General features: G+C 44.0%; 1 protein-coding gene across 2 annotated transcripts; it reads right to left on the bottom strand.

The window, feature by feature from the left end:
• Positions 1 to 50,180: 50,180 nt before the first annotated feature.
• On the bottom strand, positions 50,181 to 68,294 carry SRSF3 (serine and arginine rich splicing factor 3). 2 transcript variants are annotated; one of them, XM_068269644.1, is made up of 6 exons: positions 68,179 to 68,287; positions 62,928 to 63,135; positions 61,232 to 61,366; positions 56,411 to 56,449; positions 53,332 to 53,418; positions 50,181 to 50,397 (listed from the first exon to the last, which is right to left on the bottom strand). In XM_068269644.1, exons 2-6 carry the CDS (start codon positions 63,131 to 63,133, stop codon positions 50,370 to 50,372), a joined length of 495 nt encoding a protein of 164 aa, XP_068125745.1. In that variant the 5' UTR covers positions 63,134 to 63,135; positions 68,179 to 68,287; the 3' UTR covers positions 50,181 to 50,369. The 2 variants fall into 2 exon arrangements, 1 of the variants encoding a protein (XP_068125745.1); XR_011026373.1 differs by lacking the exon at positions 50,181 to 50,397 and adding an exon at positions 57,186 to 57,647 and having other exon boundaries at positions 53,368 to 53,418; positions 68,179 to 68,294.
• Between the last annotated feature and the right edge of the window lie 3,795 nt (positions 68,295 to 72,089).

The following is a 72,089-nucleotide window of genomic DNA, read 5'->3' as shown; positions in this document are numbered from 1 at the left end:
CAATGGATCGGATAGTTATACAAGCCAGGGTCATCAACAGGATACGGGAATCAGGGCAGATAACGATCAGGTCACGGAACAACACTAGCTGCAACACTACAGCAAGTTGCTAGTGCTGATTCTCGGCTTAAATAGGCCTTTAGGCGGCAAAATGGTGTACGCATGCGTGTATGTGCTTACGCGTCACGGCAGCGCACGCGCACAAAGAATCCATGACCTAATGCGGACCTTCATACGCATGCGCCAATGCACGCGACATGCACCAACACGCCCCCCGGAAGGAGAACATGTCAACACACATGCACACGCTGGACCCCTGTGAGTACCTGCCGCCGGACCAAGAAAAAAAACACATATATCCAGGCACATCGCCTCTAGTTAGGACATTAAATAAGTTATTAAGGAAAAGGGAGGTGCTGAAGGGGGTGTGGCCAGAAAACAGCAAAAATCTATTAACCCTTTGCACTCTCGCCTGCAAATGTTCAAACAAATGCATTCACAGATTCAATCATCCAGGCACCATTGTTATCCCTACAGCTAAGTTAAAAGCCGGGGTTTTAGTTCACAGAAGAATGCATTCTTATGCTTAGTCACCTATACTGCGCAGAAGTACCCAGGTAAACATAGGTGTCCTAACTCTGGCCCTGTAACATACATAGTGCAGACATGCAAACATTCATTGCATCAAAGCCATCTAGGGATAAGGAGCACACCTCCTGACGTCCTCTCCTGGGACAGATAACGCATCTTACCAATCGCACAAGGGAGCTAACGTACTGTATCCATGCGCACCATGCACATACACCAACATAAGCTGTGTGCATGCTGACAAAAAAAAAAAAACATACAGGGGAAGGAGGGGGTGCACTGAATTAAAACCCTAGCCACAGGGGTCAGTAACAAGGAAAAAAACACATATATCCAGGCACATCGCCTGTAGTTAGGACATTAAATAAGTTATTAAGGAAAAGGGAGTTGCTGAAGGGGGTGTGGCCAGAAAACAGCAAAAATCTATTAACCCTTCGCACTCTCGCATGCAAATGTTCAAACAAATGCATTCACAGATTCAATCATCCAGGCACCACTGTTATCCCTACAGCTAAGTTAAAAGCCGGGGTTTTAGTTCACAGAAGAATGCATTCTTATGCTTAGTCACCTATACTGCACAGAAGTACCCAGGTAAACATAGGTTGCGTTCTTCTGTGAACTAAAACCCCGGCTTTTAACTTAGCTGTAGGGATAACAGTGGTGCCTGGATGATTGAATCTGTGAATGCATTTGTTTGAACATTTGCATGCGAGAGTGCGAAGGGTTAATAGATTTTTGCCGCCAGACCAAGGTTAGTGACCGTGACACTGGGGGTCCCTGTCACTACCTGACCTGGGGAGGCACCTGTCACTACCTAAACTGGGGGTCCTTGTCACTACCTACACTGGGGGGCCCTGTCACTACCTAAACTGGGGGTCCCTGTCTCTACCTGACCTGGGGAGGCACCTGTCACTACCTAAACTGGTGGTTCCCATGACTGCCTGACCTGGGGAGACACCTGTCTCCACCTTATCTGGGGATCCTTGTCACAACCTAATCGGGAAGGGGGGGGTACCTGTCACTACCTACCTTGGGCAGTGGCGTAGCTAAGGAGCAGTGGGCCCCAATGCAAGTTTTACAATGGGGCCCCCCCAAGCACTCTATACGTAACAATTGATACAGCGCACCAAAGCCTGCCAAGGGCAACTACAGTGTCAGAGGTGCAAGAAAAGGATGGGAAACAGTTTGTTAAGGATTACCACTATTCAAAGTAGCTATAGAAGTGATTATTATGAGCACAGGACCAATAGAGAGCTAATACTGTAGTTGAGGGAGGGCCCTTCTGGGCCCCTCTGGCCCAAGGGCCCCGATACGGTCGCTACCTCTGCAATCCCTATTGCTACGCCCCTGACCTTGGGGCACAATTATGCAATTATAGTGTTTGCAATGGGCGCCATATGTCACAGGTGCCCTAGTGGCCAGACCGCAAATTGCCTTCCAATCGGTTTCAGCACACAGACCATGCAAACTGTGGTCGCAATCGGTGCACGGAAATCGACTGAATTTGGGCAGCAGCCCGACCAGAAGGGAGCCTGTGAGGTACGGTAATTACAACTTACACACTATTTCAGGGTATATCTGCCACCACCACTGGTATGGGCCAGTGGACCCTACCGACTGACTGACTGACTGACTGACTGAGCCTGCAAATAAAATGGTTAAAACACGCTGTATCCTGTCTAGATATCAGTAATAGTAGCGACTCCTCAGAGACCTGAGTTCAGTTTCTGTGTATGCTGAATAATAGGGTAGCTGGAACAACAACTGACGATAGCGTCGGTTTATTGAAAGCAATATAAATAATTAATATATACAGAAAATTATTAAAATCAACAATTATTGAGACATGAGATAACACAGTATGAAAATAAAGGGGAGAAAAAACGGATACTTAGAGTTCAGGGAGAGATGTCCTTTTGTGGGAAAACTTGTAAAGTTCTTGGTTTCAATCAAGAGCAAAGTTCCTTTGTTCAGTTCCGACAAGATGGCCGCCAACCATGTGTCCTCTGGCTGGCAGCAGACAGCTCTCATACAGATGAAATTTGGAGGACTGAGGGAGGAGTCCCTCGCAAACACTTTTGAACAATGCACATCTTTGGGTGGAGCCTCAAGTACAGCCCAGGGGTTGGACAGGGGCGGTGAGCTCCCTGGCTAGGTGCCCCATGCCCACCAAATATGACATTTGTCATATCCCGACTTTTGCTTTCCGCACACACATGACCATCACATATTCATATTTCTCAGACTATGCCAGTTCATACTATACCAAACTTGGGCATGTTTGCATGCCCGGCTAAAAAACAGTGGAATACCCCGAGTTCTGGTTATGCCAGTGGCCCCAATTTAATATCAAAATACTCACAAGATCCGGACCAGCAGAATGATATAACTTTCACATTTCTCACCTGAACGGTATTCCTTAAATATGCAAATACCCATATAGAACATTCATTTCTTCCTGCTTATTGCTGCAGCCAGGCTGTCTGGGTTCAAGCTGTGACTAGCTCTCTGGGCTCTCCCTGTATGAAAAGGCCTTTTGGTTTGTTAATTAACAACTGAGTGTGAGATTAGCTTGGTCAAACTGAGTTTTTCACCTCTGGCTAAATTAGCAAGTCACAGGGCCAGTTTCCATGAAAAGACTCTGCTAACTAACTCCTATGAAGACAGCAGAGACCCCCCAGGCTGGACTGCCTGGTATCCACAGACATAAGATTCTGATTTGGCAGCGCAACGACAATCGAGGCAGGAAACCGATTGCGGTTGCGTTTTCTGGTCTGACGGCTCGTCCGTCACACCATATTGCCCAGATAGGCCTCTGGTCAAATAACAATATCAAAATGCGATGTGTGATATTTATTATTTTTAATCATTTTTTTTAAAGATAAGCCTGGCATATAATGCAAACACCTGGGCCCATATGCAATTCACTTTTTTATGTGAGTTTTCTCCTAGGTGATATTTTCCCAACTTGTAAATAAAATGCCTTTTAAACCACCAGCAAGCGAACAAATATTTAAAATAATTTTGTCAGTTCTTTTCAACTAATTGTTGATACCTTTTCCATTGCAAAGTGCTAAAAACTTATTTTAAAGCATGAAAAATGATCTCCTAGTCCAGTGATCTGCAAACTTGGCTCTCCAGCTGTTAAGGAACTACAAGTCCCACAATGCATTGCGGGAGTCTGACAGCCACAGATCACTTAGGAGAGCCAAGTTTGCAGATCACTGTGTAGGAGAAAACTCAGGAGAAAAAGTGAATTGCATATGGGACCTGGTGTATAATTTTAAATGAGAAAAAAAGAACTATACATTCCCTTTAAAACAAAATTAGGCTAGAACCCACTTTTCATTGTTTCACTGGTTAGTTTTTTCTGTGCATTACAGTAGATCTGAATGTTGTTCCTATTGTACCAATAATGAAAGCATGCTTTCTATTGAACAATAAATGAAATGGGGTGTAACTTGATCCACACGACAACCGTGGCTTGTTTGATAGAATTTCCTCCCTTTAGAACTGTCAATAAGTCAGCTGTTTATGAAGGAAGGGAAATGCCTAGAAGACTGACCTTTACAGAATAAAACAGCTTTGTTTCAAAATATTGTGTCGGCTGCATTGACAAAGCAATCAATGCACAAGGCTAAGGTCTTCCGAAAGGGAGTATTCCAGTCAGGATAAGATCTTCCAGTAAACTGACATAATATCTGATGATTACACATATCAGGTTAGTATAAAGGTGGCCATACACTCCAGTGCCGTAGCTAAGGAGCTGTGGGCCCCCGATGCAAGTTTTACAACGGGCCCCCCAAGCACTCTATACATAACAATTGATACGGCGCACCAAAACTTGCCAATGTCAACCACAGTGTCAGAGGTGCAAGAAGGGGATGGGAAACAGCTTGTTAATGATTACTACTATTTAAAATATCTATAGAAGTGATTATTATGAGCACATGACCAATAGAGAGCTAATACTGCAGCTAAGGAAGGGCCCCTCGGGGCCCCTCAGGCCCAAGGGCCCGATGCAGTCGCTACCTCTGCACCCCCTATTGCTACACCCTTGATACACTCGTTAGATTAGCAGCAGATTTGTTTAGGAACATTTTTTACTAGGAACAGATTTTCAATAGATTTCAGTTTGAAATCTATTGAAAATCGATCTGATGGCATTTTTTTGCCATCAGATTTCCATTAGGTGCAATGCAAAATGATAAGCAATCTCATCGACCTAGATTTTCCAGCATGTCAGATTGATTGAAATCGGATGCAAATCAATCGATTGGTCAATCGATTTGCGATCAATCGATCGATTGGCCGCTAATCGGCTCAGTGTATGGGCACCTTTAGGAATACTCCTAATTGCATTTGTTTGCTGCTAATGTTCTTTGCACAGAGAAGCTTCTGGGAGGTAAGAGTAAAGGTGGCCATACATCTGTACATTTGGTGGCCGATCAATCACACGATTCTAAAATCCGTGCTGCCAAAAGCATGCTCGATCGACAACGTGGCTAATTTCGAGCTGAAATTGGCCGCATATATCAATAGGATATGCTGGAAAAGCTCTGTCCATCATGCCCGATCGTGTGTGCATTGGTAATGGAGAGCGATAATCACGAATGATGAACGTGACGGAAACCCCCAGTGTACATGTAACTTTCCCCCCGGTGCCCTTACATTAATATTTACCTGTCCAATGTTCCGATGTCTGCCGCTGTGTCTGCACTCCTCTTCTGGATTCACACCCCATGTGGCTACCGGTACATTGCATGTGGGGCACATGTGTGACATCACACACGCGCCATTCAAGCAGTATGCTGGCGACCATGTGGGGCGCAAACGCATCAAAGGAATCCAGACACCGTGTCGGACACCCAACAGGTAAAGTATTAATGTAGGGGCACCGGGGGGTACATGTACATTGGGGACAGCGACCAGCGAGGCAACGGTAGGGTGTGACTAGGCCGATTGCCAAAACATCTCATGCTCGTAAATCGTCCTGCGGTTTATTGTGGCCAACAGATCTCTCTCTGATTAGATCCCATCAGAGAGAGATCTGTCTATTGGTCGATTGGCCGACAAAATTGCTAGATGTATGCATGCCTTAAAGGTGCTTTCACGCTATGCGCATTGCAGGGCATTATATACATATATCACACAGCAACGTGCTGCAATGGGCTCATTCACATCAGTGCTTTGGCTCCACGGTGCATTGGGTTCTGTTGTAAGAAAGCAAGCTGAGTTGTGCACTACTGGACAACATGCATATTACACCCACGTCAAAAATGAATGGCAACAAGGTATTGCAACGTGCATATTACTGGAAGACACTTATTTTGAAAAACCTTCACAATTTGTGCAACAGATTCAGTATGCTTAACTTAACCCTAGAGGTTCACAGGCAATTTTGAATTGTTTAACTGGTTTCGGACCTTGGAGAATGAAATCTACGCCCCGTTTGGCAGCTGTTATCCCTACCAGAGCAGATGTGCGATCTCATCGGTCTCGCCATTCAGACGTTCTGCCATCACTGCAGCCAATCGTTCTGCTGTCATATTGACAGCAGAGCTCTGTGCGCTGGCCTGGGGCCAATTTCATTGGCTCCAGTCCCCATGATCACTGTGAGACAATCACAGTGATCACAGCTTTATTTTTAGAAAAAACCATTGCTGGTCCTTAAGGGGCCACAGACTGCAGGTACTACCGTGGTTAAGATTAAGATGTTTAACTCCTGATCTTCAGCTGCCTCATTTAACCACTTACCGACAAGCTGACGTATTAAAACGCCCTGTTGGAGCCTGTTTAATGGCTCCAGGACGTCTTATTGTGTCGCTCACTCCCGCCGCCGATGTGCACGTGTGCACGCTCCCCTGCTGCTGTTACCCGTCGGGACTCCGCGATCCGTGATTGTGGAAGAGGAATGAGCGGTCCTCTACCCAATCGCAATGCCTGTAATGAATGGAAATGACCTTGATCAATGGCCATGTTTGTTCATAAAACAGGAAGCCATCAGAGCTTAGTAAAATGTAAAAACAAAACAAACAAAAAAGAGTGTTCACAGTGCTATCTAGTGGCCAAAAAGTAAAATTACACATACACATACATAGAAATACACTTATAATTAAATATTAATAAAGTTAATGCCTTCCACTTCCAACCCCCCCCCCCCCCCATACATAAATAGTTGCCTTAGGGACTTAGCTTTTTAATCTATATGTTATGATGGTATATTACTATTACTTTACTACATAGGGGCTTGTAATTATGGGCCGGCCAAAAAAAAAACACAGAAAAAATACACCTATATTTCCCAATAATATATTGTCGCCATACATTGTGATAGGGACATAATTTAAATGATCTAATAATTGGGACAAATGGGCAAATAAAATGTGTGGGTTTTATCCACATGAGAATGTTTTAGCTTAAAACTATAATGGCCAAAAACTGAAAAATAATTGTTTTCCATTTTTTTCCCATTAACCACTTGAGGACTACAAACCCCCCGAAAGATCAGGCTGTTTTTTTCATAATTGGCCACCGCAGCTTTAAGGCCAAGCTGCAGGGCCGCACAACACAACACAAGAGTGATTCCCCCCCCCCCCTTCTCTCCACCAACAGAGCTCTCTGTTGGTGGGGTCTGATCACCCCCCAGTTGTGGTTTTTTTTTTTATACAAATATTTATTCCTATTTTTTTTAAATTAAATAAACATATTTATTTATTGATTTTTTTCCTCCCGCCCACCTCCCCGCCAGCCAATCACGGTGATCGGCTGTCATAGGCTTCTGCCTATGAGAGCCGATCACTCTCTCTTGTCCCCCAGGGGGACAGCCATGCATAATTGATTGGACACACCCATTCTTTTTGTGATCAAGGCCGGCAGAAGTCTACGGGATTTGTGGGTAGAAGCAGTACATGATAAACATTTGCAAGGCTTTTAACTGCACCAAGCAGGTGCAATCAATAATAGGCAATATTTTGGGCAGCACTTTTGGAGCATGTGCTGTACAAAAATGCTGTTCAGCTAAGCAGTGTGTACCAGGGGCAAACCAAGCATTTTCAAGGGGCTCCTCTAAGGACAGTGACATGACTATGTACTCTGTTATGTACTGCAGAAGATGTCAGTGCTCTATGAATACATAATAGTTAGATGAGGATGAGAATGTTCAATTTTTTTTTTTTGGGGGGGGGGGGGGGAAGAAGACGGTGAGACAGAGACAGGAAAGTGGAAGAAAGAGATACAAGATACATTCTGAATGACAAAGGCTATGACATTGTGGGAATAACCGAGACATGGATGGATGAAAGCCATGACTGGATAGCTAATTTAAAAGGATACAATGTGTTTAGGAGGGATAGAACAGGGAAAAAGGTGGAGGGGTTTGTCCCTTTGTTAAGAATTCTTTTACAGCTGTCCTCAACGATGAGATGGAGGAAGATTGCGAAGATGTGGAGTCCGTTTGGGTAAATATTCCTGGTGGAAATAAAAGTAGCCAATTGCTTATTGGGGTATGCTACAGGCCACCTCTTATTAATGAAGCTGCAGAACTGTGATTACTACAGCAGATTGAAAAAGCTGCAAGTAAAAATGAGGTCATAATTATGGGCGACTTCAACTTTCCAGACATTGACTGGAGTATTGAGGCTACCCATTCTGGTAAAAGCAGCAGATTTCTGGCAGCACTACAGGACAATTACTTGACTCAAACGGTAACTGAACCAACTAGGGGGAATGCGTTACTGGATCTGATCATTTCTAATAGACCAGATAATGTATCAAATGTGCAGGTTCAAGAACATTTGGGAAATAGTGATCACAACATGATAACGTTTGATCTGGTGACTGATAGGCCACGGGGCAGCGGGACCACTAAAACTATGAATTTTAGAAAAGCAAAGTTCAATCAAATTAGGCAGGCACTAAGTTTGGTGAACTGGGATAATGTACTACAAGGGGAAGACACTGAAGGGAAATGGCAAGCTTTTAAACTTATACTCAATCAATATTGTAGTATATATATATCCCATATGGAAACAAAATATCTAGGAATAAAAAAGGCCTCTATGGATGAATAGAAAGGTTAAAGATAAAATGAAGAGGAAAAAGAATGCCTATAAGGTCTTAAAACAGGAGGGGACCGAGGCTGCACTAAGCAATTATAAGGAGTGCAATAAAAATTGTAAAAAAGAAATTAGGCAGGCAAAGATTGAAACTGAAAAACAAATCGCTAGGGATATCAAATCTAACCCAAAAAAGTTTTACAAGTACATTAACTCTAAAAAAAGAAAGGTTGACTGTATAGGACTCCTAAAGGATGAGGGTTGGAACTCAATGGTGGATGACCAAGGTAAGGCAGAGTTATTAAATGCTTTCTTTGCTTCTGTCTTCACAAAAGAAACAGCACTGTTGCAAACTACAGAGGCGGAAGAGTTTCAATCTTCTAACTGTAATATTAAATACTTAACGCAGGAAGAAGTGAAGGCAAGACTAAATAAATTAAAAATAGACAAGGCACCTGGCCCGGATGGCATGCATCCTCGGGTCCTAAGGGAATTAAGTTCAGTTATAGCTAAACCCCTTTATCTTATCTTTTGTGACTCTCTTGCAAATGGCAGAGTCCCAGTGGATTGGCGTACAGCCCACGTTTTCCCATTATTTAAGAAGAGCAAAAAATCAGATCCAGGAAATTATAGACCTGTAAGCTTAACATCAGTTGTATGCAAACTATTTGAGGGGTTACTAAGAGGTACTATACATGACTTCATAGTAGAAAATAATCTTATTTCTCAGCATCAACATGGGTTTACTAAAGACAGGTCCTGTTTGACTAACATGCTCAGCTTTTATGAGGTAGTGAATGCTAATATGGATATTGGGAATGCTGTAGATGTGATATACTTGGACTTTGCAAAGGCCTTCGACACTGTTCCCCACAAAAGTCTGGTGCAAAAGTTGAGGATGCAAGGACTGGGGAAGAGTCTGTGTGCATGGATAGGGAACTGGCTAATGGACAGAAAACAAAGAGTTGTGGTCAATGGATCGTACTCAAAATGGGAGACTGTTAGCAGTGGGGTCCCACAGGGGTCTGTTCTGGGTCCAGTGCTCTTCAATTTATTTATTAATGACCTAGTAGATGCAGTAGTGAGCAATGTTGCTATTTTTGCAGATGATACAAAATTGTGCAGAATCATCAACTCTCAGGAAGATAGTGGCATATTGCAACATGATCTGGATAGGATGGCTATATGGGCACATACATGGCAGATGAAATTCAATGTTGACAAATGTAAAGTCATGCATTTTGGACGTACTAATGGTCTAGCACCATACAAAATAAATGGGATACAGTTAGGGACATCAAACTTGGAGAAGGACTTAGGAGTACTCATTGACAACAAGTTAAATAATCGTACTCAATGCCAAGCAGCTGCAGCTAAAGCTAACAAAATTTTGGGATGCATTAAAAGGAAAATAAAAACTCGAGATGCTAGCATAAAATTGCCCCTGTTTAACTCTCAAGTAAGGCCACATCTGGAATATGGAATTCAGTTCTGGGCACCACATTACAAAAAAGATATTGCAGTTTTAGAGCAGGTGCAGAGACGAGCAACAAAATTGATACGTGGGATTGAAGGTCTCACTTATCAAGAAAGGTTAGATAAACTGGGTTTATTTAGTCTAGAGAAAAGACGCCTTAGAGGGGATCTAATTAGCATGTATAAATACATCAGAGGGCAACATAATAGCTTCTTGTCCCTAGGCCTTCTCAAAGGACTAGAGGACATGATCTGCGCATGGAGGAAAAACGTTTTAGCCATTTATTTAGGAAAGGGTTCTTTACAGTAAGAGTGATTAAGATGTGGAATGCATTGCCACAGGAAGTCGTTATGGCAAACTCTATACCTGCATTTAACCACTTGAGGACCACAGTCTTTTCGCCCCTTAAGGACCAGAGCCTTTTTCTCCATTCAGACCACTGCAGCTTTCACGGTTTATTGCTCGGTCATACAACCTACCACCTAAAGGAATTTTACCTCCTTTTCTTGTCACTAATACAGCTTTCTTTTGCTGCTATTTGATTGCTGCTGCGAGTTTTAGTTTTTATTATATTCATCAAAAAAGACATGAATTTTGGCAAAAAAATGACTTTTTTAACTTGCTGTGCTGACATTTTTCAAATAAAGTAAAATTTCCTATACATTTGAGCGCGAAAGTTATTCTGCTACATGTCTTTGATAAAAAAAAAACCATTTAGTGTATATTTATTGGATTGGGTAAAAGTTATAGCGTTTACAAACTATGGTGCCAAAAGTCAATTTTCCCATTTTCAAGCATCTCTGACTTTTCTGCACCCCTGTCAGGTTTCATGAGGGGCTAAAATTCCAGGATAGTACAAATACCCCCAAATGACCCCATTTTGGAAAGAAGACACCCCAAAGTATTCAGTGAGAGGCATGGTGAGTTCATAGAAGATTTTATTTTTTGTCACAAGTTAGCGGAAAATGACACTTTCTGACAAAAAAAAAGAAAAAAAAAAGTTTCCATTTCTTCTAACTTGCGACAAAAAAAAATGAAATCTGCCACAGACTCACTATGCTCCTCTCTGAATACCTTGAAGTGTCTACTTTCCAAAATGGGGTCATTTGTGGGGTGTGTTCACTGTCCTGGCATTTTGGGGGGTGCCTAATTGTAAGCACCCCTGTAAAGCCTAAAGATGCTCATTGGACTTTTGGCCCCTTAGCGCAGTTAAGCTGCAAAAAAGTGCCACACATGTGGTATTGCCGTACTCAGGAGAAGTAGTATAATGTGTTTTGGGGTGTATTTTTACACATACCCATGCTGGGTGGGAGAAATATCTCCGTAAATGACAATTGTTTAATTTTTTTTACACACAATTGTCTATTTATAGAGATATTTCTCCCACTCAGCATGGGTATGTGGAAAAATACACCCCAAAACACATTATACTACTTCTCCTGAGTACGGCGATACCACGTGTGGCACTTTTTTGCACCATAACTGCGCTAAGGGGCCCAAAGTTCAATGAGTACCTTTAGGATTTCACAGGTCATTTTGAGAAATTTCGTTTCAAGACTACTCCTCACGGTTTAGGGCCCCTAAAATGCCAGGACAGTATAGGAACCCCACAAATTACCCCATTTTAGAAAGAAGACACCACAAGGTATTCCGTTAGGAGGATGGTGAGTTCATAGAAGATTTTTTTTTTGTCACAAGTTAGCGGAAATTGATTTTAATTGGTTTTTTTTCACAAAGTGTCATTTTCCGCTAACTTGTGACAAAAAATAAAATCTTCTATGAACTCACCATACTCCTAACGGAATACCTTGGGGTGTCTTCTTTCTAAAATGGGGTCATTTGTGGGGTTCCTATACTGCCCTGGCATTTTAGGGGCCCTAAACCGTGAGGAGTAGTCTTGAAACCAAATGTCGCAAAATGACCTGTGAAATCCTAAAGGTACTCATTGGACTTTGGGCCTCTTAGCGCACTTAGGGTGCAAAAAAGTGCCACACATGTGGTACCGCCGTACTCAGGAGAAGTAGTATAATGTGTTTTGGGGTGTATTTTTACACATACCCATGCTGGGTGGGAGAAATATCTCTGTAAATGACAATTGTTTGATTTTTTTTACACACAATTGTCCATTTACAGAGAGATTTCTCCCACCCAGCATGGGTATGTGTAAAAATACACCCCAAAACACAATATACTACTTCTTCTGAGTACGGCGATACCACATGTGTGACACTTTTTTGCAACCTAGGTGCGCTAAGGGGCCTAACGTCCTATTCACAGGTCATTTTGAGGCATTTGGATTCTAGACTACTGCTCACGGTTTCGGGCCCCTAAAATGCCAGGGCAGTATAGGAACCCCACAAGTGACCCCATTTTAGAAAGAAGACACCCCAAGGTATTCTGTTAGGAGTATGGTGAGTTCATAGAAGATTTTTTTTTTGTTACAAGTTAGCGGAAAATGACACTTTGTGAAAAAAAAACCAATACATATCAATTTCCGCTAACTTGTGACAAAAAATAAAATCTTCTATGAACTCATCATACACCTAACAGAATACCTTGGGGTGTCTTCTTTCTAAAATGGGGTCACTTGTGGGGTTCCTATACTGCCCTGGCATTTTAGGGGCCCTAAACCGTGAGGAGTAGTCTTGAACCCAAATGTCTCAAAATGACCTGTGAAATCCTAAAGGTACTCATTGGACTTTGGGCCCCTTAGCACAGTTAGGCTGCAAAAAAGTGTCACACATGTGGTATCGCCGTACTCAGAAGAAGTAGTATAATGTGTTTTGTGGTGTATTTTTACATATAACCATGCTGGGTGGGAGAAATATCTCTGTAAATGACACATTTTTGATTTTTTTTACACACAATTGTCCATTTACAGAGAGATTTCTCCCACCCAGCATGGGTATGTGTAAAAATACACCACAAAACACATTATACTACTTCTCCTGAGTATGGCGATACCACATGTGTGACACTTTTTTGCAGCCTAGGTGCGCTAAGGGGCCCTATGTCCTATTCACAGGTCATTTTGAGGCATTTGTTTTCTAGACTACTCCTCACGGTTTAGGGCCCCTAAAATGCCAGGGCAGTATAGGAACCCCACAAGTGACCCCATTTTAGAAAGAAGACACCCCAAGGTATTCCGTTAGGGGTATGGTGAGTTCATAGAAGATTTTATTTTTTGTCACAAGTTAGTGAAAAATGACACTTTGTGAAAAAAACAATAAAAATCCGAATTTCCGCTAACTTTTGACAAAAAATAAAATCTTCTATGAACTCATCATACACCTAACAGAATACCTTGGGGTGTCTTCTTTCTAAAATGGGGTCACTTGTGGGGTTCCTATACTGCCCTGGCATTTTACGGGCCCAAAACTGTGAGTAGTCTGGAAACCAAATTTCTCAAAATGACTGTTCAGGGGTATAAGCATCTGCAAATTTTGATGACAGGTGGTCTATGAGGGGGCAAATTTTGTGGAACCGGTCATAAGCAGGGTGGCCTCTTAGATGACAGGATGTTTTGGGCCTGATCTGATGGATAGGAGTGCTAGGGGGGTGACAGGAGGTGATTGATGGGTGTCTCAGGGGGCGGTTAGAGGGGAAAATAGATGCAATCAATGCACTGGGGAGGTGATCGGAAGGGGGTCTGAGGGGGATCTGAGGGTTTGGCCGAGTGATCAGGAGCCCACACAGGGCAAATTAGGGCCTGATCTGATGGGTAGGTGTGCTAGGGGGTGACAGGAGGTGATTGATGGGTGTCTCAAGGTGTGATTAGAGGGGGGAAATAGATGCAAGCAATGCACTAGCGAGGTGATCAGGGCTGGGGTCTGAGGACGTTCTGAGGTGTGGGCGGGTGATTGGGTGCCCGCAAGGGGCAGATTAGGGTCTAATCTGATGGGTAACCGTGACAGGTGGTGATAGGGGGTGATTGATGGGTAATTAGTGGGTGTTTAGAGGAGAGAAGAGATGTAAACACTGCACTTGGGAGGTGATCTGATGTCGGATCTGCGGGCGATCTATTGGTGTGGGTGGGTGATCAGATTGCCCGCAAGGGGCAGGTTAGGGGCTGATTGATGGGTGGCAGTGACAGGGGGTGATTGACAGGTGATCAGGGGGGATAGATGCATATAGTACACGGGGGGGGGGGGTCTGGGGGGGGGGTCTGGGGAGAATCTGAGGGGTGGGGGGGTGATCAGGAGGGGGCAGTGGGCAGGGGGGGGGATAAAAAAAAAATAGCGTTGACAGATAGTGACAGGGAGTGATTGATGGGTGATTAGGGGGGTGACTGGGTGCAAACAGTGGTCTGGGGGGTGGGCAGGGGGGGGGTCTGAGGGGTGCTGTGGGCGATCAGGGGGCAGGGGGGGGGAAATCAGTGTGCTTGGGTGCAGACTAGGGTGGCTGCAGCCTGCCCTGGTGGTCCCTCGGACACTGGGACCACCAGGGCAGGAGGCAGCCAGTATAATAGGCTTTGTATACATTACAAAGCCTATTATACATATGTGCAGCGGCGATCCGGGAGCTAGTAACCCGCCGGCGCTTCCGAACGGCCGGCGGGTTACTACGAGCGGTGGGCGGAGCGAGTCCCCGGCGGCTGATCGCGTCACGAATGACGCGATCGCCGCATAGCCACTCCCGCAGCCGCCCCCGCCGATGGGCGTATTGCGGTCGTTTGGGCCCGGACTTTGCCGCCGCCCATCGGCTGGGGGCGGTCCTCAAGTGGTTAAAGGTGGCTTAGATGCTTTCCTTGCGTTGAAAGACATCCATGGCTACAATTACTAGGTAATGCCTAATGATGTTGATCCAGGGATTTTATCTGATTGCCATCTGGAGTCGGGAAGGAATTTTTCCTTTTAGGGGCTAATTGGACCATGCCTTGTAAGGGTTTTTTCACCTTCCTCTGGATCAACAGGGATATGTGAGGGAGCAGGCTGGTGTTGTACTTTATATTGGTTGAACTCGATGGACGTATGTCTTTTTTCAACCAAAATAACTATGTAACTATGTAACTATGTAAGAGAGTGGGGGAAAGGTAGAGAGATGAAATTGAGGGACAGTACAGGGGAAGAGACATGAGTGAGCTGCACAAGGCAACACTGCCTAGCTATTCCATGTCCTGCCATTCAGATGGCACTTCGGTGCGAATCTGGACTGCATGCTGCAGACTTCTGCAGCACACAGCCGAATCACTATAGCTGTGCATGGCACTGCTTTGTGATTTGAGCTGCAACTATGCAGCAGAACGGGGCTGTGGCCAAATCAGAAACAGATGCAGCTCCCAGTGGAAATAAGGTGAGCCCTTACAGGAGCCAGTGAATACAGATAATAAAGAGAATAGCCGACATCTGTAATGAAGGGGGAAGTGAAGCCTTCTACAAGGCCCTAACTTCCTTCTTTACTACCACACAGCAGAGGCACGGGGCTGTGCTCATACCTGGCTCTGTGCTTTGTCAAGTTCTGCAGAGCTGCTACATGCTCTGTACACACGCTGCTGCTTCTACATTCAAAGTCAGCTGTAGCCTGGAAAAAGTGCAGGCACGATGCTGTGAGCTGCAGACATTCTGGTGTCTCAATTTGTGCCTGTGCCCAGACACTTCACTGGCCCTGGTCTGGGGGGGGGGGGGGGGGGATTAGTCTGGGCACCAGTAATCCAACCCTAAACTTGCCTATGTGTACTGCTCTATGGAAAGAAAAAGGGGGAAAGGCAAGAGCAGTGCCATGCTTCAGGAACTGTAGGCATCAGGGGACATCGACCTGACTGAATGGGCTGCTATAGGAAAGGCATCTGGAGGCCCATGTACAGGGTCTAGATTTTAAGCAAAAATAATTGTTTTAATTGAGAATAATCTAGGGTGAATGTAGTGTTATAGTGTATGACTAGCTTTAGTTCTATAGCAGGGATTTCCTGAGAGTCCACAGGAAGTGCCACTTAGCTAGACTGTTGGCTGAAGTAAGTGGTACTTATAATACACCTACGAACGAATCCCATTCTGTAGAAGAGTTAAAACAAAAAAGACGGTCTTATTTTTCTTTGGATGAATAAAAACTCTCAAAGAAAATAAAATAATTGTTGAGAGGTTATTTTTATAAGATCAGGATACAGGCTGCAGTGATCAGGCTACTGGGATCAGGTAATTTAACTTTTAACCCATTATATGCATTTGCATTATTTGAAATTTACTGATTTTAAAGGAGGCTGTTGAGAATGAGGAACTAGATATCTATCTCATGTAAAATCACCCACGCAGCACTGGTGAAAAGCTAAAAGTAGACATGGAATAATGATGCTATTTACAGCATAACTGGGCAGTGATCAAAGCTCTGCACAAGCATTTGTGAAGACTTGGGCCTGTCCAACACTGGAGTACAGAGATCCTTGGGACTGAATGTCCTTGGCTAATCACCATAACCACCCCGAGACAGCAGGCAGATAATGAAGTGTCTTTGAGTTCCTTCCTCAGATTATGCCAAATTTGGGACTTGACCATTGACTGAAAGGGATGCCCTTTTTAAGTGGTGTTACACACCCTCAAGTATTGTGGAGACCAAGCACCATATAGATTTGTCCATATCAGAAAGGCACGTATTGTTTCTATGGAGATGGGAGGAGGGACGACAATGTGGCGCACAGCAGTGTGACTTCTGGCAGGCTTGGTAAGGACGGAAACAGTGCAGCCACATAAGATGAGTCCAGCACCCAGAATTTTTGATGACATATTGGGGCAGCTGTAAACACACTAGATTCTCCACCGAGATGGCCCCAAATGGCTTCCTTGATCAAGATACATTTAGACTAGAGTGTGTATGAGGTTTTAGATTACATACCTACTAGAAGAGTTGAGCTTTGCGTGCATTTGAAGATTTTGTTAATTAGAGAGTGACAATGTTTTGTGAAAGATCATTCCAAAAAAAGGGGGAAGCTCATAAAAAGTCCTGTTTACAAGAATGTTTTGAAATGATTCTTGTGTAGGACAGGAGAAGGTTGTGTGCAAATTAGAGATTGTGATTGAGATGACACCTGGATATTAAGTAAGGAAATTCATGTAGGAGACAGATTACAGAGAACTTTGTAAGTAAGGGCTTATTTCCAGTAAGCACAAATTTCAGGCATTTTCCACACGTGATTTCAGACGCAGAATCACTGCCTATTGAAATCAATAGGCTGCATTTGAATCACATGTGAGGAAAAATATGCATGTTTCTCATAGCCGTATATGGAATGGGAAAGCAATTCGGATGTGAAATCGCATCAGCATGGGTCCCGGGCCGTTTCGGAAATGGATGTGGCACCCCAGTGAAAATGAGTTAGAAGATTGATGAGTGACGAGTCTCCCCAGGAATCAAGCACTGTCCTCATTTTGTGCCAGATGAATGTCCGTTAAACAAGGTGTGCATGAGATCTGCAGATATCATAGACTATGAATGCTATGAAGAAGTGAAGGCAAAACTAAATAAATTAAAAATAGACAAGGCACCTGGCCCGGATGGCATGCATCCTCGGGTCCTCAATTATAGATAAACCCCTTTATCTTATCTTTTGTGACTCTCTTTCAACTGGCAGAGTCCCAGTGGATTGGCGTACAGCCCACGTTTTTCCATTATTTAAGAAGGGCATAAAATCAGATCCAGGAAATTATAGACCTGTAAGTTTAACATCAGTTGTATGCAAACTATTTAAAGGGTTACTAAGAGATACTATACTTCATAGTAGAAAATAATCTTATTTCTCAGCATCAGCATGGGTTTACTAAAGACAGGTCCTGTTTGACTAACATGCTCAGCTTTTATGAGGTAGTGAACGCTAATGTGAATATTGGGAATGCTGTAGATGTGATATACTTGGACTTTGCAAAGGCCTTCGACACTGTTCCCCACAAATGTCTGGTTCAAAAGTTGAGGATGCAAAGACTGGAGAAGAGTCTGTGTGCATGGATAGGGAACTGGCTAATGGACAGAAAACAAAGAGTTGTGGTCAATGGATCGTACTCAAAATGGGTGACTGTTAGCAGTGGGGTCCCACAGGGGTCTGTACTGGGTCCAGTGCTCTTCAATTCATTTATTAATGACCTAGTAGATGCAGTAGAAAGCAATGTTGCTATTTTTGCAGATGATACAAAATTCTGATGAATCATCAACTCTCAGGAAGAAAGTGACATATCGCAAAAGGGTCTGGATAGGATGGCTATATGGGCACATAGGTGGCAGATGAAATTCAATGTTGAAAAATGTAAAGTCATGCATTTTGGTCATACCAATGGTCTAGCACCATACAAAATATATGGCATACAGTTGGGGACATCAAACTTGAAGAAGGACTTAGGAGTACTCATTGACAACAAGTTAAATAATCGTATTCAATGCCAAGCCGCTGCAGCTAAAGCTAATAAAATTTCGGGATGCATTAAAAGGAAAATAAAACTCGAGATGCTAGCATAATATTGCCCCTGTTTAACTCTCTAGTAAGGCCACATCTGGAATATGGAATTCAGTTCTGGGCACCACATTACAGGAAAGATATTGCAGTTTTAGAGCAGGTGCAGAGACGAGCAACAAAATTGATGCGTGGGATGGAAGGTCTCACTTACCAAGAAAGGTGAGATAAACTGGGTTTATTTAGTCTAGAGAAAAGACGTCTTAGAGGGGATCTAATTAACATGTATAAATACATCAGAGGGCAATATAAAAGCTTGGCGGATGAGCTTTTTGTCCCTAGGCCTAGAGGACATGATCTGCGCATGGAGGAAAAATGTTTTAGCCATTTATTTAGTAAAGGGTTTTTTACAGTAAGAGTGATTAAGATGTGGAATGCATTGCCCCAGGAAGTAGTTATGGCAAATTTTATACCTGCATTTAAAGAGGACTTAGATGCTTTCCTTGCGTTGAAAGATATCCATGGCTACAATCACTAGGTAATGCCCAGTGATGTTGATCCAGGGATTTTATCTGATTGCCATCTGGAGTTGGGAAGGAATTTTTTCCCTTTTGGGGCTAATTGGACCATGCCTTGTAAGGGTTTTTCGCCTTCCTCTGGATCAACAGGGATAAGTGAGGGAGCAGGCTGGTGTTGTACTTTGTTCTCTGGTTGAACTCGATGGACATATGTCTTTTTTTAACCCAAATAACTATGTAACTATGTAAGAACGGCATTCAAAAATATACGTTTCCATTCTGGCTGACACTTCCCTGGGCTATGCAAGTCTGCAGTAGCAGCTGCCTCCTGTGTGTTTCTCCTGCTTAAGGGGCCCATACATTTGCCGACCAATCAACCAATGGACCATCCAATTCGATTATTATAATCAAATTGGATGAAAATTGGGGCTGCCAAGTGCATGCCCGACCGCTAAAGCGACCAATTTTGGGACAGAAATTGGCCGCACTGTCGATCGCGCATGCTGGAAGTTGTCGGGCCAAAGTTGGTTGGTTGGGTGCGCGGCAGTACGGCGGCCTAATTGCAAACGAGCGACGAGAAGACAAAACCCCCGCCGCAATGTATAAATGTATGTAGTGTAGTGCATTTATACATTATCTGTCTGGTGTCAGCCTCCACGCGGTTTCCATCCATCTCGCCAGGTCCCGCCTACACGCTGGCGGTGCATAGCGTCTGACACTACATACATTTCTACATTTTGGGGGCAGCGGTGAGGCGGACAGCAGTGGCTCAGCGGATTCCCTGATGATTTCATGCTAAAATCGGACGGGAATCGGCCTGTAGAGTATGGGCAGATTCCATTAGAGACAAATTTATCTCTAATCAGATTCGATTTGAGATAAATTTGTCTCTTGTTCGAATCTGCCCATATTGGTTCTAATGTATGGGCACCTTTAGGCAGAGCTGTTGGTTTGTCCCAGGAGCAGTCAGGCCCTGTCCCCTTCATGAAACACTAAGCTCCTGACTTCCTCTGCTGCTCAGACTGGTGTGTGGTATGGTGTTTTGCCTCATGGGAAGGGTTTTTAAACCCTCTATCTTCGCTCACCACTGTAGTGGGTAAAATGAATTGCAGCAAAACATGAGGAAAGGTTCAATAATAATATTTATTGAGCTACAATCCTGTTATAATAATCTTCCAGGCTTGCAGAATGCAGTTTAAGGGTTAGTAATTATTAGTAAACATGCATCATTTCTGTACCAAGTGTTGTAGCAACATCACCCAAGGAAGAGGGGACTCCGTCAATCCTCCGTAGGGGAAAACACCTGGTGACATAATCCATCACGTCTATTGGTCTCAGCAAAGTCCCAGAGTCCAGGCGTTTTCCCAACCCAATTATACTCCCTAAACCATAACACACGCAAGCGCATATTCGGTCGCTGTCGTAGGCGCGTGATCACTGTACAAATCTATGATATTCGCTTTTGCACAATACAACACAGCCGAGTGTGTACACCTCGTGCTTACTGTATGGGAAAACAATGGCTTACTTACTACGCCTGCGTATCTCATGCACCATTATCCCCACGACTACCCACTCAAACTGGCTGTAGCAGGATTCAGGAATGCATCAACATTCTTCACTGAACCCAAATAGTATCCGGCTGGCTTCACACCAGGACGTTGCGTTTTAGGGGACGTTAAGGTCGCATAACGTGCCCTTAACGCAACGCCTGGTGCTCTCTAATGTGGACGTCAGAGTGAGCCGCGTTGTGCAGCTCACTCTGGCGTCAGTGATGCCGTGATGCGTACTCTTGGACGCATGCGGCATCACATGGTCCCGCCCGGCCAATCGCCGCACAGAGCGGCCGCTCCAGGAAGTAAACACTGCACGTCACTGAGTGCAGTGAATATTAATTAGCCATGTGCCTGGCCGCTCTCCCCTCCTCCCCAACATTACTGAGCATGTGCAAGCAGTCTAACGCGGCTCTGCCGCTTATGAAGTACTGCATGCAGTATGTTGTCTAATGGCGCAGCGTTACTCTAGTAACCAGAAGCAAAGACATATGAGCATGAACACTAAACATACATACATACATACAGTACATACAACATTCATGTCACTTGTGTATCTGATATGGGTAACATGACTCAGCCTTCCCTGTACACAGCAGTGAAAGGTGGTGGCAGAGTAGGGAAGAAGAAGCAAGGAGCAAGGGCATCTGTCATTTTCAGATTCAACAGACTTGCAAGTGAAAATCTGCCTGGCAGGAAGCTGTATCTGGCCAAAGGAAGTGCCTTTGTACATGTTAGAGTGTTTAACTGCCTAGCGTTAAAGAAAATAAAATTGTACCCCCCCTTACTAGGGTTGCCAAATCAAACCTTTAAATATTGACACATCTAAGTTATGCAGGTTCTGGGGGGCTACTTACTCATAATCAGTACCTAAACTGCATCTATGTAGCCACAGAACTTGTATGATTTACCAGTATATGTGTAAGTAATTAAAGGCTTGAGTTGACAACACTGCCCTCTTCTATCTTTCTTGTGGCCTCTCTCTTCTTTCCAAATGGTCCAAATGACAGGTCACTCTGGGTGCAATTTTGACCCTTCCAATCAACCTGCCATCAATCATTCATTCAATCCGATCCAAAGTGAAAATTGCATGCCATAGTCATAGTCTAATGTGATACCATATTATTATTATGTATTTTTATAGCTTTGACATCCTCTGCAGTACGTTACAGACTACATAGTCATATCACAGACTGTCCTCAGAGGAGCTCACTATATAATCCCTACCGCAGTTCATCTAATATCCCTTATGCTGGGATTACACAATACATTCTTTTGTAAGAATCGTTCTGATAGATGCCTTCGATGATAAAATTCTGACATGTCCGATGTTCCGCTCGCTTCGTTTCCGCTCGATTTCTTATGGAAGTCAATGGAAAAAAAAAAAAAGAAAAACAAGTGGAAAATAAGAGAATCGAGCAGAAAATCGAATGGCTAATAGATTGCGCATCGAATCGAACGCAGAAAACGTATTGTGTAATCCCAGCATTATAATCTAAAGGTACCCATTAACTGTACAATCTTCCAAATGGAAATGATTGTTTAGGCCCACCAATAGAGGAGAAAATGATGAGCAATCCAATCAGACTAGAATGGATCCAAAAGTGGGATCGACAGCTTGATCAATAGATTGTCTGTAGTTGATTGGCACCATTAATGGTACCCAATTCGATTGATCATATGGCCAATCACGTGGGAGATTGTACTGTTAATGGTAACCTTAAAGGGAATGTGCGAGCTGCATAAAAACAGGACATCTACTTACCTGGGGCTTCCTCCAGCCCCTAGCAGCCGCTATGTCCCACCAGGCAGTCTTGCGCGCTTTACGTCCACGAGAATTTTTTTTTTTTACCATTCTCACCTTGGAAGTCCTTTAACCAGTTCAACCTTCAGTAATTTTTCATCTCATGCATCCAAGAAATGTTCACCTCCCATTCATTTGCCAATAACTTTATCACTACTTATCACAATGAATTGATCTATATCTTCTTTTTGCCGCCAACAGTTAGGCTTATTTTGGGTGGTACATTTTTCTAAGAATTATTTTTTTCTAAATGCATTTTAATGGGAATATTAAGAAAAAAAATGGAAAAATTCATTATTTCTCAGTTTTCACCCAGTATAGCTTTAAAATAATACATGCTACCATAATTAAACCCCACGTATTTTATTTGCCCATTTGTCCCGGTTATTACACCATTTAAATTATGTCCCTATCACAATGTATGGCGCCAATATTTTATTTGGAAATAAGGTGCATTTTTTCAGTTTTGCATCCATCACGATTTACAAGCTTATAATTTAAAAAATAATAGTAATATACCCTCTTGACATGCATATTAAAAAAAGTTAAGAATCTTCGGTAACTAGTTATGTTTTTTTTTTTTATTAAAATTTTAATTTGGGTATTTTTGGGGAGTGTGGGAGGTAAACAGTTAATTTGAAATGTAATTGTTTGTGAGTTTATTTTAAAAAAATGTATGTAGATGTAGTTGTACCATTTGGCCTGTAAGCAAGCGTTCTCGCTTACAGGAGGTGAAGGGAGGACGTGAAACTCTTTTTCTTTAGAAAGATTGCGGCTTCTAATAGAAGCCGTCGTTTTTTTCTAACAGGGACTTAAATCAATGATGGAAACTGCGTTCCCATTCAGTGATCTCCGGGCTAACAGAGTGGCGGCACGGGAGCACGCGGGCACGTGCGTGATCGGCCACGGGAGTGTGCAGCAACGCGGCAGCAGCCGTTTGGATGTAGCAGAAACGTCCAAAAGGCTAAAATAGTTGAAGACCAGAGACCGCTGGTACCAGAACCCGGTGTATGACGACGCATTGCTGAAACATACCCACCGCTACCACCGTCCACACCGCACACCCAGAGCTCAGGCCACCCACTCTGCCGTCTCTATGACAGCAGAGCCCTGTGAGCCAGTCAGGAGCCGCTTTTATTGGCTCCTGACCGTGTGATCAATGTAAGCCAATGGGAGTTGCTTACATTGGTGACAGTATTAGGAACCAATGAAATCGGCTCCTGTCTGGCTTACAGGGCTCTGCCGTCACAGAGACGGCAGGGCGAGTGAGCTGCGGCAGGGAGACAGCGACCAGATTGGCGGGAGCAACGAAAGCAGCAAGAATGCACAGTGGCAGCGATGTGAAATCTATACCCTGGCACGTATTAGAGAATCAAAACTAGGTGTAGATTTCAATCACCGCTGTCCAGAAGTGGTTAATAGATGGCTTCGGAACGCACAGTAAACAAACATTGTGCAGTGATCACCTGACAGGTCTAAAGATGTTGCTGCCTGTGATAAAATCCAGAATGTAAATCAGAGAGAGGAAAGTTTTTACAGTGTGCAAACAATAGCTAAATAATTTATATATTTTAAGAAATAAGCAATTTTGTTCATTTAAATTATTTTTACTACAGATCCTAATGAATGTAAACAGTTTTCAAGCATGTAGTAGCACAGGTGCTGTGTGGTGCTGTCTCATGGGGGGTAGGGGGGGCACCATGAGTTACCGCATCAGGTGACAAAAACCTTAGCAGCACCACTATACTGGGGGACTTTTTGGGGGGACATACTGCCTATTCATGTTATCTGAAAGTCATGTTGCCTAATTGTGCAGCTGATGGACATGCTGCTAAATTTTATTTGGGGTGTTCCTAAGTTTTCAATCAGTTAAACTGGTATACATGATGATGCAGCTTACTTGTTATAACAAGTCAAATGGCCCTTTTCCACTAGCTGTGATCAGCTTCAAACAGCACATCGCAGCCGTTTTGCCAATCGCTAGAGCACAGTTGTTCCCACCAGTGCGTGTCATTTCTTCCCCGCACGCAATCGCCAGCTTGCGAGATTCTCGCTGCAATCGTGCTCGTTCCCGACGGCTATACGGCGCAATCCATGGAAGTTACTGCTTGCACGATCGCGTGTAACAGTGGAAAAGGGCCCTTACTTTTAGAAGAGTTTTGCGACCCAATTTATAAGCTAGTAGAAGCCGCACTGGGAAGTTTCCATCAGTGCACTGTGTTTGCTACGTTATTTTGCTCCGTCAAAATTGTTCATGCCTCCTGCATTTTTCATGTGCTGGAGTTCTTATACAATGTACAGGAGTGCAGGAAAATCACATAACAACTGCACCGCTATGCAATTGTTTTGTACAAATCAGCAGTTCAAAATATTTTCCTGCCTGTTTTTTTTCCTCCCTTTGCAAATGCACTTGAATAGCCCCGTACCCCTCTTAGACCGTGGTAAAATTATGGTAGTAGAAATAGAAAGACGTGATTGCATTTCTTTTAGTGGAAAAGGGCCCTAACGCATCATACTATACATGTTGAGTGTTGTGTTTTGACAATCATTTATTTAGGGCTTTGGCGCCCTCTCATGGCCACTGAATGATTTTTGGATATTTAATTCTCCATTAACGATTTTTCATAATGCATGGATTTTAGTATGGCAGTTACAGTGCTACCCATAATTATTCATACCCCTGGCAAATTTTGACTTAAAGTTACTTTTATTGATGGGAAATGACGTAGGTGTCTCTTAAAAGATAATAAGAATGTATAAGAGGCATTATTGTGGGAGAAAAAACATTTCTCAGTTTTTATTTAAATTTGAGCAAAAATTGTCCAGTCCAAAATTATTCATACTCTTCACAAACTGTCACAGTCTGTGGGAAAATGTAAAGTTCTATACCATTCCAAATAATCCAAGCTGTTCTACAGCATCCTAATTACCCTGATTAATTGGGAACAGCTGTTTTAATCAATTCAACAGGTGAAAAACAGCAGCTCTCTGCAGTTGGTTTGTGGACAGTCATGGCTAAGACAAAGGAGCTCAGTGAGGACCTGCGGCTGCACATTGTGGCTGCTCACAAGTCAGGAAAGGGCTACAAGGCCATTTCTAAATGTTTTCCAGTTCCAGTGACTACAGTGCAAAGTATTATTAAAAAATACAAGATGTTCTGCACTGTGGAAAATCTCAAAGGACGTGGTTGGAAGCCAAAAATGACACCTGTGCTGGCCAGGAGGATAGAGAGAGAGGTGATAAAGAATCCAAGGACCGCCACCAAGGCCATCCTGGATGAATCTGTTCTCTGCTGGTAAAAATGTCTCAAGGCAGACAGTCCAACAGACACTGCACACTGCTGGTTCCACTGATTCAGAACAAGGAGGACACAATTTCTCCAGATAAGGCACACAAAAGCTCACTTGGCCTTTGCAAATGCTCATTTGGACAAAGAAGAAGACTTCTGGTCTTCTGCAAAACAAAGATTGAATTATTTGGTCACAATGATGTTTCATTAATTTGGCATAACAAAGGAGAAGCCTTCAACCCAAAGAACACCATTCTCACTGTCAAACATGGTGGTGGAAACCTAATGCTTTGGGGTTGTTTTTTTCAGCCAATCGACAAGGGATCCTAATCACAATAAACCACACCATTACAAAAATAGTAATACATGAGGATTCTCAACGACAACATCAGGTAGTCTGCAGAGAAACTTGACATTGGCCACCAATGGACATTTCAGCATGACTATGACCCAAAACACACAGCAAAAGTGGTGAAGAAATGGTTATCAGACAACAACATTAACATTTTGGAGTCCTGACTCCAGTTGAGAATCTGTGGAGGGAGCTAAAGATCAGGGTGATGGCAAGAAGACCCTCCAACCTGAAAGATTTAGAGCTCATTGCTAAAGATGAATGGGCAAAAATACCTGGTGGAGACATGCAAAAAGCTGGTCTGCAATTTTCTATTGATTATTGAGAAGGGTATGGATCATTTTGGACTGGACACTTTTTGCTTGAATGCTGAGAAAAGGGGGGAAAATGCATTATTTTTCAGTTTTTACCAATTCCAGTTTAAAAATAAAAAGTACTATTGTATATGAAAACCACAAACCTTTATTTGATTATTCCTCCAATTAACCATAAAACTTAAATTTTTGCCTTCAACAGGTAGGCAGAAAAGTAACAAGATCAGCAGATCACACAGCACTTATCTCAGACGCAGTCAGGAACCAAATCCAACATTGCATTGGATACAAATCCTCTTGTATCCAATACAATGCTAATTTGGGTCAATCAGCTTTTTTTTTTTTAATTTTCTAATTCCGTCACCTTCCCCTTGACACCATGTCGCACCCACCGTTCCCCCCCCCCCCCCCGCCCCCATGTCACGCCGCACCGCCACTTCACCATCCTGATTGGCCGGGTAATGGGGATCCCAGTGGTCGGGGGGAGGAGCCGCTGGCCAGTGCTGATCGCGCACGGGACCCAGGAAAAGTGTGTGCGGTCGGTATCAGCTTACCGCTCTGAGCTCCTGCCACTCATCCCGAGCTCGGGAATACAGCCAGGGGTGTTAACAGACTACTGTAGGAAGCAAAAAAAAAGAAAAAAGGTTTAACTTACCTGGGGCTTCTAATGGTCCCCCCTTAGATGTCCTGTGCCCGCGTATCCAGTCACCGGTGCTCTGGTCCCCGCCGCCGGTTAACTTCCAGAATTTGCAACTTTTACAGTTGCAAATGCACACTGCCTGCATGGCCGCGTCCTCGCTCCTGCTGATGTCACCAGGAGTGGTCTACACCTGTGCAGTATGCTCCCGGTGATGTCAGCAGGAGCGAGGATGAGGCCGTGCAAGCGCAGTAGCGACTTTAAATTCGCAAATTTTGTAAATGAACCGGCAGCGGGGACCGGAGCATCGATGACTGGCTGCGTGGGCACAGGATGTCTGCGGGGGACCATTTGAAGCCCCAGATAAGTTCAACTCTTTTCCCCCCTAGCCCCCTACAGTAGTTTAAGGCAGGGCCGGGCCGAGGCATAGGCTGGAGAGGCTCCAGCCTCAGGGCGCAGTGTAGGAGGGGGCACACAATTCATTCACCTGTCATTCCTAATTGTGTTTGAAGCAGAAAGAAATAAGAAAAGGAGATACATGGCAGTGACTGCAAGCCAGATAACTAGATATTAAGGTGTTGGGGAGGTTGTGGGCCCTGGAGCGCCTATTAGTCTAATAGCAATCAGTGTGTGAAGGCTGGGGTGGCAGGGATGGAGGGGCGCACTTTGGTGTCTCAGCCTTGGGTGCTGGAGGACCTTGTCCCGGCTCTGGTTTAAGGTGATCAGAAACAATAAGATGTTTTCAGCAGATTAGATATTAGACTTGATATAATAATCAAATATAATAAAAAGAAAATAATATCTAACAAAAAGCCATTAATAAAGGTGATGATTTTGTTTCATTGATCAAGCAAGAATATAAAAAAGAGAAAAGAGTGTCAGTAGCGGTTCCATCCTCCTGCAGCAGCGAGCGGCCCATATCACCGGCTCCATGCATTCCATGCATTCCAGCGCTGATATCTCTCCTCAGCAGCTTTTCTTGCATCCTCTCCATGGTTATAGCGCGTCACTCTGCATTTAACCATGGAGAGGATGCAGGGGGCGCTACTGATGAGTGACATCAACACTGCCTGGAATGCATGGAGTCAGTGAGCATCCACCTTAACCCCGAGATGCTCGGGCCGCCGCCGCTCCTCCCAATTCGGGTCTCCTCAGCCGAATGGTGCCCCCTCTGCCTGGACCCCCTCCAACACTTAGAAGAGCCCCCTTAACCCGCCCACTGACTGCTTTCTGTGTGTGCTCTCTTTATCTACCTGGTCTGCTTTACTCTCCCCACCTACCTACTCCCACTGATTCCTCTCTGTGCTCTCCACCAATCTACCCCCACTGACTCCTCTCTCTGCTATCTCATCTAACTACCCCCACTGACTCCTCTGTGCTCTCTATACCTACCTGCTGGGTTCTCCCACCTACCTACCCCACTGTATCCTCTCTGTGCCATCTATACCTACCTACTGCAATCTCCCACCTATCACCACTGACTTCTCTCTGTACCCTCTATACCTATCTACTGGGCTCTCCCACCTACCTACCCTGGATATCTGCATTACCTTGTGCGGTTTAATAAAATAAGGAAGAGGGATGTAGCATTAGGGGGTGTGGTCTGTGTTAAGGGGCATGGTTTAGGGCACCAGAGTTTATGTGCCTATAGGCTCCTGAGCTGTAAATCCAGCCCTAGCTCTGTGGTAACCAAAAGTAAATTCAGACACCCATTCAATTACACTAGGTTACAGTGTACTAGGTTGCTGACTGAAAATCTTTGGCATGGACTCCTCCAGATAAACTCAGTTTTTTCAGTGGTGGACAAATAAGGAATGCTGAAGCCTGCCTGGCCAATAAGGGCCCCTTTTTCACAGGCCCCTGAACTGCTCGCTCAGTGAGCAGTTAGCAAGCAGCTGTGAGAGTTCAAATGCTCATGGAAAAGGTTTAAAGGATTAAAATCACACCACTGGTGCACATGACAGATGGGGCCCCACCCCCATGCAACACCAAGGGGGCAGCACAAGTGGACCTTAGTTCTCACACCCCCAGGAGAAATACCCCAAACTGACCCTCAATTTGTCAGAAATCATATTAATGCAGAGAAATAATACCCATCTTGCTTTAAACTGATTATATATGTGTTGAAATGTTTTGCAGATTATTTGAGTGAATTTCATGATTTTATGATTATAAGCAGAGTTTTTCTTTAATCAGTTAGATTGTTGGTTAGAGTAACCCTTAATGTCATTTTCTTCAGTAAGCTGTTTGTTCCCTGTACAAGGTTATGATTATATTAAGATAACGCTGGAGAAATGTTCTGACTATACTCAGTTTTTGCTGCAATGCAATGCGCTTATGCAAGGCCAAACACACGCACTGCAGAAGCTAAGCCTGCTACACGCTGATATTTTAATCCTGTATAGAGATCATGTATAGTGATCATAGAGTTATTAATTAACCACTTTACCCCGCCCGTACGGATTTCTCCGTCCCTTTTTCCATCCTTTAACCCCCAGGGACGGAGAAATCCGTACTTTGCGCACTCCCACCGCTGCCCGCGCTCCCGCTCGTAAACACGCCGCCCGCCGCTAGTAAACACGCCGTCGCCCGCTCGCCCGGAGATCAATGAACGGGAAAATCCATTCCCGTTCGTTGATCTAAGCCCCGCAATGATCAGCTGCTCTCCTATGGGCAGCGCGATCATTGTGAGAAAAAACTCACGTGTCCATGCTCATTATACTTCCTCCAAGCTTCCGGAAGGAAGCTTGGAGGTCGCAATAAACAAAAAGTTACTGTTGCCATCTTGTGGCCAAACAGTAAAACTACACCCTTAGCATTTTTTACATAGAAATAAATTAGTTTTACACTAAAAATTAACTCATTACCTCCCACACTCCCCATTTTTTTTTTTTGTAATTAAAAAAAAATTAAAAAATTTACAATTAAAAAAAATACATAAATAGTTACCTTAGGGACTGAACTTTTTAAATATTTACGTCAAGAGGGTATAACACTGTTACTTTATAAACTATGGGCTTGTAATTAGGGATGGACGCAAAACTGAAAAAAATGCACCTTTATTTCCAAATAAAATATTGGCGCCAAACATTGTGATAGGGACATAATTTAAACGGTTTTATAACCGGGACAAAAGGGCACATACATTTCATGGGTTTTAATTACAGTAGCATGCATTATTTAAAAACTATAATGGCCGGAAACTGAAAAATAATTAATTTTTTTCCCACATTTTTCCTATTTTCCCATTAAAACACATTTAGAATAAAATAATTCTTGGCATAATGTCCCACCTAAAGAAAGCCTAATTGGTGGCGGAAAAAACAAGATATAGTTCATTTCATTGTGATAAGTTATGATAAAGTTATAGACGAATGAATGGAAGGAGCGCTGAAAGGTGAAAATTGTTTTGGTGGTCAGGGGGTAAAACCCCTCAGTGGTGAAGTGGTTAATGAGTTGATCAATGATAGACTTATATAATAAGGTAAATAAGTTTGCTTTTTATATATTTTAGCATGTTATTAACCACTTTACCCCCAGCGGTACGAATTTCTCCGCCCCTTTTTTCCCTCCTAAAAAACCAGGGACGGAGAAATCCGTACCTTCCGCGCTACCGCCGCTGTCCGCGCTCCCGCCGCTCGTGCGCGCGCACCCGCCGCTCGTGCACGCCGCCGCCCGCTCGCCCGGAGATCAATGAACGGGAAAATCCATTCCCGTTCGTTGATCTAGCCCCCGCAATGATCTGCTGCTTCTTTCAGAAACAGCGAGATCATTGTGCGTCTCCCAGCCTCCTACTGCTTCCTGTAAGCGTCCTTCCGGACGCTTACAGGTCGCATGTAAACAAACACTCTGTGGCCATCTTGTGGCCAAATAGTAAACTACACCCTAAAAGCATTTTACATATACAAACATTACATTTACACAATAAATTAACTCATTACCTCCCACACTCCCCAATTTTTTTTTTATTTTTTTTTGTAATTAAAAAAAAAAAAAAAATACAATAAAAAAAAAAAAACATAAATAGTTACCTTAGGGACTGAACTTTTTAAATATTTATGTCAAGAGGGTATAACACTGTTACTTTATAAACTGCGGGCTTGTAATTAGGGATGGATGCAAAACTGAAATGCACCTTTATTTCCAAATAAAATATTGTCGCCAAACATTGTGAGAGGGACATAATTTAACCACTTCACCACTGAGGGGTTTTACCCCCTGAGCACCAGAGCAATTTTCACCTTTCAGCGCTCCTTCCATTCATTCGTCTATAACTTTATTATTACTTATCGCAATGAAATGAACTATATCTTGTTTTTTTTCGCCACCAATTAGGCTTTCTTTAGGTGGGACATTATGCCAAGAATTATTTTTTTCTAAATGTGTTTTAATGGGAAAATAGGAAAAATGTGGGGAAAAAAATAATTATTTTTCAGTTTTCGGCCATTATAGTTTTTAAATAATGCATGCTACTGTAATTAAAACCCATGAAACGTATTTGCCCTTTTGTCCCGGTTATAAAACCATTAAATTATGTCCCTATCACAATGTTTGGCGCCAATATTTTATTTGGAAATAAAGGTGCATTTTTTTCAGTTTTGCGTCCATCCCTAATTACAAGCCCATAGTTTATAAAGTAACAGTGTTATACCCTCTTGACATAAATATTTAAAAATTTCAGTCCCTAAGGTAACTATTTATGTATTTTTTTTAATTGTAAATTTTTTATTTTTTTTTTAATTACAAAAAAAAAAAAAATGGGGAGTGTGGGAGGTAATGAGTTAATTTTATGTGTAAAAGTCATTTATTTGTATGTGAAAAATGTGTAGGGTGTAGTTTACTATTTGGCCACAAGATGGCCACAGTAACTTTTTGTTTTAATGCGACCTCCAAGCTTCCTTCCGGAAGCTTGGAGGAAGTATAATGAGCATGGACACGTGAGTTTTTTCTCACAATGATCGCGCTGCCCATAGGAGAGCAGCTGATCATTGCGGGGCTTAGATCAACGAACGGGAATGGATTTTCCCGTTCATTGATCTCTGGGCGAGCGGGGCGGCGGCGGTTTTACTAGCGGCGGGCGGCGTGTTTACGAGCGGGAGCGCGGGCAGCGTCGGGAACGCGGAAAGTACGTGTTTCTCCGTCCCTGGTTTTTAAAGGATGGAAAAAGGGGCGGAGAAATACGTACGCGCGGGGGTAAAGTGGTTAAATGGTTTTATAACCGGCACAAATGGGTTAATACATTTCATGGGTTTTAATTACAGTAGCATGCTTTATTTAAAAACTATAATGGCCGAAAACTGAAAAATAATATTTTTTTTCCCACATTTTTTCCTATTTCCCCATTAAAACACATTTAGAATAAAATAATTCTTGGCATAATGTCCCACCTAAAGAAAGTCTAATTGGTGGCAAAAAAACAAGATATAGTTCATTTCATTGGGATAAGTAATAATAAAGTTATAGACGAATGAATGGAAGGAGCGCTGAAAGGTGAAAATTGCTCTGGTGGTCAGGGGGTAAAACCCCTCAGTGGTGAAGTGGTTAAAGTACAGGGCTGTTTGTTATGAATACCAAACCAAAACAATAAGCCATTTGATCAAGACAGTACAACCTGTGACCACAGGGGGCGTTCAGGAAATACCTGTTAATTAATGATGTACCAAAGAACATGCCAAGTTCCTAGATTAAGTTGAGAACATATGCATATATCTTGGCATCCATCAGATCCAGAAAGATGTCATAAGGACAGTACCTGGGTCACTACTTGTGTCATAAGTTCTAATTAAAATGTTATTGATGTAATTTTGATTAGAAAGACATAGATTATTTACGTTAATAAGCCAAGTAGCGTCATATATGTACGCACCTGCTCAGATAACCAGATGTAATGGATTGCGGTTTCTCCGCAGCGGCATGCGTCGGATTTGTCTGAGTCTAGTAGTGCACACAGATGGAGAGCTACACGCGCGCGCGCTAACAGGCAGGCCCTTTATACCAATAGGAGAGGGATCAGCTGATCAGGACGATCAGCTGATCCCAGCGCAGCAGGTGATTGGTTGAATGGGACTGGGTGGCGCTGAGGAGCGCCTTGCTATATATAGTTCTCGTCTGTCAGTGGCTGGTTGTCTGCCGTTGCGAATGCTTATGTGTTAGCACTCAGACCATAGTCAGATCCTTCAGTGTGTTAGAACCAGGTGGACCTGGAAATTCACACTTAGCCAGATTACTGTGTTACTTCTGTGTTATACTGTAGACCAGTTCCAAGGTGTAGAGACCACGGACCTCAAACCCAAGACTAGAGATACTGTGTTATTACTGTGTTATACTTTAGACCAGTTCCAGGGTGTAGAGACCACGGACCTCACACCCAAGACTAGGGATACTGTGTTATTACTGTGTTATACTTTAGACTAGTTCCAGGGTGTCGAGACTACGGACCTCACACCCAAGACTAGGGATACTGTGTCATTGCTGTGTTATGCTTAGATCAGTCCCTGAGTGTTGAGGACCACGGACCTCACACTCTAGACTAGGCCTCTGTTTGATATCTGTTATGACCTATTGCTCCCTTGACTCCGCTCCTGCTCTCTGATTCGGTGCCTTTGCACATCTGATTTCCTGTTGCCAACCCTGCCTGTCCCTGGTTACCGAATCAGCCTTCTGTCTCTGTACTTTATCTGCTCGAGTGTTGCCGACCCGGCCTGAGCGACCTTTCTACCTGTGACACCCCCCTGTGAGGTGTCCAGTAGCTGCAGGGACTCCCTGTCTCTCAGAGGGACCTCTCTGCAATCCAGTCAGGGACTCTATCTCATAGGAGTCCTTTGACTGCAGTAGAGTCTTTTTCCCAGCTGTTCATGGAATCACTGGCTCTCTGGTTATCTCCAGCCCTATCCAGGAGATACCCATTATACGGTCTTGGGTCACCTGCTCCTCAGGTGGTCCAAGCTCATACTGTTGCACCAAACACTTACACTTTATCAGGTGTCCAGAGGTTAGTTATACTTGTATTATTGGTGATTCTGCAGATCATCAATAATCAGGTATATATCTGTATTCTTGGTGATACTGCAGATCACCAATAATCAGATTCTCTCTGCGTGCTGACACCGATCGTTACACCCGATAGTTTAAAAAGTCACAAACTGTCAGAATGTACCAGTTAAAAATAAGTTTAAGTTTTGTGCGTCACCATGAAATCCCCTAATCGAAGCCATCTTAAAAATTTTATAATAAAAAGCCCTGGCAGGTTGGTATATTTTGTCATTGAGCCTGAAACTCTACTGAGATAGACTGAGGCCTACAGACTACCTACCTTCCACTGTGATTCTAGAAAACAAGATAGGTAATATGCATTGTTCTTGGTGAATTTATTGATAATAGCTTATATAAACTTTAAAGACTTGTCATTTCAAACTTCACAGTTTTTTAGATAATTTTTTTATGCTATTCTTCATATACAATCAGTAAGCATTACTATTTAACCACTTGATGACTGAGGGTTTTCCCCTTGTGGATCAGAGCAATTTTCACCTGTCAGCGCTCCTCCCTTTCTCTTGCCAATAACTTAATCACTACTAATCACAGCAGATTATTTATATATATAATAAAGTTTGGGTACTATGGGAGGGTGTGGGAGGGAAATAGTTAATTATAAAAGTCAGTGTGGGGATTTTTTTTAAATAAAAATGAATTTTGGTGTAATATACTATTTGGCTACAAGATGTCCTCAGTCATTATTTCTGATTCACATACGTAAGCACGTGAATCGGAAGTAATGCATAGCAGTGTAACAACAGGAAGATACAATGAATGCCTGCGTCTCGTAGACGCCGGTATTCATTGAATCGGGGACTTAGATTTATGAATGGGACCTGTGGTCCCATTCATTAACTTCCCCTCTAAGCGGCGGTAATGGCGGTGCGCGCGCAGGCGAACAGGAGCGAGCATTGGCTGCACGCCACTGCAGACTTGTATTCACGGCCCTGGTGCATCCTGTGAATTTTGCAGGGCCGTGAATATACTGCATGGCATGCAGCGAGTAGTTAAATGCAATTGCAAGCTTAGGGACAACTACCTAGCTTTGCTTGATTAAGATATATCTACTTTAAGTTCTTTATACAAGAATAGAACCTTATATATAATTTTTTTAAGGATAAAGCTATATTTGTGTGTACCTTATACGGTACAATCTCGAGACAACAATTATCAATGAAGGATAAAATCTACAGCAGAAGAATTGCTATGTTGATATGGACTGGTTTCACTAAAGGAACATGGAACTGGAGAGATGTATATTCCTGTATATATGCTTTATCTATATTTTTTTATTTCAATATAATTTACATTTCAACTGGAGAGATGTATATTCCTGTATATATGCTTTATCTATATTTTTTTATTTCAATATAATTTTATAAAACTTAACAGATGAGTGTTGCGTATTTTCTCCAGAGGTAAACCTGTTAACCTATAAATATTATGTTTATAGTGAGCTACGCACCCACTACTGACTAATATTGATTAGAACGACTTTAAGGCTGGCTCTTTAAGTAGTTGGTAATCTTTTAAGGCAGATATCGATAAGATATTTGACAAATTGATTGCCAAAGCAAATGCTCACTCCCAGGCAGCACTTAAATTGGTCCACAGACATCTTGTCAGCCAATAAAAAGATTGCGGGGCAGTTGGGGGCAATTCCCCTGGGGTCCAACCTGCACTGCTCCCTTGGTGTTGCATGGGGGTGGGGCCCCCACCTGTCACATGCACCAGTGTTTGCGATGCAGCAAATCTTGTCAGATTTGACAGAAATGTCAAAAACACCTGATCTGAATATGCTTATTCAAGGTGTATGGCTAAGGCCTCCTTTCCATGGACTGTTGAGCTGTGTGCTCAGCAAGCAGTTGCCAGGCTGCAGTGAGCAGTTGCCAGGCTGCAGTGAGCAGTTACCAGGCTGCAACAAGCAGTCTCCAGGTAGCAGCAAGCAGTTGTAAGAGTTTTAGAGGCATTTCACTGCCTATCAGCAGTTTGTGGAAAAGAGGCAGATCAGCAGGATAGCAAGAGAACTGGTATTGCGTATTATATATATATATATATATATATATATATATATATATATATATATATACACATGCACACACACACACACACACACATATGGCAGCCTCCATATATATCTCCCTTTAGATACCCATTTGCTGCATGTTCCAATGATAAAACTATTTAAAATCCATGTGTACGCATATGTATAAAATGTTTATTTGTTCTATCGACCACACAAAAGAACTGATGTCAGTGGTGACCCCAGTTTGGCAGCCTCCTGTAAAAATACAGTCTGTGTGACACACCATTCCAGAGTTATAGCCACATCCAGAAATCTGGATGCAAAACAACTGATGCAGAACTAGTGGAAATACGGTAGGTCCGTAGAGTATTTTGAATGAGGGATGTTACCTGTGCATGACTGCAGAGAGCATATACCAGACAAACCCAACAGGATGAACAGAAGCAGCCACAGTCTCTCACCCAGTAAGGCCTCTTTTCCACAGACTGTTGAGTTGTGTGCTCAGCAAGCAGTTACCAGGAAGCAGTGAGCTGTAACCGGGCAGTAGTGAGCAGTCGTGAGAGTTTGAGAGGCATTTCACTACCTAGCAACAGTCCATGGAAAAGAGGCCTTATGCTGGGGATACACGGTACATTTCTGTACCATGTATCGAGCAGCTGATCTGGCCAGCTGATAAAATTCAGCTGGTCCGATCATGCTGCTCGACCCCCGCCCGCTCGATCCCCACCTGGCGGACAATGTCAGGGAATCGAACAGCTGATAAGGAGCGCCGGCGGGGACGAGCGGTAATCGATCCGCGGGGACGCGGCGGGAGTTGATCCGGCAGCTAATCGGCCGCCGGATCGACCCGTGTATTCCCAGCATTAGACTTATGAAGCATTTCAGGGCAGATCCATTTCAATCCTGATGTTCTTAGCACCCCCAGGTGGTCATCTTATTCCTCCTCCTCATAAGCCTTTATTGCCCAGGGTCACTCATTAGTGCAGCCCAGCTATGTTCCCTGGTCTATCTATGAGTCTTTCTGGCCACTTTCTACAGCCACACACAGGGGGCACTCCTCCAACATCATGTAACTTTTGAACCATGTGTCTGAGACCCAGCATAAAATGAAAGCAGAGACTCCCAACTTTCTTAAAGAACAAGCAACACCCATGCTAACCTAGAAATAAAAAACACATATATAAGTAGATAAATACTACTTCTACTTACATAACAGATGTATTGTGCTATCCACGTAATGATTCCTGTGAATTTTATAAAGGAAAAGCAGAAAATCCTATTCTAGGCAGTGTCCATCTTGCCAAGCTAATGCGGATATCATAGCCTCCCTGACTCTTGTTTTCCCCTCTCCCTTCTCTTGCTCATTGTGTATTCATTAACTGCCCTCCTCCCAGAGTCTTCAGACACTCCCACTGAGGTGTATACTAACAACTGCACTGTCTATTTTTTTTTATTTACACATCCAATCACTGAGTCACCTCAGCCTTGCATGTAAACAAGTAATCAGAGGGTGTTTCTGATAAGCAGTGAGATAGGGAAATAAATGGAAGAGGAGGAATATATTATAGATAAAAAGAACTTCCAGCATTCAACTCTTTTGCACTGTTTGGCACTAGGGCCAGTGCTCCTAAAGTATGTGATAACTCCAAACCATAACTGCGGACATTTTTTTGCAAGTTTTGAATGCAGAATTAGCATCTTTCTCACTTAAAGGGGAACTTCAGCCTAAACAAACATACTGTCATCAAGTTACATTAGTTATGCTAATTAGAATAGATAGGTAATATAATCTCTTACCCACCCTGTTTTAAAAAAAACAGGCAAATGTTTGTGATTCATGGTGGCTGCCATCTTTGTCATGGGGGTAGCCATCTTTTTGGTTGAAAGGAGGTGACAAGGAGAAGGAGACACAGTTCCAACTGTCCTGTGTCCTGATTACCCCTCCCAGTAGCACACGCTAGGCTTCAAATGTCAAATTCAAAATGTAAAAAAGAAAAAAATTGCACCAAAACAGCAGAACGAGAACAACAAAATCAGAAATCCCATCATGCTTTGCACAGCATCAGGGGAAAAAAGCCCGGGCAGTTTTCTTCTGTGCAGCTAAAAATGAGGCTTGTATAAGAGAAACAAAGTTCTGATGCTGTGAAACTGTTAAAGAAACACAAAGCCTTTTCAGTGCTGCTGAGTCAATTTTTAGTCCGGAGGTTCACTTTAATACACTCAGACCAGTTGCTGTTGAAATTTTTATGGTGACAATACCGCTTTAAAGCAATTACATCCGAGGGCAATTCAATAGAATGTTCATAGGAGGCTGCTAAACTAGTCACAGACGTCTGGTTTTCTTGTCCTGTTGATGGGCTAACATGCATGTACCATATTTTGTCACAGTCACTTGCACAATGTAAAAATCTGACAGGTCTTGGACTTAGTCTGTCTCATGGGGTATTCTCAGGGTTTTCTTTATTTTCAAAGCATTTACTGAATTGGCAATTACTCAACCCAACTGCCAATATAGTACACAAGTAGGGAGGCTGGCTGAAATCTGAAGAGATTGTTTCATGAGTGCTTTTGTAAAGAATAAAAAGGTACTACTGAGAATATCCCACAGGGAGATGGATTAGTCCAAAATCTAACAGCTTTTTATTACCTACTGTTTGGGCTCAAACCCACTAGCAGCCTTTTCCAAGCACTAGTGATTTGAAAAGCTCTTGCTAATGCAATGCTATGGGTGATTTTTATAACATTACATCCCTCAAGTGGGAACATTAGCAAGAGCTTTTCAAATCACAAGCATTTAGAAAAGGCTGCTAGTGGATTTGAGCCTAACTGTCCTTTAACCACATAAGGACCACAGTTTTTACACCCCTTAAAGTGAACCTAAAGGCAACCAAAAAAAAATGAGATTAACTCACCTGGGGCTTCCCTCAGCCCCCTGCAGACGATCGGTGCCCTTGCAGCTCCGGTCCGATGCTTCTGGACCCGCCGGCGACGACTTCCGGTTTCGCCGTCACCGGCCTCCTGGCCGCAATAGCAGCATAGGGGGCGATATACAGGCTGGGAACGCGAAGAATCACTTGCGTTCCCATGCCTGTCGGCCGGTGACGGCCAAACCGGAAGTGTTCGCCGGCGGGTCCTGGGCCATCGGAGCGGAGCTGCGAGGGCACCGATCGTCTGCAGGGGGCTGAGGGAAGCCCCAGGTGAGTTAATCATTTTTTTTTTACTTTAGGTTATCTTTAACCCATTCAGGTTCCGTCGTTTTCACGTGAGAAATGTTCACCTCCCATTCATTAGCCTATAACTTTATCACTACTTATCACAATGCACTGATCTATATCTTGTTTTTTCCACCACCAATTAGGCTTTCTTTGGGGGGTACATTTTGCTAAGAGCCACTTTACTGTAAATGCATTTTAACAGGAAGAATAAGAAAAAAATTGAAAAATTCATTATTTCTCATTTTTTAGCCATTATAGTTTTAAAATAATACATGCCTCCATAATTTAAAACTCGCGTATTGTATTTGTCCATATGTCCCGGTTATTACACCGTTAAAATTATGTCCCTATCACAATGTATGGCGACAATATTTTATTTGGAAATAAAGGTGCATTTTTTCCATTTTGCTTCTACCACTATTTACAAGTTTAAAATAAAAAAAAAATATAGAAATATTTCATCTTTACATTGATATTTAAAAAGTTTAGACCCTTAGGTAAATATTTACATGTTTTTTTTTTTTATACTAAACATTTTATTTGGGTACTTTTGGGAGGGTGGGAGGTAAACAATAGATTTATAATGTAAATGTGTGTTAATTCTTGTTTTTTTTTTTTTTTTCAGGTGTAGTATTACTTTTTGGCCACAAGATGGCGGCCATGAGTTTGTTTACATGACGTCACTCTAAGCGTACCACGCGCTTAGAGTGACGCATCGGGAAGGAGACGGCCAGAAAAAGCTCAGCTTCCGAGAGAAGCTGTCGCTTTTTCAGCGGGGGAGAGGAATCAGTGATCGGGCTCCATAGCCCGATACATTGATTCCTTGGCTACCGAATCCGCGGCCGGGAGTGCGCGTGTACGCGCACGATCGGCCGCAGGGGCGCGCGGTAGCGCGCATGGTTCCTGGACGTAGAAACTACGTCCAGGAACCAAAATAGGTTAAAGGGATACTGTAGGGGGTCTAGGGAAAATGAGCTGAACTTACCCGGGGCTTCTAATGGTCCCCCGCAGACATCCTGTGCCCGCACAGCCACTCACCGATGCTCCAGCCCCGCCTCCGGTTCACTTCTGGAATTTCAGACTTTAAAGTCGGAAAACCACTGCGCCTGCATTGCCGTGTCCTCGCTCCCACTGATGTCACCAGGAGTGTATAGCACAAGCCCAGTATGGTCTGTGCCTGCGCAGTACGCTCCTGGTGACATCAGTGGGAGTGAGGACATGGCAACGCAGGCGCAGTGGTTTTCAGACTTTAAAGTCTGAAATTCCAGTAATGAACCGGAGGCGGGGCCGGAGTATCAGTGAGTGGCTGCGCGGGCACAGGATGTCTGCAGGGGACCGTTAGAAGCCCCGGGTAAGTTCAACTGTTTTCGCCCAACCCTCCTACAGTATCCCTTTAAAGATTAGAGCCTTTTTTTCCATTCAGACCACTGCGCTTTAACGGTTTATTGCTCGGTCATACAACCTACTATCTAAATGAATTTTACCTCCTTTTATTGTCACTAATACAGCTTTCTTTTGGTGCTATTTGATTGCAGCTACGATTTTTAGTTTTTATTATATTCATCAAAAAAGACATGAATTTTGTCCCAAAAAAATGATTTTAACTTTGTGCTGACATTTATCAAATAAAGTAAAATTTCTATACATTTTTATTCAAATTTATTGTGTTACATGTCTGATAAAAAAAAAAAACCCATTCAGTGTATATTTATTGGTTTGGGTTAAAGTTATAGCGTTTACAAACTATGGTGCAAAAAGTAAAGTTTCCCATTTTGAAGCATCTCTGACTTGTCTGAGCACCTGTCAGGTTTCATGAGATGCTAAACTTCCAGGATAGTATAACCCCCCTCCCCCCCCCTCAAAAAAGTGCCACATGTGGTATCGCCGTACTCAGGCGAAGTAGTATAAAGTGTTTTGGGGTGTATTTTTACACATACCCATGCTGGGTGGGAGAAATATCTCTGTAAATGACAATTTTTTTTTTTTTTTTTTTTTTTACACACACAATTGTCCATTTACAGAGATATTTCTCCCACCCAGCATAGGTATGTGTAAAAATACACCCCAAAACACATTATGCTACTTCTCCTGAGTACGGCGATCCCACGTGACACTTTTTTGCACCCTAACTGCGCTAAGGGGCCAAACGTCCTATGAGTACCTTTTGGATTTCACAGGTGATTTTGAGGCATTTGGTTTCTACACTACTCCTCAGGGTTTAGGGCCCCTAAAATGCCAGGGCAGTATAGGAACCCCAAAAGTGACCCCATTTTAGAAAGAAGACACCCAAAGGTATTCTGTTAGGAGTATGGTGAGTTCATAGATTATTATTTTTTTTGTCACAAGTTAGCGGAAATTGATTTTTATTGTTTTTTGTCACAAAGTGTCATTTTCCACTAACTTGTGACAAATAAAATCTATGAACTCACCATACATCTAACGTAATACCTTGGGGTGCCTTTCAAAAATGGGGTCACTTGTGGGGTTCCTATTCTGCCCTGGCATTTTAGGGGCCCTAAACCGTGAGGAGTAGTCTAGAAACCAAATTCCTCAAAATGACTGTTCAGGGGTATAAGCATCTGCAAATTTTGACGACAGGTGGTCTATGAGGCGAACACACCGAATCTAGCGCTGGAGACTTGGGCGCAGCCGGCGCCACCATAGGCCGTAATAGGAACTACGGCTATAGCAGGCACAGGGAGTAACTTCAGCGCCGTCAGAAGACGGAGATGAAGTTGCTTTTTAAAACAATTCGGCTTCCAGCAATTGCTGGAAGCCAAATTATTTCATTCCCCCACTATCCATGGCAACCTGGAGGAGGAATAGTAATTAACACGGCCCAGACCTGTGCGGCAGCAAGATCAGCCATATACTGGCTGTGTCCTGCGCCCAAGTCTCCGCCGTCGTTCTCTCCTACGCCTATGAGGGGCCGAATTTTTTGGAACCGGTCATAAGCAGGGTGGCCTCTTAGATGACAAGTTGTATTGGCACTGAAGTGCAGGAAGCGCAGAATGTTCTCAAATCGTGACCTGGACATGGCAGCAGAGAACATGGGCATGTGATGTATTGGGTGCATAGACCAATAAGACCGCAATACAGTCTTTTTGACTAGAGCCATGTTAAGGAGAAGGCCCAAAAAAAAAAATGTTACGTTTGGAAACATGGGGTGGTTTTCACCGAAAAGGCTGGGCATGGTAGCTTCTTGGATTGGCGGTTGCGTATTGTGTGGCATAACGGTTGGTCTCCGCCACAATTAAGTCGTAGAGACCAGCAGTGATCAGAAAAGAAAATTTCTGTCACTGCGGTGGGGCGGGTGAGGGTTTGGCCAAGTGATCAGGCACCCACGCGGGGCAAATTAGGGCCTGATCTGATGGATAGGTGTGCTAGGGGGTGACAGATGGGTGTCTCAGGGTGTGATTACATGCAAGCAATGCACTGGGGAGGTGATCAGGGGGGTCTGAGGGTGTGGGCGGGTAATTGGGTACCCACAAGGGGCAGATTAGGGTCTGATCTGATGGGTAGCAGTGACAGGTGGCGATTTGTGGGTGGTTACATGGGAGAACAGATGTAAACAATGCACTTGGGAGGTGATCTGAGGGCGGGTCTGCAGGCGATCTGAGGGTGTGGGCGGGTGATCAGGTGCCCACAAGGGGCAGATTAGGGACTGATCTGATGGGTGGCAGTGACAGGTGGTGATAGATGGGCGATTACAGGGAAGGATAGATGTATACAGTACATGGGGGTCTGGGGAGGATCTGAGTGTGTGATCAGGAGCCCCCGGGGGCAGTTTAGGACCCATTCTAAAAAAAATAGTGTTGACAGATAGTGACAGGGGGTGATTGAGTGCAGAATCAGTGTGTTTGGGTGCTTACTAGGGGGGCTACAACCTGCCCTGGTGGTTCCTCGATCACTGGGACCACCAGGGCAGGAGGCAGCCTGTATAATACACTTTGTATACATTACAAAGTGTATTATACGCTTTGTATGCGGCAGATCAGGGGTTAACCCGCCGGTGCTTCCGAACAGCCGGAGGGTTGGCGTCGCAGGTGGGCAAAGCCTATTGCCGGCGGATGCACGCATGTCAGCGCGCAATCCCCAGACAGTTAGTCCCACAGGAGAGCCCGCCGATGGGCGTATTGCGGGGTCCAGTTTGCTACCACCACCCATAGGTAGTAGGCGGTCAGGAGGTGGTTAATCACATTAGCTTAGTAACATACTGCTAGTGAGTACTAAGCTCTAAGGGCTGGTTCACACTGCAAGAGCTGTTTCTGAGCACTGATTTTTTAAAAGCTCTTGCTAATGTAATGCTGTGCGGCCTTACCAGAGTGATGCGATTTTATAGAAACCACTCAATAGCATTACCGTATATACTCGAGTATAAGCCAAGTTTTTGAGGCCAAAATTGTGGCCCAAAAGTGGTCTTGGCTTATACTTGAGTCATCAGAAATTGAAAAGGGGGGGGGGGGGGAGAAAAGCTATGCGATGACAGCCCCCAGCTATGTGATTAATATTGCATGCAGTGTAACTGCTGTGTCTCCTCCCCCGCTGTCTCCCTCAAGTGTGAGTCGGGATCTTACCTGCAATAGCTGTATTGTTTCAGGCATATTTAGTCCATCAAGTGCACCACCAGAGTGGAATGTGTTGCGGCTGTGAGGTGTCATTTAAGTCCCGTGTCCCCATCCAGATCTGCAGAGTGGTGCACACTTGCTTTCCCTCACAGTCTACCGCCATGAGCTCTCTGCAGCAGTCTCGTTTCTATTGCACCACCTAGTGGTGGGGTAGGGGATGCGGGACTACACTGCATTTCCTCCCCCAGCTTATACTAGTATCAATCATTGTCTTTTTTAAAGTAAAAGTTGGGGGTTCAGCTTAAACGGTACATTAGCAAGAGCTTTTCAAATCACTAGTGATAAAAAAAAAAGTGCTTGTAGCGTTAACTAGCTCTAAGCGACAGCAACATAGGAAGCATAATGCAGTTTACTCTGAAATGTACTTATACACGTGTATTTAATTTTTAACAGGGTCTTTTGAAGGTGTTCTATGGACTGTTTAACTACCTGAAGACCGCACCACGACAGTAGGCGTGGACACAGCAGCATCCCCAGAAGCGCCTAAACTGAGGACAGTAATGCAGGAGATCGCGTGCAGAGCTCCTGCTCGGGGGGGGGGGGCAGAGCTCCATCTTGCCTTCAATCTCCAGGCGGCGAGTTTGTTAGACAGCGTCCCCTCCTGACTGTAGACTGACCCCACCAACAGAGAGCCCTGTTGGTGGAGGGGGAGAAATCACTTGTGTGCTGTGTTGTGCAGCCCTGCAGCTTGGCCTTAAAGCTGCAGTGGTCATTTTCACAAAAATGTGCCTCGTCTTGAGGGGGGGGAGGGGGGTGTTTCCACTATGGTCCTCAAGTGGTTAAACAAACCGCCACTTACCTGGGGCTTCTATCGGCCCCCTGCAGCTAAAATGCCCCATCCTGCAATGCTCTGTTGCCCGCCACCAGTCCTGTTGTAATATTTGTCTAACAAGACAAAATTATGCTTGCTCCTGCACACGTCATCAGGAGCTTACTGGGCAGGCACAGTACGAAGTTTTCTTGTACAGCACAGTAAGCTCCCAATAACACGCTGGAGCGAGCACGCCCACAGCCTAATCAAGATAACTGATTGGATCGGCGGCAGGGAACTGAGGATGGCGCGGGACATTTCAGCTACAGGGGACACGATAGAAGCCCCAGGTAAGTGGCGGTTTTTGATTTGAACAGGCCCCAGAACTCTTAAGAACTTATCCACATAACATGTATATTGTAAAGGCTACAATTGGTTTAATTTTGTTTTTACCTTGCCTTCATGCATACCTAACAGTGTATGGACAGATTCAGCCTGCTTTTGTGAACTTTTTTTTTTATATAGAAATGCTTTTTATAGGGAAAAAAATGTGTGTGAACGTCTAAGATTATTTTAAGACTAATTAGGTAGCTTGTATGTTCTGTTAAATCCAAACATTATTTACCTGCACATCACTGCACTTCTGCCATTCTACCACTCAGCCAGGACCTCGTGTGTATGCAGGGAACTTGCTCCAGCAAGAAAATCCACAAGACTCCGGCTAGTCTCACACAATGCAAGTTGCCTACACAATTATATGGGCATGTTCACATTATCCAAATGCACTTTGCATATAAGATGTCACGAATATTACAACAATAAGTGTTGCGTTATGCCAGATTACTCAACATGCATTGTGTGTACTTTGCCCAACTGCAGGATATATACCTCATTCTGGAACAATGTCGGGGCAGGCTTCAGCTTACCTGAATTCTGACTCACTGCACGCATGCCCTTATAAACTGATTTCTGTACAGGCATTCTTTAGGCAGGGGTCATACTTGTCTTTCAGTTTCTACACTTTTTCAGAAAACTGAAAGACAAGTGTGACCTCTACCTTACAACAACAGCTAATGTAATTTATAGAAAAAACTGACAAATTGCGCAAGATGTCAGTTTTTTTTCTGCGTGCGAAATCTGCATTCAAGTGTGACCTAGCTCATTGATTAACATGAGTTCTCAGTTGAAACCAGTTTTTCTGTGCAGAAAACGCGCATGAAAGCCATCATGCCTTAAGGTCATGATATTAAGCCAAGCAACTGCAAAAAGACTTATTTTTCAACCAAAATTTAATCCCAAAAAACCATTCAAGTCACAGGGGTTAAAAGTGGAGTGTTCAGACACCAAATCTGTACAAACAACATTACAGTAGCTTTGAATGCTTTAAAAGTACAAGAAAAAAAACAAAAGTAAGGTGCAATGAAACCTTTTCTTTCTACAAAAGAAAACAAAAACTACACAAGCCCAAAGATTTACAGCCTAGACTGGTTAAAAAGAAACCAAGATGTGATGAATGGCAAGAAAATGGCCTACAATGAATGGCAAGATATTCAGAAACCTCTATTGTGTGTGCATATGGATTAGACAACGATCTACCAAGAATACCAACAGACCTTGTGTGGACAAGTTTGTGAAATAACTATGGTATGCAAATGTAGCAGCAAGATCTGCCTGAACACTGAATTGCAATACAACCTTTGCTAGACAAGGGAACTGCAGCAAATCAGAAAAAACATTTGTAAAGAGCATGTTAAAGTGAACCTCCAGACTAAAAATCGACTCAGCAGCACTGAAAAGGCCTGGTGTTTAACAGTTTCACAGCATCAGAACGTTGTTTCTCTTATACAATCCTCATTTTTAGCTGCACAGAAGAAAACTGCCCAGGCAGCTTTCCCCTTATGCTGTGCAAAGCATGATGGGATTTCTGATGTTTTTGTTCTCGTTCTGATGCTTTGGTGCACATTTTTTTTCCTTTTTACATTTCGAATTTGACATTCGAAGCCTAGTGTGTGCAGCTGGGAGGGGTAATCAGGACACAGGACAGTTGGAACTGTCTCGTGCTCCCTGTCCCCTCCTTTCAACCAAAAAGATGGCAGCCCCCATGAATCAAACATTTGCCTGTTCTTTTAAAACAGGGTGGGTAAAAGATTACCTATCTATTCTAATTAACTTAACTAATGTAACCTAATGACAGTATGTTTTAGGCTGAAGTTCCTTTTAAGCCACTATCTATTGATCAGTTGTTTTAGCAGGATAGCTTTGTACTGCATCTCGTTATCCAGAGGGCAATAGTGTCTTATGCCTAATACACAGTACGATTTTCCATGCGATAGATGGATTTGATAAAATCCGTCATGTCCGATATTGCTCCCGATAGTTTCTGTGCTCGACTTCTCATAGTGAATGAAAAAAGATAAAAATCGAATGAAGATAAGAGAATCGAGTGCAGAAAAAACCGATTGGGTCGCAAAGTCGCACAGAAAATCTTAATGTGTGTACCCCAGCATCAGCTGAGCAGACCAAACTTTGTTCTACTTGCCCTGCCTGGTTTAAGTCGCTCTATTGTGCACCATGCTGTCAACCATCCATAATATAATGCTTTGCTAACCTTTGGGCTACCAATGCACCTGAACACAGTGGTAAACTGTCACCTGAGAGATCAAGTCTTGATCCCTGCAGGCGACAGGAATTGTGCTTAATATGAAGTGGTATCAATAACAGGAAAAAAAATTCTGGCTTTGTCCCAGGTAGTATATGGTAAGGCTAAGGCAACTCCTTATTAAAGGGGAACTTCAGCCTAAACATACTGTCATTAGGTTACATTAGTTATGTTAATTAAAATAGGTAATATAATATTTTACCCACCCTGTTTTAAAAGAACAGGCAAAGGTTTGTGATTCATGGGGGCTGCCATCTTTGTCATGGGGCAGCCATCTTTTTGGTTGAAAGGAGGGGACAGGGAGCATGAGACAGTTCCAACTGTCCTGTGTCCTGATAACCCCTCCCAGCTGAACACACTAGGCTTCAAATGTCAAATTCGAAATGTTAAAAAAAAAATAAAAATCCATTCATGCTTTGCACAGCATAAGGGCAAAAACTGCCCAGGCAGTTTTCTTCTCTGCAGCTAAAAATGAGGCTTGTATAAGAGAAACAACGTTCTGATGCTGTGAAACTGTTAAACACCAGGCCTTTTCAGTGCTGCTGAGTAGATTTTTAGTCTGGAGGTTCACTTTAACTGCTAACAGATTTTCATTGTATTTCATGGTTTATCAAACTAACCATCTTTCATCTAAAAAACAACACGTGATCAGAGGGGGAAAGTGCTGAGGGTAAGGATAAGTGTCCACGTGAAGAGGCCATGTACCCAATGTGGTTAGGCAGACTTAAACAGGGTCAATAACTTCACAATTTAACATTTTAGTTTATAAATCAGCCTGCCACGCTTATTGTTTACAGTAAAGTGTGTGTTTAAGTACGATATCTACACAAAGGAAACCGGAAAAAAAAAAAAAAAAAGCTGTGTCCAATCATTGATTACCACATCTTTGAAATAGATTATTAACACAGCAGTACAGGAATGTAGGAAAAGTATCAGCTAATCCTGTACATGATGAGGTGGGCATGTCATAACAAATAGAGGCTAAAACCAGCAACACTATTATGCTTCATAACTGATCACTGCCCCATTAAAAGCGCCCCTAAATTAGGCCAATCATAAAACATGGTTTGGTGAGTGCACTGTATTCATCTAAACCACATCCAAGGTTCAAGAGTTTAACATTCCACTCAATCCAATACCCTAGAATTTTACAACTAATGACTTTCCTTGAAAAGAATGTCCAGAATACAAGTTACAATAGTGTGGGGGCTACTGCATTCTGCTCCTTCCCCTAAATAACCCTTACTCTAAAGTTGTAAAACAAAACAAAACTGCCACGTAAACCAGTTCACGGCGGAGAAAAAAAAAAAAAAAAAAGATAAGAAATCTAAAGAGGTTCCTTTGATCATGTACTTTACAAGTGGGCATCAAAAGGGCATAGGTACAACACTCAAAATACATGTTTTGTATCAACAGAACAGCACATGCTTACCTTCCGCATGCATCAATACCACTTATCTGTGGCTGGGATATTGTTCCAGTAACAAGCCGGTTTCTAGATTATATGGATAGCTTAAAAGCCTATACAGTAGTTCTTTCTGTAAAACCTAAACATCTTTTTGTCGCATATTAATTTGGCATGTTTGCCACGTCTTCCTTAAAACAACCATGAATTCAGCATTAAAATCTGCATTTCGCAGGTCTGTTTAAATAAACTGAGACACTTCACACAGGCAAGCAGAGCCAACAGCAGCTAGTGTAGGTGACTTGACTAATATACATGATTGAGTTGCTAATAATGGCAACTAGTCACCAGTGACATGGCTGTGCAAAAGCCAATGAATGTGTATCATAACCCTCTTGTGATTCATACTTCTCTAAGAAACTTGCTGTGTACATATACTTCTTCCATCATTGGCCACTCAGCACTCATTCTCCCTCCATCAATGGCCACTCAGTGCTTAATCAACCTATCACCGTTGTATTGCAGTTAGGAGGGATAAGAGACTTTATGAAAACACAAAACCCAGCAGCTACAGCACTTTCCTTCAAATAAACTTTTTGATACTGTAAAGAGACGGTCCCTTAAATTATTTTTCCACAGTACACTTTGTAAGGGAAACTGCTCCCCAATTTTTGGGTTACAGTCCAGTCATTACTTCTAGTGCTCCAGATTTCTCTATTTTTTACCATAAAATGGACCTAAAGCAAAAGAGGGGGAGGGCTTCTACCAGCCCCTTTGCAGCTGGTCCTGTGCCGGCGTTGTGATTCTGCGATGCTCCAGTCACCCACAGCTCTCCTGTCAGCCAGGCGGTTTGACAAGTCGGCAGCCACTGCGAATGCTCCTTGATCACACTCCTGTTGCGTTTTGCGCAGTGGAGAATTTTATGTACCGAGTATCCATAGAGTAATCCCGTCCACAGGAGAACGATCAGGAGGAGCGCTAAATGGGACTCTGCATCTAGCTGAAGGATGGGGCTGCAGGTGACTGGAGCATTGCGAAATCACTGTGGGCACAGGACGGCTGCAGGGGGCTGGCAGAAGCCTTAGGAAAGCTAAACTTTTTGGCTTTAGGTTTTCTTTAAAAACAGCCTGCTGTGTACTGTGAAGAAATTTTTTTACATCGACTACAGGGGCATTTTAAAGAAGGGTCGTTTTAAATGGGTGGATGTGGCTCACTGGCAAATGGCTAAAGCCTTAGCAGTTTGTCACCGGAACAGCTAATGTTGCTGCGATCCCTAGTGAAAAGCCCATGCTACTACAAACAGCTGAACTTAGGCAAGAAGGGTTTCCAACAATACATTTGTGGCTAGTGATTCAGTACAGAATGGCTAGTTAGGTTGCCAACCAAGAACACACAAATAAAAGATGGATCTAGCCTTATTTGGGACATCATCTTAAGAGTCAGGAATCATGGTGGCCCTATAGAGGATTTGGGCAGAACTGAAAAAGCTGTCAAATTGTAGTTTATACAGTATAAAGTTTGAGGTTTATTTGCCAGTTTAGGTTTGGAAACAGAACCACATTTTTCATCACTTGTTACAAGACAATACAATGAACAACTAATAAAAAAAAATAAAAAAAAGGGGTTTAAAAAGCATGTCAAATCAAAATATTTTTCACTGTCAGCTGTACACAGTTGAAGCCTGCCAATATTACTTCCTCTCGTTCGACCTGGAACGACTGTTGAAAGAAGAATACATAAAATTAGAGGGTCAATAGATTACGCATGAACTGCCAAGCTTAAAAAATGTCAAAATCCGCAAAAAAAAAACCTGACACTTACCTGGGGCTTTTACTAGCCCCCTGCAGCTGTCCTGCGCCATCCTCTACAATCCTAAGTTCCCCACCGCCGGTCACGGTCCAATTATTTGTCTAACTAGATGAATGCAACTGCGCCACTTAGCTCACGCTCGCATCTCCAGAAGCTTACTGCGCAGTATGACATTTTTGTGTACTGCGCAGTAAGCTCCTGGAGACGCGAGGCTGCAGAGGCGCAGTTGAATTAGTCTAGTTAGAATAGTTAGCCTGTGACCGGCGTCAGGGAATGAGAGGATCGTAGAGAGACGACATGGGACAAGACAGCTGCAGGGGCCGATAGAAGCCCCAGGTAAGTGTCAGTTTGTTTTTAATATCCACAGAACCACTTTAAACACTTAAGGACCACAGGCTTAAAGGAAACGTTCAGGGAGGGGATTAAAAAAATAAAAATAAATTTCCACTTACCTGGGGCGTCCTCCAGCCCGTGGCAGGCAGGAGGTGCCCTCGCCGCCGCTCCGCAGGCTCCCAGTGGTCTCCGGTGCCCGACCCGACCTGGCCGGCTGCCAGGTCGGGCTCTTCTGCGCTCCATTTCCTGGGACTTCTGCGTCCCACGCCGGCGCGCTGACGTCATCGGACGTCCGCCGGGCACCGGAGACCACCGGGAGCCTGCGGAGCGGCGGCGAGGGCACCTCCTGCCTGCCACGGGCTGGAGGAAGCCCCAGGTAAGTGGAAATGTATTTTTATTTTTTAATCCCCTCCCTGAACCTTCCCTTTAATGCATACTATACATGCTGCTGAGATGCACACGAGGCCTTTGAGAAAACCAAGCAGAAAAAGTGAATTGCATAAGGCCCATTTGTTTTGTGTAGTGCTATTGAAGATGTTGGTGCTATATAAATAATTCAAAAAAAAAAAAAAAAAAAAAGTAGTAAAGCTGCACAGGGACAGCCATAGGCTTGGTTCACTGTTCATTGACCAACCAGGCAAAAAGCAAAGAGGTTAAAGGATACCACAACTGACATGTGGCTTAATAAGATAGACATGGGTATGTACAGTGCCTGGCACACAAATAACTATGCTGTGTTCCTTTTTTTCTTTCTCTGCCTGAAAGAGGTAAATATCAGGTATGTAAGTGGCTGACTCAGTCCTGACTCAGACAGGAAGTGACTACAGTGTGACCCTCACTGATAAGAATTTCCCCCTTTTTTTATCTCTTTCCTGCTCTCAGAAGCCATTTTCTTCTAGGAAAGTGTTTTATAGTTGGAATTTCTTATCAGTGAAGGTCACACTGTAGTCACTTCCTGTCTGAGTCAGGACTGAGTCAGCCACTTACATACCTGATATTTACCTCTTTCAGGCAGAGAAAGAAAAAAAGGAACACAGCATAGTTATTTGTGTGCTAGGCACTGTACATACCCATGTCTATCTCATTATGCCACATGTCAGTTGTGGTATCCTTTAAGGACTAAAGATTTTTCTTTTATGGGCTAGTTTACATTGACCCATTCTGTTTGTAGTTAGCTGACCGAATTGCCATTTGATGAACAGCAAAATGTCGCTTGTGGTATAACACATCAATATACATAGGGGACCACTTCAGCATAGTGCCGGAGACCAGGTACAGTTTACTATATGGCAATACCATAATTGGGTTGTATGTTAAAGATTATAACCGACCCCATTGAGCAACGTGAGGAGTTGGTGTACGCGAATGGGGCTTAAAGAGAATCTGTAACGACTAAACGTCCCCTGGGGGGGGGGGGGGGGGTACTCACCTCGGATGGGGGAAGCCTCAGGATCCTAATGATTCCCACGCCGTCTGCCGTCCCTCGGGGGTCTCGCTGTAGCCCTCCGTACAGCGGTGACGTAATATTTACCTTCCTGGCTCCTGCGCAGGCGCTCTGGCAGCTGTTGGCTCCGAAGGAGGCGGAAATACCCGATCACCGTCGGGTCCGCTCTACTGCGCAGGCGCAAGTCTCCGGCGCCTGCGCAGTAGAGCGGACCCGACTGAGATCGGGTATTTCCGCCTCCTTCGGAGCGAAAGCAGCCACAGCGCCCCCGCTGGAGCCTGCAAAGGTAAATATTGAATTGAAGTCGGGCCTGTCGCCGGCTGTTCGGAGGGCTGCAGCGAGACCTCCGTGGGACAGAGGACGGCGTGAGAAGCCTCATTAGGATCCTGAGGCTTCCCCCACCCGAGGTGAGTACCCCCCAGGGGACGCTTTTGATGTTACAGAGTCTCTTTAAAGCAGCAAAGAAAGAAACACCAGACATATGACCACATTATTGTTTTACCTGCAAAAGGATCTAAAATTTACTAAGCCAGTTTAGTGATGCATATTTCAACTGTGTTGGAATACTAGTGTTGGTGTACGATTTCAAGTTATTGAAATTCAGAAACCCGAATCCACCCATCACCACACTTCAGCACCCAAACATGTGGACAGGCTCAGGGGATTCATTTATTTGCGTTTCATGCGAGTCATATGAAGTCCAAGTTAATGCACCCTGACCCTGTCTACATATTTAGGTGCTGAAGAAGTGTGGTGACGGGTGGATTTGGGTTTCAGAATTTCAATAACTCGAATTCGAACACAAACATCAAATGTCAGCTTCTATGGTAGCTGCATGCTCACTGAGCAACAAATCCACATACTGACTAGTCATTATCTAGTTAAGTAGGCAGAGGACAGCTGCTGACTGGCTGTGGCAACAACAATGGGATCAAAAAGATTTACAAACTCACTGGCAAGCAAAAATATGCATCTGTAGGTTTGTAACGGTATATGGCCATTTGCTAAATCATAAACATCCATCTACTGTATATCTAAGTATATGATGATGATATAAATACCATACCTTCTTGATCTAGAAAATGAACGAGATGGCTTGTGATTCCTCTCTCTGGACAGAGACCTTTCTCTCCTACGGTCTCTAGAAAGGGACCTGCAGGGAAAAAAAACAATTATATTTTGGAAGCAAATGCTCATTAAAAAGTCAATTGGCATCTGGGATACTTTGACACTAGCCTTTTATATCACTACACCATATGGCGATTGTTTTCCAGCTCCTTTATCACCCAGTCAGCTGCCTTACCCTCACCAGTGGCCAGGTACTCATGTGATTTCTGATTAGTGCACATCGGTATATGTACACTTTTCGCTTCTAAAACACTGTTCAATAGCACTGTGGCCCTATAACAATTTCCGGTTACTTGGCTAATGTACTAATAATGGAATATACCCCTTGGAATTCATGATATACTGGTGTGGGGACTGCAATTACTACTGTACTGCTAAAGTTTCCCCCGAAACTAGACATACTTATATTTTTTCCTTCAAAATAAGTGCTATGGCTTATTTTCAGGGAGGTTTTATGTTTTGTGGGGGTAGCCAGACCCCTCCCCCCCCCTTTAGAACATGGCCAGATACCCCTAGTATATAGCCAGATCCCCCCCCCCCCCGTATATACCCAGATCTCTCACCCCAGTATATAGCCTTACCCCCCTAGGATAAAGAGTGTAGGTTTTCAGAGTAGCCTCTCCCTCCCGATTTACCTCCTCCCGAAAGTCAGATCCCCCTGCAGGCTGCGGCTAATGCTGTGCATTATTCAGTTCTCAGATAAGCAGTGTATGCAGCTTAAAGGACAACTGAAGAGAGAGGGATATGGAGGCTGCCATGTTTATTTCCTTTTAAGCAATACCAGTTGCCTGGCTCTCCTGCTGATCCTCTGCCTCTAATACTTTTAGCCATAGACCCTGAACAAGCATGCAGCAGATCAGGCATTTCTGACATTGTCAGATCTGACAGATTAGCTGCATACTTGTTTCTGGTGTGATTCACACGCTACTGCAGCCACATAGATCAGCAGGGATGCCAGGCAACTGGTATTGGTTAAAATGAAACATGCAGCCTCCATAGTCTTATCACTTCAGTTGTTCTTTAAGTTGTGCAACACACAGGAAGTGATCTGTTTACTTCCTGTAGAGGGCGGCACGGTTACTGCACAAATTTACTGAAAGACACTGAAGCGAAAAAAAATATGATATAATGAATTGGTTATGTACTATGAATAATTACTAGAAGATTAGCAGCAAAGAAAATATTCTCATATTTTTATTTTCAGGCATATAGTGTTTTTTCTAACATTGCATCATTCTATAATATAATATGTGCAGATTACACAACACTCAGCATTCAAAATGATTCTTTCAGAGCAGTCTGAACTAATGACCTCTCCTCTGGCAGAGGAAAAGTAAACAGTTGAGATAAAAGTCAGATAACAGCGCTCTCCAGAGCTTAATGGGTTTTTTGCATAGAGATAACTTCCTGTACTGGAAACAATTGGACTGATGTATCTGATTTTAATGTTTTATTTCTTAGCTGTACTACACATACAAATATAATTTTTTTTTCGCTTTAGTGTCTCTTGAAGCGGCCTTCACCGCTGAGAATTGAATGATGCACAGCATTAGCAGCAGCCCGCAGGGGTGATCAGACTCTCTGGAGGAGGGGGGGCCAGGAGTAGAGGAGGTATATCAGCGGCATGAGAAATAAGCATTACCCCAATTTCCTCAGCGCCAGCCGTCCCTGCAGATAGGTCTTATTTTCAGAGGATGTCATATTTCAAGGGTGCTTGAAATATAAGCTAGGGTTTACTTTCAGAGGGGGTCTTATTTTAGGGGAAAGACTGTACTTTCTGCCCACTGGAAGACATTTTCTTGTACACACCTTTTCACTCCATATTTTTTTGAGTGAGATTCATGCAGGAGCTGCTGCAGACCTCGCTGAGGTATCTTGTTTTTAGGGTCTAAAAGCTTGTGGGGAAAAAAAAAAAAAAAAAATCCTGTATGGGCTTTAGACCTTAAATCTGGAAATAATGCAAAAAAGCAATTAAGCTCTGCGACTTTCAAAGTCTTGGAGAGGGCTGTTATCTGACTTATCTCAAGTGTTATTGAAGTATTTACTTTTTCTCTGCTAGAGGAGAGGTCATTAGTTCACAGACTGCTCTGAAAGAATCATTTTGAATGCTGAGTGTTGTGTAATCTGGACATATAGAATGATGCAATGTTAGAAAAAACACTATATACCCGAAAATAAAAATATGAGAATATGTTCTTTGCTGCTAAACTTCTAGTAATTATTCATAGTACACAACCAATTCATCATATATTTTTTTTCGCTTCAGTGTCTCTTTAAAGTGTACCCGAGATGTGCACACTAAAGATTTTTTATTTTTTTTGCTTACCCAGGGCTTCCTCCAGCCCCATGAGCACCAATGCGTCCCTCAGTTCTCCCAGGTGCCTGTTTGCAGTAATCTGGCTCAGTCGCAGCAGTTGGCTCTTCTGCACATGTAGAGAAGAGCCCAACTGGTGCAGCTGAGTCAGTTTTCGGGCCCAATACCAAAAGAACGGAAGCACTTGAGAGGACAGCGAGGATGCATCGGTGTACATAGGGCTAGAGGAAGCCCTGGCTTTGCCAATCTCAGGATTACTTTAATATGTACTGCTCTATCCACAGCCCCCTAGGGTTAGATTTTTGTTAAAACGCTTTTTATAATCTAATGCATAAGCAATCAAAATAGATCAGGTTTGTACCTAGCTTTACTCCCGAAGAGCACTCTCACACTAGGTGCATTGCAACGGACAACACAATGCAAGGATATACCTATGGGGCTTTACACAAAGTGTGGTGGGTTAGATGCAGTAAAGCAGTGAGTGTTCACAGTGACAGTGATCATACTTTCATTATACTGTATGCTTGACTGTATTTTTGCACCGCAGAAGTAGCGAGGTGTGACATCAGCCACACTGCCATTTGATCGCAGCTGATTGTATGAAAGGGCCCACACAGGAACTCAAGGGCTGCTAGTGGTCCCACATCTCTACAGGCATTTGGTCATTGTGACATTTAACAAATAGGTCAAAAGCCATCCTTACCTACTACGGCTGCGCGAAAAGCTCCTTCTCCTTGGAGATCTAATGCAAAAGAAATGATAACCCAAAAAAATAAATATTCAGCCTTTAATACAAAACAGTAAGTGTTTAACCCTAAATGTGCTCAATGAAGTCCCAAGTAAATACCTACGCAAGATATAAACCATCGCTACCACCTAGAAGATTTGGGAAGAGACTGTAAATGAAAGATTACAAAGCAAGAATTATCTTCCACTACTGTGCTCTTATAGTTTATCCTGCCCAAAACTTGTGAACACAGACTGGCTTAATAGAAAAAAAATTCTATCATGCAAACCTGGTGGCCATAGAATAATAATGTGCAGTACAGTGAACACTAAAAATTTAGGGGAAATTTAACAAATTAATGACAAATTAGCATATCTGATTAATTAAGGGAACACGTACAAATTTCAGCATCCTATTTCAAAGTCTCAAAAACTGTTAGCTAAATTGAATGGTGGGTTAGTATGAACAACAATACTAAATAATTTAAAGATGATAGACATCTTAGAAAGCTAAAGCCAGGACAAGCATCTGCCAACTTGCAATACATGGCTCAAACTGGCTCAGGCTTGCATAGAAGATAAAAAAAAAAAATCTATCACCCTTAAGTCACAAAGATTTCAAGCAATTTACCTTATGCACAGCCAGCCTTAGATTGAGCAAAGTAGAAAAAAAAATATGACTTTCTTACAATAGCTGCTTAAAGTCTAACTTAAACCAGCAGAAAACTCTTTAGAAGCAGGAAAAAACTTACTAGTTTTTGGGGTTGCAACAAGCTAGAAATGGTGAGGATGCCGGACAGGTGGCCAAGTAGAATTTGTAGATAAGGTTTTGCCAGGTGTTGCGTTGAATTTAGATGATTTGCGAAGGGGGATGTTGTGGTTTTTCCTGCTTTTTTGGTTAGCCGTAGGCTGGCGCTGCAGTTGTTGTGAAGACATTTTGTCAAAGTTAACAGCTGTGCAGATTGGCCGGGTATGTGTGGGCGCTGGAGGAGGGCTGCTGCCGAGTTTTGGTTAAGGTTGGAGAGGAGGAAGGCTGAGTGGACAGCATGCTCGGGTACCAAAGGGCGGTGCAACCTGATGACTGGCCATGCCTGGGTCATGTGATACGACACCAGCCAAGCTGAATGGGGCGCGCTGGTCACATGACGCTGAAAAGGCTAGTTGACTGGCTAATGTAGACCCAGAGGGTGGTGAGAAGAGACATGATGGTGACTCTGTAACGGTTTCATTTTTATTAGATGAACCAAAGGCACATATAAAAGAAATACAAACAAAAAAAAAACAAACAAAAAACAAAACAAGCCATCAGTATAACTGCCTATAATCTGACTCCTTATAGGGGTATACTTTATTTGGCTACTACTAGCTGAGAAAAGACTATGTACATAAATTAAAAACTATAGCTGCAATCTGATCTTAAACATATTCGCTCTTCAAAAAAAATAAATAAATGTATGCTATTTTAAGTTTTATCTAACCTCATCGGGGGAAAAAAATGCAAACCAGCAAACAAAATTATGCTGCTTTCCATCTTGTTAGAAAAGTTTGACCTTATTTTTTCAAAGCCAAAAAGATTTCTCCTCCTAGCAAGCTCAGAGAGTCTAAAAGATGGCCATGCACTCATCGATTTTCACCCTAGAATCCCTGCAGATAAGATTCTCATTACATGAAACCTTTTCCCAAAATATTGATTTTTAGATTTTAAAAATCGATTGACCGATTGATCGGACATGATGGAAAATTTAAATCAATCGGGCAGGACGAGAGCATTGGCATATTGGTGGCCTATAGCTTTGCACTGCATCGCACAGTGCAACTCTGCAGTTTGATTAATTTTCAATAGATTCCCTGCTGGTTTTATCTACTGGAAATTGTTTAAAGCCCCAGCTACACAATACAATTTTTTTGCGCGATTTGATCGGATCAAATTAGATCGATCGATTAAATCCGACATGTCCGATCGGGATTCGATTGCTAGTGAGATCGATTTGCCATTGTTTTTGCAATGACATTCAACCACACTATTGAATCCCGATCTGACATGTTGGATTTAATCGATCAATCGAATTGCACAAAAAATTGCATCGTGTAGATGGGGCTTAAGAATCGATTTCTTTTGAATCTATTCTTTTCAGAAACAAATTGATCATTTTGGAACATTGAGTGTACATCTATAAGTGTATGGCCAGCTTACAGCATGAAGAAACCCAATTCTTATTTAAAGTGAACCTGCCAATATTTAAGAGCCAGCATTAAAATATATATAATTTCCTTGTTGTGTTCGGCCTAGTACACTTGAGCCAAGTTATACTGCTGATCCGAGGCTACATGCAATCAAAGACTGAACTGTCAACTGAAAGGAAATTGTGCTGCAGAACATTTGTCCAGTTCAAGAACAATCAGTCATGCCCAGGGCTGAGGAGTCAGAGTCGAGGAGTCGGTGCAATTTTAGGTACCCTGTGTCAGTTTGAGTCGGTGATTTCATAAACTTAGGAGTCGGATGTTTTTGTTCAAAATCCACAGCCCTGGTAAGTATTAGACTGAGGAGTCGGAGTCAAGGAGTCAGTTATTTGGGTACCTGGTGCTGGAATTCAATTCCATAGAGGTCATGCTGCATGTATGGCAAATGATTAGCCAGCGAAGCACAAACAGGAGCAGGAATATATTCTATCCAATCACTGATCGGGAAATCAAACTATCGGATTCCACACGGATCAGCTACAGAATTGCCTATGTGTACTAGGCCTAAATCCTATGACTTTACAACTTCACACACAAAACTTGTGGCTAATTTACTAAAGCAGTTCAGTGAAAAGCAATGTTCACTTCGAAAAATCTACCGTAGTTACATAACTAGTTCATCTCAACATCCATCTCCTTTAGCAAATCTCACCCACTAATCAGGAACAATTACTGGCTTCATGCATATGTTGGGTGAACAGTGAAGCCACAGGATGAACACAACCAGGGAATTAGAGTGATGCAAAGGCAATTCACACATTTCAATTATGTCAGGTTTAACTTTAAAGAAAAACACTAGCTAACTTTTTTTTTGACAGACAGACTGGAGGCCCTTTTTCATTTGCTGCGATACGCAAAAAACAAAAGGGAAAAAAATAAAAAAAAAAAATCACGGATCGCCTGTGTTTTGCCGCTCGCTAGTCTGCCGTGATTTTCATGTAAAACGTGAAGCACTTTTCCATTAACGATTTTTTTTACTTTCTGCAAATCATAATAGTCAGGCTGCACGATTTTTGGTACAATTGCGTTACGCTCACAAAGGTTCACATTGCAATTGCAGCAAGTGGAAAAAGAAGCTTTTGCTAGCACAAACATTTGCGAGTGCGCTTGCAAGTGGAAAAGAGCCCTCAGCCGGTCTGTTAAAAAGAACCTGAGGTGGGTCTTGAGAGGCGTACGAGATGAATGGGCGCCAGGAGACTTGGGCGCAGGTACAGCCGGTATATGGTGGATCCTGCAGTCGCACAAGTCCCAGCCGTGTTAATTACTATTCCCCCCTCCAGGCCGCCACGGATAGTGGGGAATGATGTAATTTTTGGCTTCCAGCTACTGCTGGAAGCCGAATTAAAGTGGTTTAAATGTTACTTCCGCTCTGACGGCGCCGAAGTTACACTGTGCGCTGCCATAGCCGTAATTCCTATTACGGCTTATGATGGCGCTGGCTGCTCCCAAATCTCCTGCGCTGGAGTCTTAGTGTTCGCTTGGAGGGGCCTGCAGATGGGACACAAAGGCATGTTCTGTGCCTCATGACATGCCTCTGTTGTCCCCCCACCACCGAGCTATAGCCCCTGGAGATAGGGGTGAGGGATTCCCTGTTCAAAACACCAGCCAGGGGCGTTCTTGCAGGGTTTCCAGAGCTCGCTCTCTCTCTCCCTGGCCATGCCTTTCTGCTCCCCCGCACGCTGGTGAGAGAATGAATCTCTTTCCAGAGTCGTGACAGAGGTCACGAAAGTGAAAGTGGGACGTTGTGGCCCACAGGAGCAGCGTTTTTTTTTAGGCTACTTTATCCGCTCAACCCCCTGGATCAAGTAGCCTACTTTTCCCCTTAATTTTATGCGCCCACCTTGGGCTCTCTTTAACGTTACCACTATACAGCCCACAACTGAACTACGTTCTTTAAGATCCCCATTTGCAGCCCTGTAAGGAGCATCTCACTCTTACAGTGTCACCCAGAGCCTTCATAGTTTAAAGTAAGCAGGGTGAAACTGATTTCCACTGCTCATGAGGATGCCAGTACATTTGAGCCACGTTCCTAGGTGACAAATGATGGGAGGAGATGCACATATCCTAACTGCACTCTGCTCAGACAAATGTGCCGTATGTGCCCACACTACAGAACACATGCTGCACACGTCCAAGTCAAGAGAACATTACAAACTAAAAACTTCCTAACAAAAAGCTGATACAGAAACTTAAAGGAGGGTTTAATGCAGAAAACAAAACAACATTAACATGATTGGATGACAGTGATGTTTATGCAAAAATGTGCAGTACTGTGCACATACACCTGAACTCTACTGAGTAAAACAAAGTGGCAGTTAACACAGGTGGGCTCTGCTTCTTTCAGAGGAAAAATGGTTTACCTAGTCACACAAGTCACTTCTGCTGTGACCTATAGTGCTTAGTTAAACACAAGGACAGTAGAAATAAGGCATGAATTCTGAAATACATTTTAAAAATAAGTCTAGGTGAACTATTCCTCAAAAAAAAAATAAAAAAAATCCAACCTAATGAACAAATAGATTTATAGTGGAATAGGCATCAAGATCAGTCACCATACCTGCGTCTCGGAGGAGGACTTCTCCTACGATAATCATCCCTGGGCCTCCTATTCCACGAAGGAGGAGGGCCTCGATTCCGGCTTCGTTTTTCACCATTGGACAACTCCACCCTTACTCTACATCCACACATTGTGCTAAAGGGAGAAAAAAAAAAAAAAAAAAAAAAAAACACTATGATACTCCACTGACAACTGTGTGTGAAACAGAAAGCTGATCAGGTCATTCTGATCTCAGAGCAGGCATGTGCAGTTAGGCAGCATTCACACTTCTTGCACGTTTTGCGAAAATTGATTTGCCGCACATTCAATGAAAAACTCAATGGAGAATTGCACATTTTTTTGGGAACCCTCCGTATACACAACAGTATTCTCCCCAAAACATTTTTTTCCAGCTGAGTGGCATGAAAGAGTAGCTGGGTGAGGTGCAGGACCAGTGCAACTTTGCTTTCAGTATAGAAGGATAAGGGCGTTCACCAAAATTGGCCAAGTGGTGCACCCGGCTAAAAGATCCTGTCAAGAACACTGCACAAGTACAATGCACTATAAAATGTTCCTACATTGCCGTCACAGTGGGTAGTAAAAATCGGACATTTTACACAAGCCTCTCCGTATCCTTGTTCCATCGATGCCCCCTGGTGACTGAGAATCCTTGTGCAGGGTTCAGAAGTACTCACGCCCCCAAGTACTTCCAAAGATGAGCAGATGTATAACGCACGAGTCCAGGCTTGCGCATGGGTAGTATGTACGTGCCTTTCTTCAGAAGTACGTAGCGTGGATCGGCGCAGCCGCACTCGCGGCCAGGCGGACTGCGCAGCCTGCTGCCAGAGGAAGCTGCCATTTTACGAGAGGCAAGAGAGCCCGACCCGGGCCGTGGGGTCGGCAGCCGACCCGGGGGCTAATGAGCGGGAGGACCCGGCGGATCAGCACGAAGGACGTCCTCTGTGCCTTAAAAGGTGAGGCAGGTGATTAACTTTTTTTTAGTAATTTCGCCTCATAAGTCCTTTAACTAAAGAGTGTTTACACATCCAATATTTATCGTCCAATGATTGGCAAACTTTACCAATTCCATGTAGAATAAGAGCTTCCCTAAACAATCTGCTCATAATTTTCAAAATCTGTTGGCCCTCATACTACGTGAAGATGGTAAAAGTGTTCAGTGATTGACCAATCATAATTGAAAGTGTGTACCAAGCTTAAAGCCCTTTTACATTTAATGCATTGGTATGCAATAGTATGTGTTTTTTGCCATAGCAGTGCATTGTGAAAAAGATTTCAGTTAAAACATGAGGGAACTGTGCCATAGGAAAACATGGGCTGTGTAGTGTGAGGGTTGACCTACACTATCTGCTCTTCGTATATTCAATATTCTTTGACCCTCATACTACCTGGAGGCTGTAAAATTGGTCAATCATAAAGTGTGTACCAGGCTTTATACATAACCAATTTTACCAGCCTCATGTAGGATGAGAGCTTACCTACACTATCTCTTCATAGTATTCAAAATATGTTGACATACTAAATGGTATTACCACTACATTTTGGTAGCAGCTTTTGTTGGAAGAGACTGTATCCCCCATAACAAATGTGTATGTATTTTGTAAGGTTGCCAATGCGTCTACATTTCACTGAGCAGCAACGTATTTACAAAAAAAGTTGATTGCAGTCACCAGTACATATTAAAAGAAAGTACAATTACCGTCCATCAAGTTCTCTAACCGCATCCGCTGCATCTCTGGGGTCTTCAAATTCTACGAATGCAAAGCCAGGAGGATTCCTGGCAACCCAAACGCTACGCAGGGGTCCATAGTACCCAAACGACCGCTCTAGTTCAGTCTTGTTACCATTGTTTCCCAGGTTGCCTACGTAGACTTTACAGTCTAAAGGACAGGAGTCACGATGCATGGCTGCAAGAAACAAAAAAGGCTTTCAAGGACACTGATGGTACAGTCAATTGTATTTACATGTCTGGAATCATTGAATGGGTCAATGTGTACATAGGGTATAAATGCTTAACATGGCCGTCTTTTGCACAAGCATCTTGTATACGAACTGAACAATGTACCACCCATACTTTTGCTGTCCCCAAATGTCTAATTGTAGGTGCACACTAGTAAGAACAGAAATCGCACGTATTTTTGGACACATCTATACACCATGCATGTTTGTATGCAAACAAATGTCTGACATTGGCCACAGCAGCACAATGTAAAAACAGTAAGGCCCTGTTCACATCACAAACGCAGATGGCCATGCGTGCGGAACGCAACGCGTACAAACACACGCCATCCACGTTTGTGTGCGTTGCGTGGCTGATCCCATCACTGAAAAGTGAATGGGACAGCCATGCGTTATTACAAAAAATGCGTGCAGCATGCGTTCCCGGACCGCACAGGTCCGGAACGCATGCAGTGTGATCAGACAGTGCACTCTAAGCACTGCCTGATGTCGTGCGTGTCGGCCACCTGCACGCGTTTCCAAAACGCGGCTGGAAACGTGTGCAGTGTGAACGGGGCCTAATAGGTTTCGTGTCCAAGGCAATGCGGCCACCTGTACAAAATGTTTCAGAGCATACGATGCATGCAAAAAACAATGCATGCAATGAACCTCCACAAAACCTACATGGATTGATTACCGTATTTGTCGCCGTATAAGACGCACTTTTTCTCCCCCAAAAATGGGGAGAAAAAGTCCCTGCGTCTTATACGGCAAAGGCAGGGAATCCCCAACTTAATAACGCCCGCCGATCCGAACCGCCGACCCGCCGCCACGTTGGGGATTCCCTGCCTTTCTGTGCCTGCCTTTCTGTGCCCGCCTGCGTCTCCTGGCCCCCAGATTGAGTGTTAATAGTGGCGGCAACTTACCTTTGCCAGGCTCCCGCGCTGATCCTAGATCATTGCGCTGCCCCCCGCTAGCTTCCTCTGCCTCCCCCCTCTGTATCTGGCCCCCCCGGGTGAAGGAATAAGTATCGGCAGCTTACCTCCGCAGTGCGCCCGCGATGACTGCAGACGTCCGTCTTCCAGGCACTTCTCGCTCTAGTGGCCGGCTTGAACTGCGCGTCATCAGTTCAAGCCGGCCACTAGAGCGAGAAGTGCCTGGAAGACGGACGTCTGCAGTCATCGCGGGCGCACTGCGGAGGTAAGCTGCCGATACTTATTCCTACACCCGGGGGGGGGGGGCCAGATACAGAGGAGGGAGGCAGAGGAGGCTAGCGGGGGGCAGCGCAATGATCTAGGATCAGCGCGGGAGCCTGGCAAAGGTAAGTTGTTGCCGCTATTAACACTCAATCTGGGGGCCAGGAGACTCGGGCAGGTGGGAGGGAGGAAGGCAGGGGGGCAAATGAGGGCACATGGGGGCACCGGAGCACACATGAGGAGGCACCAGAAAAACACATGGGGGCACAGGAGCACACATGGGGGCACAGGAGGACACATGGGGGGCACAGGAGGACACATGGGGGCACAGGAGGACACATGGGGGCACAGGAGGACACATGGGGGCACAGGAGGACACATGGGGGCACAGGACACATGGGGGGCACAGGAAACATGGGGGGCACAGGACACATGGGGGGCACAGGACACATGGGGGGCACAGGACACATGGGGGGCACAGGACACATGGGGGGCACAGGACACATGGGGGGCACAGGACACATGGGGGGCACAGGACACATGGGGGGCACAGGACACATGGGGGGCACAGGACACATGGGGGGCACAGGACACATGGGGGGCACAGGACACATGGGGGGCACAGGACACATGGGGGGCACAGGACACATGGGGGGCACAGGACACATGGGGGGCACAGGACACATGGGGGGCACAGGACACATGGGGGGCACAGGACACATGGGGGGCACAGGACACATGGGGGGCACAGGACACATGGGGGGCACAGGACACATGGGGGCAGATGAGGACACACAGGAGAACCCATGGGGGGCACAGGAGGACACATGGGGGGCACAGGAGGACACATGGGGGGCACAGGAGGACACATGGGGGGCACAGGAGGACACATGGGGGCACAGGAGGACACATGGGGGGCACAGGAGAACACATGGGGGGCACAGGAGGACACACAGGAGAACACATGGGGGGCACAGGAGGACACATGGGAGGCACAGAAAGACATGGGGGCACAGGAGGACACATGGGGGCACAGGGGGACACATGGGGGCACAGGGGGACACACAGAAGGACACATAGGGATATGGGGGGCACAGGAGCACACATGAGGACACACAGAAGGACATGTACAAGACGCTCCTGGAATATGGACGCACCAGGTTTAGTATTTTTTTTTTCACTGGTTTTTGCCCTCTAAACCTGGGTGCGTCTTATATTCCGGAGCGTCTTATACGGCGCGAAATACGGTATGTCTGAGCATGGACTCGCAATGTGGAAAACACGCATAGAGCTTAGCGAGTGTGTCTCCCAAGAAAAGATTGAAAAATTGGCCCTAGACTATGATGGACATATGACTATGGCAGGGATTTGATTGTACGTCTCTCCAAGGGACAACACTGAATAATATATACAGCACTGCAGAAGAGGTTGGCGCTATACAAAAACAAACCCTTCCTAAGGTCTCAGCGTAGAAAGCTTGCCTCTACAAACCAGTTATCTTACTAAACCACTAGCTTGCACTACCTATGGAGACCATCATTATTCATACAATCACAATCGCCTGCAGGGACAGGAACTCCATCCCTCAGGTGACAATTTAAGGCAGCGTGATGCACAGATACATCGCTGGCCTAGAGGCTAGCGACAAGTTTGTCACAGAGGATAGGAAGCCTATGTAGGAAAGGCTTCCAGCAGGCAGGGTGAGCCCAATACACTCAGCCATAATTGTTGCATGCCTCACACATGCTAGATTCTCAGCCAAGATGTCTAACAGCCACTTATTCAGCCTGTGAATCTAGCTATAAATATGTAAAATAATAGAAGCGATTTACTAAGGTACCTTCAGTGATCCCCAAGAATCCTCCATCCAGCAGACCAGGATTAGAATTTTTAAAATAGTTAATTTGAGGATGAGTCCTGTACAGAAGCTAGCTAGACATCTGTACAGAATGTAGTCCTGAACAATTGCCCACGGAATCAACTCCCAATCCCTGCAGGTGATTGTGTGTAAAAGGCTTCATTGCTTGCTGAGGGTAAAAGGGGTTGGCAGTGTGCATCACAGACAATAGAGAGACAAATCTGCTGGGACAGAGACATTTCTACAGCAGAGATGACAAATTTAACCCCAAAACAAACTATGAATGAATTATTTGGTCACCAAACATTTGAGGCCTGTAGAAAGCTTGACCTAACACATACAACTGCTAATGTTTAACCATTATATATTTAAACCAAGGCTGTGGAGTCGGGGCAATTTTGGGCACCTAGGAGTCGTTTATTTCATAAACTGAGGAGTCAGATGATTTTTGTACAAAATCCACATAATTATTAGACTAAGGAGTCGGAGTCGAGGTGTCAGGGCCATTTTGGGTACCTGGAGTCAGAGTTTCATAAACCGAGGAGTCAGGGAAGATTTTTGTACCGACTCCACAGCCCTGATTTAAACCATTATAGTTATTAGAATTTCAAGTTCTAGATAAAGAAAACCCTTGTAAACAAACCCTCACATCTACATCAAATTTCATGGTTACTTTATCAATATAAAGTATGAGGCTAGAAATGGTTTAGGTGGTCACAAATGCACCAAATCAAATGTAAATAACTGAGAACAATGGTTTGAAAGGAGTTATACCTAGTACAGACAATGAGATTTTCAGGCAGACTTCCTGTCAGATCAATTATTTTCAACATGTCCAATCTGATTTTAATCAATTTTCCATGGACGTGATCAGAGAATCAATAGAAAATGTTAAAAAATTAGTCGATCTGGCAGAAAATCTCAATTTTGTGTAACAGGCATTAAAATGATTGCTTAACAATGAAGCATCAATATATTGATCAGAACCCCATCTGCGCTAGCACAAAAATATGTGTCCATAGGTAAAAAAAAAAAAATCACACTAAATAATAGCAACGTGTACCTGGGTGATCAAGGCATCTGTATAATGGTGCAAATAATTCCAAGTTGATGCAAATGTATGCAGCTTTGTAATGAACCAATCAAATTAAGCAACTGATTCATCTTAGAATTACTGGCATCTTCCTGGCCACCCAGTATAATTAATCCTACCTTCCAAGAACAGCACATTATATACCCACTTTGTCCTACATCCTTTCCTAGAACAGAGCAAGTCAGCTACCAGCCTTATTTTTTGCAATATAGTTTGCTTGCTGTAACTTGAATTCCTTTTGAGTCATCTATGATAAACTAAAATCATATACCCACTCCTATTTATATTAGCAGGAAGCTGAAGTGCAAAAACTCCGTGAGATGTAAAGGATGACCATACACTTACAATTGATAGTATGGGCTAAAATCAATTGAAAGATAAATTCACAATGATGTTTTCTAGTTAAAGAGCCGTGATCACATAATAGATAATGCTATTGGCCGACAGAAGTGATCGTGTATAGTCTGCTCGAAGCAGGTGGGTGAGGCATGCAGCTAGCCACCATACAGTGATAGCAACGGCACTGCATTTTCCATCCCCCCTCCCATTTTCTATTAGCCACCATTCATCCGCAGCGCACAGCAACGTGCGTCTCCTGCCTGCGCGAGGCAAGCCTGGAGACTCTGCAAAGGCAAGCTGCACTTTAGAAAGGTGAGCTATGTGCACCCGATAAACCAGCTGAAGGCCTTCCTGCCTAAAGAGAGAAGCCATTACACCGCTTCCCGCTCACACAAAATGGCGGAGCCCCTTTGTCTCACACACGCAGCGCGGCTGCACACATACAGTCCGCAGCCGGGGAAGCCTGCAGCTTGCGTCAGGCGGCCACACTGCGACATCCAGGGGGCTCATGTGACCCATTCATTACCGCTATCGTACGAGGACCGGGATCCGTAGCTCCCTCTGGAATCCAGTCTGTAAGCACTCTCCGCGAGGCAGCCAGGCACAAAATGGCTCGCGTACACGGGGGCGGCGCAGCTTCTTCAACACCAAGAGAAACGTCACGTTCCGCAACCCAATGATAGTCGGAGAAGTAGAGGAGGCAGGCGGGGCTAGACCTGTTCTGCTAGGGGAGGGCTAGACCTGTTCTGCTAGGGGAGGAGTCGGGCCCATGGAGGAAGTGCGTCCATACTTGTTGTGGGAATAGCGTGTTGTCTCCTTTGTGTAAAGATAACTTATGTGCGAAGAGAATGAGGAAATGAAGATAGTGAAATTTGCGGAAGGGTCCTATACGCAAGCGCTGCTGTTAACCTTGTTGAGTGCCTCGCTGCGGCTGCGAGAGTTTTTACGTGTGGCTTGCAGTTTGACTTGCTTATTGTTCAGCTACTAAAAAGCTACAATACTATTGTGATTCAATATAAGCTAGACATTTACATTTTCATCTCAATTTTTTTGTTTTCAGCGATTCATCAAATTGCACAGAGATTGATTGTTGCGCACACGTTCTGATCAAGCAAAAATGATTCTGCCCCCAAAAATCAAGAAGTCTGGAACCAGGATGATACCATTTATTGGGCAACTTAAAAAATATACAGGAAGGGACTTGGGGGGGGGGGGGGGGGGTCTGCAATTTAGCACATATGTAGTTGGAGGGTTCCCCTCCCTACCCTGAAAATTTGGGGAGTGTAGGAGGTGTGGAAGTGGAGATATTTGGGGCGTTTAGCGCGGCAGCACAATTAAACAGGAAATGTGGCCCCACAGGCTTTTGCTACGCATGCAGGGCAGTAATAATTTCCAGGCAGCAGGATTACACTGGTTTCTCATTTTCCTCTAGTGCACACCGTGTTTTTCTCGCACACAATCGCCCACTGTGCAGTTCTCTGTACAATCGCTCTCCGTTCTCAATTTTTTTATGCGCCATTGTGGCTAGTGGAAAAAGCCTGTGCGATTGCACTTGCAATCGCACTTAGGCCTCTTGCACACTGCAAGCGATTCCGATTCAGATTCCGCTTTTTAATCAGTTTTTACATCCGATTCAGATTCCGATTTGCAGTTTGCTCCCTGCACACTGCAAATCGGAATCTGAATCGGATGTAAAAACCGATTAAAAAGCGGAATCTGAATCGGAATCGCTTGCAGTGTGCAAGAGGCCTTAGGGTTGCCAGGTCGGCTGATGGAGAAAACCGGACAGGGGGTGGAGTTAGGGGCGGAGTCAGGGGCGGAGTCAGAAGTGCACTTTTATGTAGAGTGGGGCTAAGCAATGGGCTTTTTAAAAAAAAAAATTTATAGTATTTATATCGCACTGACATCTTCTGCAGCACATTACAGAGTACATAGCCATGTCACTAACTGTCCTCACCAGTAGTACTGGTCCAGTGCACATAAGAGACAGTTTTTCACCAGTAACTGCACGTAAGAGACAGCTTTTCACCAGTAAATGCACATTATAAGAGACACCTTTTCGCCAGTAAATGCACATAATAAGAGACAGCTTTTCCCCAGTAAATGCACAAGAGACAGCTTTTCACCAGTAAATGCACATAATAAGACACAGCTTTTCACCAGTAAATGCACATAATAAGAGACAGCTTTTCACCAGTAAATGCACAAAAGAGACAGCTTTTCAAAAAGAGACAGCTTTTCACCACTAAATGCACATAATGACAAACAGCCAGTGTTCCCAGTATATGTAGCCAGGGATATATGTGCCCAGTATATGTAGCCAGGGGGTATATATGTCCCAGTATATGTAGGCAGGGGTGTAAATGTCCCAGTATACGTAGGCAGGGGTATATATGTCCCAGTATATGTAGCCAGGGGGTATATGTGCCCAGAATAGGTAGCCAGGGGGTATATGTGCCCAGAATAGGTAGCCAAGAGCTATATGTGCCCAGAATAGGTAGCCAGGGGCTATATGTGCCCAGAATAGGTAGCCAGGGGCTATATGTGCCCAGAATAGGTAGCCAGGGGCTATATGTGCCCGGAATAGGTAGCCAGGGGCTATATGTGCCCGGAATAGGTAGCCAGGGGGTATATGTGCCCAGAATAGGTAGCCAGGGGCTATATGTGCCCAGAATAGGTAGCCAGGGGGTATATGTGCCCGGAATAGGTAGCCAGGGGCTATATGTGCCCAGAATAGGTTAGGTAGCCAGGTGCCCCCCCCCCCCGCAGGAGGAGAACAGTGCAGCAGAGAGAGAGCTGGGAGCAGCGGTGGAGAAGGGGGGCAATCTCCCCCCCCTTCCCTCACCTTAGGGTGCTCTCTCTCCCCCTCTGTCTCCTCCAATATGATGTGCAGGCTGGCGGGTGGCTGCGGGCGGAACTTACCTCTGTGTCGCAGGCGCCGGAAGTTCGGGTCCCGCAGCCGCTGAGATTCGACTCAAAAAAGATCCGGATCAAAGATTCGAATCATTCATGAGCCGGACAACACTATTCAGACTGATTAGTGTTGTCCAGCTCATGAATGATTCGGATCTTTGATCCGGATCTTTTTTGAGTCGAATCTCAGCGGCTGCGGGACCCGAACTTCCGGCGCTGGAGCGACACAGAGGTAAGTTCCGCCTGCAGCCACTCGCCAGCCTGCACATCATCCTGGAGGAGACAGCAGGGGAGAGAGAGCACCCTAAGGTGAGGGAAGGTGGGGGAGATTGCCCCCCTTCTCCACCGCTGCTCCCAGCTCTCTCTCTGCTGCGCTGTTCTCCTCCTGCGCTGCGGGGGGGGGGGGCTCTAAACCGGACAACTTAATTGTCCGGTTTAGCATGCCTTTTTGCACCGGACACAGCGCACAAAAACCGGACTGTCCGGTGTAAAACCGGACACCTGGCAACCCTTCGCACTTGTAGTGGAAAAGGACTCTACAATCTTGACATACAGTGCTTTGAAAAAGTATTCGGCCCCCTTGAAGTTTTCCACATTTTGTCATATTACTGCCACAAACATGAATCAATTTTATTGAAATTGCATGCGACAGACCCAATACAAAGTGCTGTACACGGAAGAAGTGGAACAAAAATCATACATGATTCCAAATATTTTTTACAAATCAATAACTGCAAAGTGGGGTGTGCGTAATTATTCAGTCAATACTTTGTAGAACCACCTTTTGCTGCAATTACAGCTGCCAGTCTTTTAGGGTATGTCTCTACCAGCTTTGCACATCTAAAGACTGAAATCCTTGCCCATTCTTCTTTGCAAAACAGCTCCAGCTCAGTCAGATTAGATGGGCAGCGTTTGTGAACAGCAGTTTTCAGATCTTGCCACAGATTCTCGATTGGATTTAGATCTGGACTTTGGGCCATTCTAACACTTGGATATGTTTTGTTTTAAACCCTTCCATTGTTGCCCTGGCTTTATGTTTAGGGTCGTTGTCCTGCTGGAAGGTGAACCTCCACCTCAGTCTCAAGTCTTTTGCAGACTCCAAGAGGTTTTCTTCCAAGATTGCCCTGTATTTGGCTCCATCCATCTTCCCATCAACTCTGACCAGCTTCCCTGTCCCTGCTAAAGAGAAGCACCCCCAGAGCATGATGCTGCCACCACCATATTTGACAGTGGGGATGGTGTGTTCAGAGTGATGTACAGTGTTAGTTTTCCACCACACATAGCGGTTTGCATTTCGACCAAAAAGTTCCATTTTGGTCTCATCTGACCAGAGCACATTCTTCCACATGTTTGCTGTGTCCCCCACATGGCTTGTGGCAAACTGCAAACGGGACTTCTTATGCTTTTCTGTTAACAATGGCTTTCTTCTTGCCACTCTTCCATAAAGGCCAACTTTGTGCAGTGCACGACTAATAGTTGTCCTATGGACAGATTCCCCCACCTGAGCTGTAGATCTCAGCAGCT

Source organism: Hyperolius riggenbachi, chromosome 2 (genome assembly GCF_040937935.1).
Source record: "Hyperolius riggenbachi isolate aHypRig1 chromosome 2, aHypRig1.pri, whole genome shotgun sequence".
NCBI classification, from domain to species: domain Eukaryota; kingdom Metazoa; phylum Chordata; class Amphibia; order Anura; family Hyperoliidae; genus Hyperolius; species Hyperolius riggenbachi.
The sequence above is the reverse complement of the archived record's forward strand: the minus strand, read 5'-3'. Positions and strand labels throughout refer to the sequence as shown.

Bases quoted from the DNA above. Each gene is read 5' to 3' on its own strand.
- SRSF3 (XM_068269644.1), bottom strand. From the start codon at position 63,133: ATGCATCGTGACTCCTGTCCTTTAGACTGTAAAGTCTACGTAGGCAAC. The intron at 61,367-62,927 runs GTAATTGTACTT...TTCTCCCTTTAG, and splicing joins GTTAGAGAACTTGATGGACG to CACAATGTGTGGATGTAGAG. The intron at 56,450-61,231 runs GTATGGTGACTG...CTTTTGCATTAG, and splicing joins AGTCCTCCTCCGAGACGCAG to ATCTCCAAGGAGAAGGAGCT.